Raw genomic sequence first — 72,089 nt, forward strand, 5'->3', positions numbered from 1 at the left:
ACACAAATGGTTGTAAGTTGCTGGGAATTGAACTCAGAACCTCTGTAAGAGCAGCCAGTGCTCTTAACCACTGAACCATCTCTCCAGCCCTACTAAAGAGCTCTTAATATAGTAGGTGATACTTTTAGAGTGGACCCCACAATCCAGGCCACTCTTTCTTATTTGGACAAGTGAATAGAAAGTAGCGATGGGAAGTTCTCATCTATGGAGGCTGCTGTAAGATACACTTTGGAATCAACTGATCGTGTTCTAAAAGGTGTGAGTCAGAAGATCTATGACTGCAGGAATGGGGGAGTCACTACAGCCTACCTTGTTGTCTGTAGTTAGTCCTCTAAAGCTACTGAAATCAACCTTAGAAATGGATAGAGATATGAGCTCTGGGATTCCCAGAATGCTGGGGTTAGGAGGTCATGGTTCTAGAGTCTTTACTGACAACATAAGACATTCAAGGAAGCCTGTGACTGGGTAAGACTGGCGGTGGGTAACTGATGCCTAAATTGATTTCCCAACTACAGTGAGGACAGGAGGAGCTAGAGCCCTCCATTCTTAATGAACACGAGGCAAATAGGGAAAGCATTTGATGCGGTCTTGTGGCCACAGGCAGATGTTCCTTCAAAGACGAAGAACAAACTGAGAGGCAGTTTTGATGCAATGCAAAACCGATAGTTAATACTGTTTGCAGAAAGAGCTCAGAAGATCAATGGAAGAGTCATTATGAGAGAAAAGTTAGAAAACTCAATAGTATAATTTGGCAGAAAGTGTCCAAAGTAGAAAATATAAATACAAAACCCTCAAAATGACGATGACTCCAAAAGTAAGGACAAGCAACCAAAAAACAGCAAAGAAAAGCTTTGGTTAGCTCAGTGAGTACAGCACTTGCCTGACTCACTTTAAGACCTAAGCTCCACTCAGCACACACAAGCAAACATCTACCTCCTCACACTCGGGAAACAGAGGCAGGAGGGTCAGAAGACCAAGGCCACCTTCTGCTTACAGAGTAAGATTTAAGTCAGCCTGCCATGCATGAGATTCTGACCACCCCCGTCCCCCTTCCCCTTCCCTTCCCCTTCTCCCTCCCCTTCCTCCCTTCCCCTCTCCCCCTACCCCTCCCCTTCCCCTTCTCCCTCTCCCTCCTATTCTTCTCCCTCCTATTCTTCCCCCTCCCCTTCCCCTCTCCCTTTCCCTCCCTCTCCCCCTCCCCTTCCCCCTCCCTCTTCCCACTTCCCCCTCAATCTTCCCCCTTCCCTCCTCTCCCCATCCCCTCCTCCTCCCCTCCCCCTTCCTCTCCTTCTCCCTCCCCTCCCGCTCCCCATCTCCATTTCTGTCTATCTGTCTCTCTCTCTCTGTCTTTGTCTCTGTCTCTCAAAAAAGGAATCCACAAAAAAAAATACATGGAATTTTGATGATTGATAATGGCTACCTCAGAGACATAGTATGAGGTTTTTGAGAATCCCTCATATATGTGTTTTAAAACAATTGGAAAAATCAAGAAAAGGGGATCTAATAGCATGGAAATCACACACAGAGTGCAAAGCTACAATTGATTTACTATGATAGTTGCAGCAAATAAATACTTCTAAAAATTTAACTCATACTGTTATTAAAAATTTGCCATGGATCCAAGTGTCAACCTCATTTTCACCTGTCTGTGTGTCTGTCTGTCTATATCTATCTCCGTTCCTCTTCTGTTCTCCCCCCCCCTTCCTTGGCTTCTTTTAACATGGTGTGTTATTTCTTCTTTTGCCTCATGAAATAAAAGAAACAATTATGAAGACATGCTAGTGGACAAGATAAAGTCAGAAGTTCTCAGAATGACTGTACTGGGCTGTGGAAGAGTAAGGTAATGTTGGGAACTACAGACTGTCGCTTTGCTTCCTCCGGCTACTTCTCACATCTGAGTCTCTATCACTGACCATCTGCCCACGTGTGGCAGGAACAATTGCTACACCAAATGTATCCTGCTGCTTGGTATAAGACGGCTCTGAACCAAGTACAAGTCATGGTTTCTACCGAATGTTTGGGAACCTGGAGTCAGGAAGGCTAGTTCTTACAAATAGCTAAAACCTTAAGATGTGATGTTTAAAAGCCCATTTCTTCTGTAATCATAAGAAAAAAGAATTAATCTAGCCCACAAAAGAGCAGAAAAAGCAATGAGGTGTCAGTCATACTGAGATTCTTCATCTCTGTAACCGTGACGCCTGGCAATGACTCCCTCCTTCCTATGGCAGGGATAATTCAATTTTCCATTAGGCACAACAGATTTCTGTCAAATTCCCAGTTCCGTATAAATAATGGTAGGTTGGATTTTTGAAAACCTGTCAAAATGTTTCTAAAAATCACAGAGGGTTTATATGTGTCATTTTATTTCTAAAGCTTGTAAACTGAAAAATACGTACGTAAGAAGTACATTAATAAGAAACTGTGCTGGCAAATGACCTATTTTCAGAAAAATAGGCATGCTCACAGATAAATTACAGGTCTTGTAACAAGTGATAGAAAACAGAAAACAATAACAGAAATAAAGAGTGAACGTAGGTTTCAGACACAAAATAAAGTCAATTATATTCATTCCTTATAATAATTAAATATGATGAATCATACACAGGCACACCAAATGGTGGGCTTCTGTCCTATCAGAACCTTCTGGCTATAATCCAATCATAAGCCTTACCTAAATTTAAATGGCTAAGCAAAGTTGAAAGTAAAGGAACATGTAAAGGGATTAGGGATATAGCCCAGCAGCAGAGGGCCCACCTAGGATGTGTGAGAAACTAGGTTCCATCCCCGGACACACACACACACACACACACACACACACACACACACACACACACACACACACACATAAACACACACACATTCATACTCACACACAAACATGCACACATATATACTCACATTCACACACATACTCATATATACACACATACACACACATAAACACATATACATGCACATATATACACTCAGATTTGGACAGATTCATGCTCACACACACACACACACGCATTCATACTCATACATATACATGCACACATATATACTCACATTCACACACACTTACATAAGCACATACACATGCACATATATAGACTCACATTTGGACACACACTCATGCTCACACACAGTACACTAAGGTACCTACTATGTCTGTCCAGAAAGACCAATGAGTTATTCTCATGAGTCTTCCATAGAAAGCAACAAAGTACCAAAAATTTAAAGGAAAAAAGAAAGTGAGAGAAAGAAAGAAAGAAAAAAGAAGCCCAACCGCAGCAAAGGCACAATTTAATAGATTGGAAGTTTTCCATCCTTTTGATGAAAAAGCCTCATTATATTAAGACGTCTTGTACCTACATTGGTTCCTACATTCTGTTGGTTTTCTTGTGGTGTCCTTGACCCCTCTGTTCTGACAATCCTTCCTCCCCTTCCTGGGCAGTATTCCCCAAACTCTGCCTAATGTTTGATTGTGGGTCTCTGCCTCTGGTTTCATTAGTTGCTGGGTGAAGCCTCTCTGATGACAGTTATGCTAGGCTCCTGTTAAAAACAATTTTCTACCAATGTTTGCATATAATTTTTGAATGAACTTGTAGCAAGCAGAATAATGATCTTCACAATATCAGGCCTTGCTATCTGAAATCTATTAATGCTGTCTTATTTTGGGTAAATGCTTTTCAAAAATGTGATTAATAATGTACAAATACAGTTGAATTACTCTTAAATTGCCAATCTAGTCAGTTAAGGATAGGGATATTTTGGGTTTGTTTACTATATATTTATTTATTCTTGAGGCAAGCTCTTATTGCAGAGCTTCGGCAGTCTTGGAACTCCTACGTAGACCAGACCTTGAACTCACAGAGATCCTCCTGCCTCATCTTCTTGGCTCCTAGGATTAAAGCCAGGCTCTATAAGACCCAGCATTTAGAGATTTTTCAAATGGAGAGACTCATGTCCCTATGGTTCCTACCCACTATAGGAAGTGTTCTTATCAGAAAAACTCAGGGACATTTGCCACAGGTATGTAGGCAATGTGAGGCCACACACAGCAACATTTGGAAATGCTGGCCTCTGAGACTGGAGTAGGCACAAGCTAAGGTATTCTAGCAGCTACCAGACCCCAGAAGAGGGACATATACATGCTCTTGTATTGCCTCAAAGTGAGCTCTGTAAGTGAGAGATCTATTAGGCTACTCAGATCCTCCCTGGTCATGCACAAAATTCACTTCTGTGTGGATTTAGAGACACCCAAGAGTATATTAGAGCACACTACAGACCAGAGGTTCTCAACTGGGGATTGAACAACTCTTTCACAGGGGTTGTCTCAGAACATCAGAAAACAGAGATATTTACATCATGACACATATCAGTAGCAAAATTACAGTTGTGAAGTAGCAGCAAAGATAATTTATAGTTTGGGAGTCACCACTACAACATGAGGAACTGTATGAAGGGTCACGGTATTAGGGAGGTGGAGAATCACTTCCTTTACCATGCTTTCTTCACTACTCTCTTGGCCATCCTATTCCAACTGGTGTGGAATTGGCAGTTGTAAGAGTAAAACTACCACTGCTTAGTTTAACACAGCTACTGGTGAAAGGGGCACTTGAACACGGTGGGCTCTGAATGGGATTGGGGTAGGACAAGCTTGTGGGGATGAGGACTTTCACCAGTCAGGTCAGACACTGAGTCTTTATGGAGCATGGCTCTCTCCAACTTACTTTAGCTCATTTCGACTCCTCTTCTGACTGAGAGGCAGCTGGTTTTAGCAGACACTGTGATGTCAACTCTGATGACTTACAAAGCTGATAAGAAGGGCTGGAAATGGGTAAATTAAAATGTCATAAAACTCGCTGTTTCTTATAAGGATTCTGTCATTTTTCCTTGCTTCTTGAGTCATATCAAGAGTGTAGGTTTCATTTCCGGATGACTGATCAAGTAGATACACTGTCCCAAGTGTCCCCACTGCTCATTAAGGAGGAGACATTTTCCAGAGCTCCGTCGTCACTCCAACTGCTTCTGCTTATTGACGACTTAGTCTCCAGACAATCTTGCTCTTACAATCTGTGGGACCAAGGGCAGGAAGTGTCCTCAAAGACTAGAAACAGGCTTTACCTGTTTGGAAACTTGCCATGGCTCTGCTTCTCTCCTGACATAAAGTGACAGTGCGGTGACAGGCATGTATGAAGATGTCATTAAAAAAAACTTTCATGAAAAAAGGCTATCAATAAAAATGTACTACTCTTTGGATCTATTTAGGTCCACTGAGCATCAGAACACATGAGTCTAGCAAAATGGTAATCTACACAAAGTATGAGCTCAGCCTACACATTTGCAAGAGTTCATTTTAAATTACCTGTCACTAACAGAAAAATCCTCCATGAAAGTGTCAGTTGCTATTATCTCTACCAATATCCATTGATTCTTTATAAGAATAGGTCTTGACTATGTATGTGGGACCGTGAAAGTTACCCTGTTGCCTGGTTGAGGAGGCTTGAGACCCCAGTGACCCTGAAGGAACAGTAGGCGTTTCTCCTGACTCCCAGGAAGCCAGGCCCATCACTAGCCACAGCCCTCCATAGATTTGTGGCCACCAGACATGTAAGGGCAATGGCCCAAGCCCTCCACAGGTAGAGGTCTTGACCACTGGTCACGTAGGCTCAAGACATATCTCCATTATAATGAGGTACCTAAAGGCTTGGAGGCTTAGCCAATGAAGTTTCCCTTCCCAGACACCCCTCCTTTCAAAAGGTATTTAATTTCTGGTCCACTCTAAGAGGTGGGGTATGGTTTTACTCATCCACTTTCTGCCATGACAATAAATGCCTTGAAACTCATCAGAATCGCCATGAGGAGCCAAAGAGTAGGCCTTCATTTACAGAGCCACCATCTAATCTCCCGAAAAAAGCCTCCCTGCACTCCCAGCAACCTCCACCACCAAACCTAGAGCACACCACCGCCATCAAGACAAGGACTATCCCCGTGGACCCAGCCGGAGCTTCTCCCTCTTTCCCCCTCATGCCACAGACAGAGCTTCCCCACCCCCAGAGTCGGGGCGCAGCTTCCCACAGCCCAACACCCGCCTGGTGTGGGGTTAAGCGCAGTCAACCTCCTGTGTCCTGCCTCTCTGAATGGCCCGAACCCTGTGGCAGAGCGTCCGCAGCACCCCACAATAATAGTACAACAGGCACCAGGTTACAAACCTACATGTGTAGACCTGACTAGCTTGAATCTTGCCATCTTCCTTCTTAAGTCTCCCAAGTGCTAGAATCGCAGGACTGGGTGTACAGCTTTTAAGGCCTTACTCCTCCTCAACCAGGGTTTTCTAGTGAATGGGATTGTGGGATTCCCACAGATAATCTAAAGGTCACCACCTGGTATCCAAGTTCACAAATCTGGATTATACCATTTCAAGGATTTTAGAGACTCAACACTTAAGATTAAATCTCCACCTTCAACTAGATCCGTTTCTGTACAAAGAACAAAGTTTATTTTCCAGATTCCTCCCGAAATGATTTTAAAGTGAAAAAAAAATTACATGTAATACAGATAACAGCAAATTCATCGCTAGGGGCAAATTCACTTTGGGATTTCAACACTTCATACCCGCAGAGGAGGAAAGAGTAGCTAATGTTCTTGGGTAGAAAGGGACAGGGGACCCATCCGTATGTAGGTCCTTTTTGTCTCTTTCCAGTCACATATGTTCTCCCACCAACTGTGTATGCATACATTTTTGTTTTTTATCTGAGACACTCTGGGGCTACTTCCCACAAGCTCTGACACGTGCTTGAGAATTTTTTTTCATTCTATTGGGTTAATTCCACCCTAAGGTATTAGCATAAGCGGCGTGGCTCTGGCCTTTGACGTGATTTTCCTGCATGGCTGCTGATTACTCAACTGCAGCAGACCATAGACACACCGCAGTCTCATCGAGTCTGCACTATCTTTGCCAAATCAAATCTGTAAAGTTCACTTGCAATTTAATGTATTGTTTTTGAATCATCTTGACATTCTGACTTCGTAAGTGTAAGGCGAAAACTGCATTTACTGGAAATCCGTTTTTGAAAACAAAGCAACATATGCCAGAGCCCCGATCTACGGATGCTTTATAAAATTAAGCAATGCCCATGGGGCAAGGCTGCTGAAAGAAAATTTAAAAAGGAAATTTATCTTTAATATCTCTGTGGCACATAAAAGAACAGGTCCCGTGTAAAACACCGGAAGAAAACATACGAGGGACATTATAAAGAATTGCCATGGAGTATATACTTCAGGGACAAGCAGACGGACGGCATAAAACGCTAAAAGGGGAAACTTACCATTGTCGAAAGAATTTGACAAGAAATCTGTCATAAATACTATAAATGGATGAATTCCTTGGATACTGAGCTTGTATTGTATTGAGAAATCAGTGGACCCAACGCTATGGTTCACAGCAATGTCAACCCTTAGGAGACATAGGGAGGAAGATGGCAAGAAAACCCATTCTCAAAAGGCATCCATGGGCATTGGTAGGAATTAACAGAAACTTTGACATTTTCATGGAATATTCTCTCTGCTAATACAGGCAGTTTAAAGTGTACTCTTGCAAATGAGTAGGGTGAGTCCATACTTCATGTAGATTACCATTTTGCTAGACCCATGCACATTCTGATGCTCAGTGGCAAATAAAATGATGAAACAGAGCTGAAGAGCAGTAATTTTCATCCTTAGCCTTTATTCATTAAAGTATGGATTCCTTTATGAAATCTTCACAGATGTCTGCCACTGTATGTGTCTCACAGTCCTTCCCTCTACCGCTCTTTTCCCCTCTTCTCATTTCTGCTGGCCTCCTTCCTTTTCTGAAATATTGCCCCTAAGACATTCATGTCATAAATATATATACATGTGCCATATATTCACGTATACACATATACACATATGAATGCATTATATATCTCACATGGGAAACATTATTATTTTTTTCTGCATCTATATTATTTCCTGTAACTTGATCTCCAGTTCTATCCACTTTCCTATGAATGACACAATGTCATTCTTCTTTTAGGCTGAATACACATAGTGTGTGTGTGTGTGTGTGTGTGTGTGTGTGTGTGTGTGTGTACCTCTGCCTTCCTGCCACATTTTATTTATCCTTTTATTTGTTGGTAGTCTTCAGTACTGAGGCTATAATGTGGTTGCTGTCACAATACATGATATGTAGGTATCTGTGTATCTTGGATTCCATCAGTCATATACTTGGGAGTTTTACCTCACATACTCTAAGGCAAATGCTGGGCTGGGGTCATATAGCTCAGTGTTAGAGCAGTTATGACCAAGGTCATAGGTTCAATTCCCAGGGTGCATTCTTGTGTACACATACACTTTGGCAATCTGTATATTGTGGTCATCAAAGACTTAAATAAATTGACAAACCAACACTCACCATTTATCTTCTGCTCAGTTCCACTTTTTTTAATCTTCTAAACCCTTGAAAGTTTTATAAACTTAGTTGTTTACATGGGAAGAGATCTAACCTATAAAATATAATACATTTATCTTTTTTTATTTTTCAATTTATTTCAAATTCCTTCCTTCTTTGCACTATGAACTATATCTATAAAATGCTTCCATACAGATGGTCCATAAATAAGAAATAAATGTAAAGTTAGGGCCAGGAACAAATTGGCAGAGTAAGGAATGAGATTAGTTCTCAAGAAAATGACTTCCACCCTAAATCTTACCAACCACAGACCACCAAATAGTCCTTGGTATTCCAGAAAAGGGGATAGGAACAGATACATGACAGCTGCCTCCCTGCAAACCCAAAATGTTCACCTAAGAAAGCAGTGAATTCTGGGTAATTGAAGTGTCTCATAATGAGGTCTTCTGCGCTGCAGTAACAGAACCCTAAGGTATTGCCCCAGGGAATCTGCAGCAGGAGGGTTTGTGGCAGCTGTGATCACCATGGAGAGCAATCGAAAAAGATCACATTGAGGCAAAGACACCTTTGTGTTGAGTCAGCAGCACATCAGTGATCCTATAGGAGATTTCCAGAATTCTTCAGTAGACTCAAAAACCCAAAGGGAGTTGGCTGGGAACAATATGGAGAATCTCCAGTGTGTGCACATTAGTGAGTGTTTGTGGGCATGGATGTTTTCTGGGTTTTGAGAAACTATGCCACCCCCCCATAAATACCTTTTTAAAAAAGGAACTTTTCCCAAGTGTGTATAATAACCAACTGTGAATTTACGCTGTTTGCTGTTTCTCATAGCAAAGAAATCCCTGTCTGCCCCAGTACAATTTAAAGCATACACTCAAGTATCAGCAACCCACAATAGATCAGACCTTCTCTTAGGAAACTTGACGTGTTGATTTAAGGCTAATTGGAAAGCAACTCCATTTCATTCCACTTGTAAGGAAGCATAGGGTTTAGTCATAGGAAAGACACAGTTCTTCATAGGGCATAATATAAAGTATGTTTTAAATGAATTTCCAGAGAGTTCACATATATAACATGACATATGTTAGTACGGTTTTCTGTGAGTATTTTTAAAGCAGGCATAACCAAAAGCTATCTTGAACATTGCACAAGAAAGAGTAGAATAAACCATGCACAGACTCCCTGGCTTTGAGCAATGTAATTTCCTGGGGCATGCTAAGATAAATTGCTTGCTAGATGCACTCCTTTGCAATGAATGAGATTCCATGTCCAGTGAGACTCTTAGCTCTAAGTAAATTAAAAGTTTTCTTTCCAGAGATGGAAAGTTGGACTAGAACTTTCTTAAAGTCCCAGCTAAATCATCAACATATGAATTACTGGGATGTCTGTTGTGAGCTTGTGTCTCCTAGAAATAGCAGAGATGCTCCACCCATAGTACTTCTAACAATATGGCTGCCTGAAGGAGGCCTTAACAATGCAATATTAAGAGTAATTTAGAAGAGGGTAGGGGGAATCTCACAGCTCTGGGCAGGGAACTACAGGGTACTAATAACTGCTGAGAGAGGGAGACTTTGTTCTTTACAGAGAAGATCCTCTTTACTGGCAATCCAATACATAGAAGCCATAGATACAGAAGCAACATTAAACATACTCAGCACACATTGTGTGTGTGTGTGTGTAAAAATAGTGATCAAATAAAAGGAGACTAGACATCTGAGAAAGAATTGGGCAGCATAGTTTTTGTTGTGGTTTGGAGGGAAGGAACATGGGAAGGGTTGGAAGAAGGAAAGGAAGGAGAAAATAATATAATTATCTTTTAATTTTAAAATTTGATAAGAGAATGTTAAAATGTTGTTGTAATATTAATTAAAAGTGCCCCAAGATATCTGGTAGATATCTTGCCAGAAGCACACATCCCAACTCTGTGGCCACTCAGTGTCCCAGCCACCACATATTCTTAAACTTAATTCATCACAAGAAAGAACACACAACGCAATAATCTTTGATCCAATTGATAAGATATAATTGCCCACCTAAACATACAAGGCCCTGTACACATCCATCCCTTAAGAATATTCATAACAACCTGTAAATGTACAGCGTGGAATCTTAATAGCAGCCTCCTTGTGTCCTGAGACTACTCTCTCTCCTCCTCTCTCCTCCTCTTCCCTTTAACTTTTCTCCCGCCCATCCTTCCTTCTCGTCCAATGACAGGCTTCGTTCTATCCTGTACAAGCGCTCACCTGTATTTTACAAATTAAATGGGGAGAAGGTTCTGCTGAAGTCACCTAAGTCCTGAGTAGTGACTAGGCAGCTGTCCCTGGGGCAGTAGAATTAGCATCAGAATACAGATAACTCCAGGGCAAACCACAACATTAAAATATCAATAAGCCAGGCTTAACCACTCAGGTTAAGCATATGACCTCACTCTCGGATATTTTCTGAGACTCCCAAAGAAGACTGTTTTTTTTTCCTTCCCCCCTCACCCCCCAGCTGAGGACCAAACCCAGGGCCTAGGCAAGCGCTCTACACACAAGGAAGACTGTTAACTGTAGTCTACAGTGAAGGTATCCTAAGCTTCTACCTATATCCTTGAGATCTAGAGATCTCAGCTGTAGCCCTGTCAGGCACATGTCAGGAACAACCCTATGTTCTCATTTAACTCCCTCACTAACTCTGCAAGAATAATACCTTTAAAAGCCACTCCAATCCTGCCTGTGGTTGTTGTGATGACAATGAGGTTCAAGTCTCTCTTGAGAGATTGACTCATATGCTTGAGTTTATTGTACTCTTTCTCTAAGCACTTCATAGTCTCTTAATGTCTCTCCTTAAGATCTATGTTTAAAAATGACTTTTAATAAACTCTAATTTTTAGTAAACTCTAATTTTGCTTCAAAAAATAAAGTTCATTGCTTATATTTGTGTATAAAGTGAGATTTGATAGATATTTGTGTATTAAAAATATTGGATCTATACTCTCACTCTCTACAACACTGCATCTATACATATATGGTTCTAAGCTTTGATACTGTATAAATGGCAGGTCTGGGATTCGAACCAAGACAATGTGGTTTAGTACCCACACTATGTTTACAAAAGAATGATCTGTTTCCTTTTCCTATAAATGGAATTTGGCAGAGAAATATTACATCTGTGCCATTTAGAATATTGATATACGAAAGAGCAGGTTTTCTCGAAAGAAAAATATCTCTACTTATTTCTCCTAGAAATAACCTTAATGCTCAAGACCATTGTACAAGACCATTGAGTTTTTTTCTAAGGTTCAGCATGAGAGAAAGTAAGAGGACTTAATATAGCAGCTCTCCTTTTTTCTTCTTTTTTAAAAAAATTTATTTAATTAATGTATATGAATGCACTGTAGCTGTCTTCAGACACACCAGAAGTGGGCATCAGATCTCATTACAGATGGTTGGGAGCCACCACATGTTTGCTGGGATTTGAACTCAGGATCTCTGGAAGATTGGCCAGTGCTCTTAACTGCAGAGCCATCTCTCCAGCCCTCTCTACCTTTCTTTTTAAGACCCCGGTTCCATAAAATAGTGAAGGATAATGACAGCTAAATCAAACAAGGAAACATTATTTAAATACTAGAGATAATTATAAAAATAGTGTGAATGCACTGAGCATATCTGTCTGAATGCAACAGAAGGGAAGGATAGTTATATGCTTTTGCAAAAAACTTAATTTTGACAACTAGTGCATTTCAACAATTATAAAAAGAAACACAAAAGGTGGAAGTGGTCATATTAAATATTTTTATCCTTTTCCCTTAATATTTTGACTTTTGTCTTTCCAGTGACTCTGAAAATTCCTTGAGAATCTCCTGAATTTGTATTCGCCAGGACACTTTCCACCTCTCAAGTGTTGTACTTGCATGCATTGACTCAGTGAGTATGGCAATTAAAATTAAAATTAAATTATTTGCTTAAACAAAGTCGTAAAACTTACCTAGCAGAGCCGTTTCCTATCAAATATTCCTTACTAATGTCTTGGAGTATCTATTAAGTTCTTAAAACACAATACATAAACATAAAAGAATTATCAAGTTTGGCTACTATTTGCTGAGTGCTCATAATTTTAGATTAGTGTATAAAACAATATCATTTAGGAGGGCAAAGTGCAGCCAAGAAAAAAAAATTGATTTTAACCCCATTTTTATAGATAGTGAATGATATCTGGTAGCATTACAAATTGCAGGTATAAAATGATTTCTTTGATAGTTTAAAAAACAGAGATATTTCAAATAAAACCAGTTCAAGCTCAAATAAAAAATTGAAACTACAGACAAAGTCCTATCATGGACCCCTCCAGGATTACAGCTTCTGTTAACATTTTGCCCCTTACCTTCATCTTTCTTTATTGTTTAGGATATTTTCGAAAGTAATAAAATGATGGTGGTACTTTTTTTTCTTTCCATGTACTGTGAAAAATGTCAAAAAAGAAACTAGCAATAGATAGTTTCCTTGATCAGAGAATATGATCTGTTACAGTACATCACAAACTATGCCTGGCTTTTCACTAGTGAAGGCTATGGTAAGTGGTTTGTTGATGGGGGTGGTGGTGGTGGTGGTGGTGTTTTTGGTTTTGTTTGCATTAGTTTGTTTTTGAAGGGTGCTTCATTATTGTTTTTAGGATGGTATTCTAGAGTCAGATTCGTCATCTTTCAATTACATATATGTATTTAACTTGTCTTGAGCCCCGAGTTTAGCATATGTTAGACTCTACCACAGAGCCATAACTACAAACCAACCATAGTATTTTCAAGTGATTTCCATCCGAACGTATCTTGCTGGCAAAGAATGAGCTAAGTGAATGCAGTTACTCTCTGTTGTTGTGATAAGACACCATGACCAGGGTGGCCTATAGAAAGAAGGCTTTGTTTGACTTACAATTCCAGAGGGATACGAGTGGGTCACAGTAAGGACATGTGTCAGCAGCCAGGAGGCTTTGGCTTTAGAAGCTGATGGGAGTTTCCATCTTGAACAATGACCATGAACCAGAGAGAGCAAACTGGGCAAAGAACAAGATCTTAAGCTCTCAACGTCTCCCAGTGCACCCACGTGACATACTTCCTCCAGTAAGGTTGTACCTCTTTTTTAAAAATAATTCTATTGTGCATTGATGTTTTGCCTGCGTGTATGTCTGGGTGAGAATGTCAGATCTTGGAGCTACAGTCAGTTGTGAGCACCATGTGGGTATGGGGAATTGAACCTGGGTGCTCTGGAAGAGCAGTCAGTGCTCTTAACCTCTGAGCCATCTCTCCAGCCCAAGACTATACATCTTAAGCCTCCCTAAACAGCATCACTGATTAGCAACCAAGCATCCATAAGCCTATCGGGAAACCTTCTCATCCAAGCCTTCAGAGAGAGTAAAAGCTAAAGCAAAGGCAGTAACATTTGGTTTTGTTATCTGGAAGAAAATCAAAATGTGGACTTTTGAACTACAAGCCTTCTTGTTGATTTAAGTCTCTTTTACCTGTCCCCGTATGATGGAGGAAATTTTACTGTTTTGTTGATGTTTAATTTTTGGTAAATAAATTGTCTCTTCCTATTTCTTAATTCTTTGTAGACACTTAAGATTTATTATCAATTGCACGAACACCTTAGGATGGGAAAATATTAATGTTATTTTTTTCTCAGAGATTTCCCCAGTGACTTTCCCTTTAACAGGACTACTTTTAGACAGACAAAAAATTTATATGGTGTGTTCAAATGGTGTCGTAACATCCTTGACCAATGTCTTAAGTTTTACGTATTTCAGAATTATAAACAAGTGTCCACATATATCTTCTTAAAACGATAAGTTACTGTGTGTAAGTAACTCTTTATTTTGGTGAAAATTATATCTAATCTCTTGGTTTGTGTTCTATCTGAGGAGGATGTATAACTCCACTTTCTTTAACTCCTTTCTTTCCATAACTCATAACTGTTAGCATAAGAAAATTTAAAACACAAACTATTACTATAAACCTTTATACTCATGTTACAATTATTGTTTTTCTTATAGTAAAAGCATGCTAAGAGATTATATAACTCAAGTGACGGTTCAAAACATTGTCACTATCACTTAAAACTGTCTTTCCTGAACTAGGAAGATATTTCAGAGGATCAAGTGGTTGCTGTGCAAACACAAGGACCTGCGTTTGGATCTCCCAAAATCACATAGCAGCCAGGGACAGCAGTGTGTGCCTGCAATCCTAACCCTGGTGTAGAGGGGGTTAGAGCTTGGGTTCTCATCGGCAAGCCAGTCTACTGAAAGAAGAGCTTCAGACAGACACATAAATGTAAAAAATGAGCAAAAAAAGGGCTCCTGACCTTCTGTTCTGCACATAGTACCTGTATGGGATACACACACACACACACACACACACACACACACACACACACACACACTCCATTCTTAGGGTTTCTGTGAACAGACACCATGACCAACACAACTTTTTTTTTTATTAACTTGAGTATTTCTTATATAAATTTCGAGTGTTATTCCCTTTCCCGGTTTCCGGGCAAACATCCCCCTCCCCACTCCCCTTCTTTATGGGTGTTCCCCTCCCCATCCTCCCCCCCCTTGTTGCCCTCCCCCCAACAATCTAGTTCACTGGGGGTTCAGTCTTAGCAGGACCCAGGGCTTCCCCTTCCACTGGTGCTCTTACTAGGATATTCATTGCTACCTATGAGGTCAGAGTCCAGGGTCAGTCCATGTATAGTCTTTAGGTAGTGGCTTAGTCCCTGGAAGCTCTGGTTGCTTGGCATTGTTGTACATATGGGGTCTCGAGCCCCTTCAAGCTCTTCCAGTTCTTTCTCTGATTCCTTCAATGGGGGTCCTATTCTCAGCTCAGCCAACACAACTCTTATAAGGACAATATTTAATTGGGGCTAGATAACAGGTTCAGAGGTTCAGCCCATTATCATCAAGGCAGGACATAGAACACCCAGACATACATGATGTAGGAGATGCTGAGAATTCTACATCTTTTCCCAAAGGCAAACAGAAGATTGACTTCCAGGTCGCTAGAGAGAGAGTCCTAAAGCCCACACCCACAATAACACACTTTCTCCAACAAGGCCACACCCACTCCAACAAGGCCCACTTCCTAATAGTGCCACTCCCTGGGCAAGCATATTCAAACCATCACCCCCCCCACACACACACACATGCACACATGCACACACACACACACACACACACACACACACACACACACACACACAAACTTCTTTACTTGCAGTTGGTTTAGATAATCTTAGGTAAGCTGACAATGGGAACTTTCATAGTAAGAGTAACCATAACACAAAACAAAATAAAAGTTAAACAGAAAATAAACAGAAAGGACAAAACAGCTAGCTCCACTTCCATGAAATAATGCATGTTGTATATGTGTTCCTTTGAAGAAAATGCATACCTCATTCCAAAGTTACTCTGTTACACAAGACACTGAATGTAGTTGTTGTGAATTATTAAATCTTCCCAGAGCAAATGATTTTTATTTTTTCCATATTGTCTATGTGTGTCCGTTAGAGGAATGCAGTATCTGCAGAGGCCAGAGGGGGAGCTACAGTAACAGGCAGTTCTGAAAAACCATGTGGGTGCTAGGAATCAAACCCAGGTTCTCTAAAATAGCAGCCTATGTTCTTATCTGCTGAGCCAACTCTCCACCCCAGAGAATTATTTTTAGGTTGAACGAAAGTGAGGGTTACATGCTATTTGTATTTTAAAAAACAGTATTTCCACATAAAATTTTAGAACTGTGAGTTACACACTGCATGGTTTGTAGATGTGCTTTTGCCTTTTGTCATAAACATATCTTAATAAGAATGACTGTACTGGACACACACCCAAAAGATGCCCCAACATATAACAAGGACACGTGCTCCACTATGTTCATAGCAGCCTTCTTTATAATAGCCAGAAGCTGGGAATGACCCAGATGCCCTTCAACAGAGGAATGGATACAGAAAATGTGGTACATCTACACAATGGAATATTACTCATAAAAACAACGACTTCATGAAATTCTTAGACGAATGGATGGAACTAGAAAATATCATCCCAAGTGAGGTAACCCAATGACAAAAGAACACACATGGTATGCACTCGCTGATAAGCTGATATTAGCCCAAAAGCTCTGAATACCCAAGATACAATTCACAAACCATATGAAGCTCAAGAAGAAGGAAGATCAAAGTGTGGATGCATCAGTCCTTCTTAGAAGGGGGAACAAAATACAGGAGGAAATATGGAGACAATGTGTGGAGCAGAGACTGAAGGAAAGGCTATCTAGAGACTGCCACACCTGGGGGATCCAATCCCGTATACAGTCACCAAATCCAGACAATATTGCAGATGCCAAGAAGTGCATGCTGACAGGAGCCTCCTGAGAGGCTTGGCCAGAGTTTGACAAATACAGAGGCAGATGCTCGCAGCCAACCATTGAACTGAGAACAGGGACCCCAATGGAGAAGTTAGAGAAAGGACTGAAATAGCTGAAGGGGTTGCGACCCCATAGGGAGAAAAACAATATCAACCAACCAAAACCCGCAGAGCTCCCAGGGACTAAACCACCATCCCAAGGGTACACAGGGAGGGACTTATGGCACTCATCCACATATGTAGCAGAAGATGGCTTTGTCAGGCATCCATGTTGGGCCCTTGGTCCTGTCAAGACTCGACGCCCTAGTGTAGGGGAATATCAGGGTGGGAAGGTGGGAGTGAGTGAGTGGGTGGGTGAGGGAGCACCCTCCTAGAAGCAGGGGTGTGTGGGATAGCTGGTTTCTGGAGGGGAAACCAGGAAAGGGCATAACATTTAAAACATAAATAAAAAAGAATCCAATAAAAGAAAGAAAGAAAAAAAAAAGAATGACTGTAGGGACCAAGAATGAAGTTTTAAGAACAACATCAAAAGTGTTTTTTTCTAGAACTCTTTATTGAGACAAGCTACCTGTTTGAAGCTCAACAAACATGCAGCTCTCTGACCAACCCTGGGTCAGCTGCGCAGCTCCAACCCTGGGTCAGTTGCGTAGCTAATATGTATCTGTTTTGTTTGGTTGATTTTATTTATTATTCGGTCAATGACCTTTTTAAAATAATTTTATTATAATTATAACACTTTTTTTTACTACACATTGAATCACTTATATGTTCTTTTTCTTCTAGATCATTCTAAGGCTGAAACAAAATATTTGTAATGAAAATAATTTAGGGACTTTTTCCTTGCTTTGGCTTCACAAAACAATGACTCCTATTTTGCATATTTGTCATCTTATGTAGCCAGACATTTACCTGACTTACAGGGGTGCGATTTAGAAAATTCTGGCTCAGGAATTTAAGCGTGAGGGACTAGAAAGTCTGCTATAAATCAATGCCTTCCTCATCTGACAAGGAGGTGCTCCCTTGAATTTTCAATAAGATGGTCACACAATGGACTTGCAAAATGATGACACCAGTTGACATGGTAACACAGGTGTGGGTTCCATTCCCAGCACTCACATGGTGGCTCACAACCACTCAGTTCCGGGGGATCTCATTCCTATTCTGGTCTCTCTGGGTATTTCATGAATGTGGTGTACTTACATAGATGTAGGCACAGCATTCACACACATAAAGTGAAATTTTTAAATCCTTAAAACATAGGTGCTTTAATACATAGGACAGCACACTAAAGAGAAATAATGACCAGTACACACATACAATTTTTATTACGACATCTATATATGTTTCTGCAAGGTTTTGTGTGCATTCGTGTGATATATCTCAATCTACAATAAAAACCTAAAGGGGATAACTAGCTTTTAAAAAGTGATGATTAAGAAATCTCCATTTCAGCATATATAATGAAATGTCTGTAAGTATCCAGTGCTCATACATGCATACATCATAGCCTACTTTACCAATGTAAGGAATTATTTTCTGATTGCAAACCAGACCACACAATGTATCGTAGATACCGCAGAGGAGGCCAGAGGCCAGTCAGAGACCAGAACAAGTAAGATGCTTCTTTTTTGTGCTTCTACTGAAAAAACTTTTTTTCCTCACAAAATATATCCTGATTTTTGGTTTCCCCTACCTCTACTCCTCTCAGTCCTCCCCAGTACCCCTCCCACCTGGATTCACCCCTTTTCTGTTTCTCATTAGAAAACAGACTCTAAGAGAGAACAATAAAATAAAATAGGATAAACAGGAATAAGTAAAAGCTAACATATTGGAATTGGACAAAACAAACAAAAGGAAAAGAGCCCAAGAAAAGGTACAAGAAATGAACTCATTCTCACATTCAGGAATCCCTTAAAAACGGAAGTGTAAGCCATAGTATATACACAGAATATACACAGTATATACCTTCATGGTCCAGACCCATAAAGGTCGTGTGCGTGCTGCCTCAGTGTCTGTGAGTTCATGTGTGTGCTCATCCTGTGGACTGAAAAGGCCTCATTTCCTTGGTGCCTTCGTTCCCCTCCAACTCTTGCACACTTACTGATTGTTCTTCAGCAGGGTTTCCTGATCACTGAGGAGAGGGATTCCATAGAGACACAGCATTTAACATTTAGTGTCCCAAGGTCTCTCACTCTGCTTAATGTAGGTCTCTGTATTTGTTACCAGCTTCTCTGGTGACTGCTGGGCAAGACACTCATCCATGAGTATAGCAGAATGTCACTAGGAATCATTTTATTGATACTTTTTGCTTTTATTTTGAAGAACCGCAGTGTTTGGTCTTACCCTAGGTCCCTAAGTGATCTAGTCTCATGCTCTTGGTCACCCAAGCAGTGTCAGATATAGGTTCCTTCTGGTGGAGTGGGTCTTAAGTCAAATCATTTATTGGTTGGTTACTTCCAACAAGCTTTGTGCCAGCTTACGTTAGCCTAACATGCAGGCAGCATACCATTGTAAATGAGTGGTTGGTGTTCGTGTTTCTCTTTTGGTGGCTGGCGGAGTAACAAAGACCCTAGATGATGGGGTGAAGACTCTAGGTAGGCACCAGTTTGACTTCTGCACTCAGGTTCAATGGTTTGGTGTGGGTGTTGTCTTTAGCGATGAGGTTTGTGAAGAGCAACATACAGTCTTGACTACAGCCTGGGCTGTTTGAGGCTTCCCATGGGATCCTCTGGCCACAATTCAGCTAGATGTAACCCAATCCTGATACTAGATCTTTTGTTTGGTGACAAGAGAGGGAAAGATGAGGCTTTGTTTCTCCCATTATTCAGCCATTTCATTTACATTGCCTTAATCTACACACATTTTAGGAAGTTTTTACTGAATCAGGCTTTCAAACTCCTCCTCAAATGGTCCTTAATCTTAGCCGTTTCTCTGCTTCCCTCCCCCCATCCACCACACACGAAGCTCCCGTTCTAGCTGCCCTTCCACCCATCCACATTTCCCTATTTGATTTCCATTTCCTAAGGAGATGTATCTGTCCTCCCTATTCCTTACTCCATACCTAACCACTGTGTTTCTACGCATTGTAATTAAGGAATCATTCACTTAACTGCTAATATCTCTATATAAGTGAATACATGCCACATTTGTCTTTCTAGGTCTGGGTTATCCAACTCAGGATGATGTACTTTTTCCTAATTCTAGCCATTTATCTACAAGTTTTGTGATTTCATTTCTTTTAACAGTTAAGAAATACTCCAATGTGTAAATGTACCATATTACCTTTATCCATTCTTCTGTCTGAGGGACAGCTTACATTGTTTCCAATTTGGGGCTACCATCCATAGAATTGCAATGAGCGTGGTTGAACAAGTGTATCTGTGGTTAAATGAAGTATCCTTTGGGCGTATGCCTAAGAGAGGTACAGCTGGAACTTGAGGTATATCAATTGACTTCTTTTTGAGGAATCGCAACATGATTTCCACAACGCCTGTACAAGTTTTCATTGCCACCGGCGATGGATGAGCATCCCCTTACTGTACATCCCCACCAGCACAAGCTGTCATTCGTTTTATTGATTTTAGCCATCCTGACAGTTGTAAGATAAACCCTCTAAGTGGGTTTGATTTGCATTTCCCTGGTGGCCAACAATGTTAAATGTGTCTTCGAGATTTTTCTGTCATTTGCGTTTCCCCTTTGGAGAATTCTCTGTGGAGATATGTACGTAGTTTTTTTTTTTATTGGCTTGTCTTCTTGATGTCTACTTTTTGTGTTCTTTATATATTTTGTATATTGGGTCTCAATAAGATATGGAGTTGGTAAACAACTTTTCCCATTCTGTAGACTGCCACTTTGTCTGAATGCTGATGCCCTTTGCCATGTAGGAGATTTTTCAGTTTCAATGACAGAACCGTGCATGGGAGTGAGGTATGCATGGAGGCAAAGATCTGTGTGATCCTGGAGAGACTGGAGCAGAAAGGAAGGGAAGGCCTCAGGAGATTGTCTGCTGCAGAGCTGTGGATAAGACTGGAGGGTTGGACTTGAGGAAGTAGAGGGACAGGTGATTATCTGAAGCTAAGCCACCCACTCCCTGGATCGAGTGCCAGGCGACCATCTTAATTTGAGCTAACTCCAAGGTTTAGACGATTCCCATATTCGGCTACAAAGTCATTACTTTATATAGGAAATTAAATTTGCTTCACAATTATTTAGATTTGCAATTAATTAGGCTCATAAATTAATCAGTCTTAATTTTTGGAAATGAAATTTCTGAGTCAAACATAGGATAAATTTCAAACTATTTTTGCATATATATTATTTTTCTGAATGAACCTGAAGACTAAGTAGTTTATTGTTTTCATTTTTTTAATTGTTGCCCACCAAATGTGCTATAATTCCTAAACAAAATTTACCTTCATGTTTTCAATCATCTGAATACTCATGGATCGTCTTCCTTATCTATAAGACTGCAAGAGTGCCTAGCTTACTATTATAATAACCCCTTGGATATTCTAATAATTCTGTCCATTATAGTTTGCCTTTGTACAAAAATGGAGTTGCTGCCCTGCCAGATGGTGAAGTGGAAATCTGGTTATCTGACTTGGGTGATGGGGACTTTCTTCACCACTTCTTGTCTGCTTCAAATCAGCAGTCAGCAGCGTCCCGCACGTGTGCCCATCAATCTTCACTGTGGAGCATCTGTAGTCACCTCACGTGGACACGAGGAACTGATCCCACGTCCTGCCTGCAATATGCAGCTTCCTCCTTTCGACTCCTTGCTCCTGAAAAGCAAATTAAAACCAAGACACCACCGAAATTCCTAATTTAACAGCTTTTGTGTTTCTTTATGGCATTCGATTTCTGAGCAACAGCGGTGAGGGTGAATGTTAGTGACTTTTCTCACTGCTGTGGCTAAATTCCCAACAAAAGCTACTGAAGGGAGGATGGGTGTGTTTTGAGTCACAGGTTGAGAGTGTCTATCACATCATCGCATCGTCACATCGTGTCCACTGTCAGAAAGCAGAGAGATGACTGCAGCTGTGCACTTTGTTCTCTCCTTCGTCCCTTTTTTAACCAGTTAAGGGACCCACTTGACAGGACAGTGCTGGCCACACTCAGGATAGGCCTTCTCAGTTAAATCTGTCAGGAAACATCATTACAGACACAACCTAGAGAGCTGTTCCTAAGTGATTCCAAATGCAGTCAAGGTGCCAGCGGAGCTAACTATCACAGGGTAGGGGGCCGGCAGCAGTGCTAACTATCACAGGGTAGGGGGCTGGCAGCAGTGCTAACTGTCACAGGGTAGGGGCCGGCAGCAGTGCTAACTATCACAGGGTAAGGGGCCGGAGCAGTGCTAACTATCACAGGGTAGGGGCCGGCAGCAGTGCTAACTATCACAGGGTAGGGGCCGGCAGCAGTGCTAACTATCACAGGGTAGGGGGCCGGCAGCAGTGCTAACTATCACAGGGTAGGGGGCCGGCAGCAGTGCTAACTATCACAGGGTAAGGGGCCGGCAGCAGTGCTAACTATCACAGGGTAAGGGGCCGGCAGCAGTGCTAACTATCACAGGGTAGGGGGCCGGCAGCAGTGCTAACTATCACAGGGTAGGGGCCGGCAGCAGTGCTAACTATCACAGGGTAGGGGGCCGGCAGCAGTGCTAACTATCACAGGGTAAGGGGCCGGCAGCAGTGCTAACTATCACAGGGCAGGGGGCCGGCAGCAGTGCTAACTATCACAGGGTAGGGGGCCGGCAGCAGTGCTAACTATCACAGGGTAAGGGGCTGGCAACAGTGCTAACTATCACAGGGTAGGGGGCTGGCAACAGTGCTAACTATCACAGGGTAGGGGGCCGGCAGCAGTGCTAACTATCACAGGGTAGGGGGCCGGCAGCAGTGCTAACTATCACAGGGCAGGGGGCCGGCAGCAGTGCTAACTATCACAGGGTAGGGGGCCGGCAGCAGTGCTAACTATCACAGGGTAAGGGGCCGGCAGCAGTGCTAACTATCACAGGGTAAGGGGCCGGCAGCAGTGCTAACTATCACAGGGTAGGGGCCGGCAGCAGTGCTAACTATCACAGGGCAGGGGGCCGGCAGCAGTGCTAACTATCACAGGGTAGGGGGCCGGCAGCAGTGCTAACTATCACAGGGTAGGGGCCGGCAGCAGTGCTAACTATCACAGGGCAGGGGGCCGGCAGCAGTGCTAACTATCACAGGGCAGGGGGCCGGCAGCAGTGCTAACTATCACAGGGCAGGGGGCTGGCAACAATGCTAACTATCACAGGGCAGGGGGCCGGCAGCAGTGCTAACTATCACAGGGTAGGGGGCCGGCAGCAGTGCTAACTATCACAGGGTAGGGGGCCGGCAGCAGTGCTAACTATCACAGGGTAAGGGGCCGGCAGCAGTGCTAACTATCACAGGGTAGGGGGCCGGCAGCAGTGCTAACTATCACAGGGTAGGGGGCCGGCAGCAGTGCTAACTATCACAGGGTAGGGGGCCGGCAGCAGTGCTAACTATCACAGGGTAGGGGGCCGGCAGCAGTGCTAACTATCACAGGGTAGGGGGCCGGCAGCAGTGCTAACTATCACAGGGTAAGGGGCTGAGAGCAGTTTAAGTGGTGAGGTTCCAAGGTGAAGATTCAATGCAGGCAATTTTCTGGGAGAAAGGTTGTTCTGGTTTTATCTGTCACTGTGACAAATAACATGATCAAAATCGGCTTAAAGTAGGAGGGGGTTTATTTCATTTTACAGTTTCAGGTCATGGTCTGTCACCAAGGGACACCAAGTCAGGAACTTGCTTTATTCCACACAGACATTGCTTCTGACCAGTGAACGATTTCATAGCAAGGAGTTACAGCAAGGAACACGGGTGCCACTTGCTAGCCGACTTACAGGTCAGCATCTACTCAGCTTCCTTTTTTACACAGTTCAAGGCTATTAGCCAGAGGAAAGAATATTGCCTACTATGGACCAGAGAGAGAGAGAGAGAGAGAGAGAGAGAGAGAGAGAGAGAGAGAGACAGACAGACAGACAGACAGACAGACAGACAGACAGACAGGCATATGGTCTAAGAGCAACTCAAATCCTCGATCAAAGCTCTCTTCTCAGATCACTCTAAGCTACACCAAGTTGACAGTTTGAAGCTTACCAGGACAGGAATGAATACACAAACTTTTCAGGTTGCAAAGAAAGCCACACTGGGTAGAAGAGAAACAGAACCATGAAAGCTTTTTATAAAAGCCTCAGCTGATGCCATGGGAAATTCTGGAACCATGTTGACTTTCCAGAGATGGTCTGAGCTGAGCCAAGTTGGTTATGAGTCATAGGCTCCACTCCCTTGGATAAGGAAGCACGACCTTGAAAGAGTTGATTCTTTTTCCCTAGATGTGTTAAACAATGCCGAGACAAGCTACTGATATTCCAAGTATTAATACTTAGTTATGAAGCAGTAGAGATCTAGGCAATGTTTTACCACATCCATACATTCTGCCATTAGCATATGTAGTGATTTGTGAGTAACTTTCTAACAGGTCAAGGAACATGTGAATGGAAACCGTAGGTTAAACATAGTCTGTTGTGTTGGGGCTCTCTTGTAATTTGCCATTTGGGCTCAAACTGGTGCACTCTGTTCCTCCCCTTCCAGACTCCTATTAATTTGAGACTCCATAGACTGGCGCATACCCCGTAAAAGGGGCAGACCATCATTCCTCAGGTATCCGAGTCCCTGTATTTCATCCATTTTTCAGGATGTGGCTTTGGGATTTGTCCACTTTCTAAACAAGAATGGAAAGAGAGAACACCAATAACGTGAGACTTAACTGGAATAGAATGCTCACGGTGCCCCCCCGGGGGGGGGGAAGAGAACTCCTTAGCCTTAGCAAGATCTCCAAGCTGCAGTCCACTTTTGCAGGAAGGGGTACCACAACTTTCCAAGTGGTTGATTCTCCTCCCACATGCCAGTTCCAGAGTTCAAGTATTCTAATTACTGGGCAGCATCTTCTGGTAGCTGGGAGGGTGGGGGAACTACCCTAGTGGTCAATCAGCAATGTTGCCATATCTCTCCTGCACAGACCCTATCACAGCTGTTGTTACAGCATGCTCTCTGTTCAGTGGGTTGTTCACTAGGAGACTCCATGTGAGGCCAGCCACACCTTTTGGATGTGGAGTTGCTATAACTTTTCAAAACAGTAGCATCTTAATTTTTTTCTCTAATTAAAACTCTGGTTTTATGAGTTAGGATGAGGACACTGGTCTCCTTGACTAAGAGCTGCCATGAACTGATTCAGATACAGGCTATTAGAATGGGGATTAAGATGGGATGGGTTGATCAAATAGCTACAGCATGCTGCTTCCTAGAAGTTCAGAGCATCTTTCCTGAGAGACAAGTGACAGGAGCTGGGGAAATACGCTTCTGTGTTTGCCTTGGGTCTCCTTGCCTAGAGTTACTCCATGCCTGGCAAGTTCCCCGTCATGATCTCGTGTGGAGCTTCTGACAGCACGCTGACCTTTCCTCTGGACATGTATCAGCAGTGAGTCCAGCCTCCTCTCCGAAAGGAACTTTGGTGACATCGGGGGCCGGAATGGGATTCTCATTTATTTATGTTTCAACCACAAGCTTCAAAAATCAGTTGTTCACCATTCTGACAGCTTCCTGGGAGCTGAAATGGCCTTTCTCCATGTTTCTGTGCAGAAGGCTTTAAAGATTTGTCTAAGGACGGCACTGATGTCAATACTAGAGATTGGCTAGAACCGCCAAAGACGGACCAGAACACATGACAAGGGAAACCCACCCCAGGATCAGCTCTGTCACCAGGTTTCTGTTTCTTTTAAGCTGGGTTTGATACTAAGTGTGACATAGAGTCCTGGAAGGCTCCTCTTAACTACTGCCAAATAGCAGGATAAATATTCACAGCTCAGGTAGCATTAAAGCCTTTGTTCAGACTCTGCTTCCACACAAAGTGTAATCCCATTACTCCTATAATTCATGTGCAAATTCAGTCATGTTCAGACTAAAGTGTTGCCATTTCATGGTTTGCCTTCACTCCCTTTCCTATCCATTACTGTTTCTAACTGCCTTGCTGTGTCTTACGGACTCTAGATACAAAATGAAGCCATCCTGCCCTCTACTGTTCAGTCTCAAGCTTAGAAGACAGTAGGTGTCTACTGTCTAGTCCTCACCCTGACCCTCAATTCCCACCAGCCCCAGAGCATAAAGGTGCCACCCCACCAGTTCTTCTTCTGTGCAGGACGGGTGCACAGAGCCCGTCTACCTTAACAGTTGATGGCAGAAATTTCAAGCCAGCCACTAGACATAACTGTTTCCAACTTCATAGCTCAGTAAACCTAGGAGAGCACTGGGTTAAGGACTGACTACTCAGGATGTGGTGTGGAGTGAGAGGGAATAATGGCTGTGAAGGTAATCAAGTTTGGTTTTTTAATTATAAGAAATATTATATTTATCTGAATTATTATTCCTCTTTAAACTCTCACCTCTTACAGCTCCACGAAGCGGTGACTTCTCTACAGCGTCCTCTTTTCTCAAATCCACTTTCAGAAGAGTTTCTGTTAAGCAACTTTAATGTTATATCAGTGATTCACAGAATTCACAGCACAGACATTCTCATGTAAGTTTAAACCAAGGGGATTCTGAAATGAATAATCTTTGTAGGAGTCCAAGCATCACTGAGGAAGATGGGTAGTGATGGTTTAGAGTCAGGGAGAGGTTGTCTGCAGCCGTGTCCCTGAAATCACCGTGTTTCCAGTTGCTCACAATTAATTAAATTAGCTACTTTTCTCAGCCCTGTGACAGAAAACCTAAAAATAATCAACCTAATGTTTATTCCGACTCACCGTCCATCACGACAGGGAAAGCATAGCATCCTGACCATGAGACGGTTGGGCATATTCCGTCTGCAGTCAGCAAGAAGACAGAGGGATGAAGTCTGATACTTAACTTACTTATCCTTTGCCAGGAGATGGTGTTGAAAACCCACATTTTGGGTGGGTTTTCTCTCCTCAGTTAAACCCCCCTCAAAACACGCTCACAAATATACCAAAAGCTGTGCTTCAGTAAAGCCCCCACTACTTTCTGAGTGGATCAAGATGACAAAATGAGCCATCACATTCATGAATGAACGTTAGAACTCTAAATTAATTCTAATAGCACAACTTAAAGAGAAAATTAACTGTTAATGTACACTGTTTTCACCGCATCACTAATATGGCCAGAATATAAGAATTCTGAAGAGGGTTGGGGATTTAGCTCAGTGGTAGAGCACTTGCCTAGCAAGCACAAGGCCCTGGGTTCCGTCCCCAGCTCCGGGAAAAAAAAAAAGAAAAGAATTCTGAAGAGACATTCAAATTGCCAAAGATAAAAGAATTACAATTACAAACAAAAAGGATTGGTTACTCAAATTCTTTAGTTAGTTACTCAAACTTCAAAGAGTTGAAATAATCAATTTACACAAAGGGAAGATTTGTTTTTGGCTCATGATGCTATGGGTTTTAATCCCTAGTTGGTTGGTTTGGTGTTCTGGGGCTCGTGGTAGAAAGCACATGACATGGAGGAAATGCTGAGTAGCAGATGGGACGGGATGGGAACTGATCATGGGGCATGACTCTAAATCTGGACCTTCTAATCTGTGTCTTAATACCCAGTGGTCAACTGCCCCCCAGTCTCCCCCGTTCCAGAGCCCTCAGCTTCTGGTGATAGTCCTAATCAACTTCCATGACATCACCTCTTAGATCTCTCATGTGAGGTTATGTGCCTCTTGTCTTTCTGTGCCTTGCCTGTGTCATTTAATATAATAACTTATATTTGTATCCATGCCGCGGCAAATGACAGGCAGACAATATCAGAAAGAAATTGCTTTGAACATCTTCGCCATAAATGAATAATAAATATTTAAGGTGATCGAACTGAAGTCTACACAGTGCGTACACATGTCAAAACATTAGCTCACATATATGTCAAAACATCACAATAATGCAATAAGGAGGAAAAAGCAAGTACAAATATATCCTTGTCGTGTGGGCGTGGAAACTAAGCCTGGATTCTGTGGAGAAGCAGCCAGTGCTTTTAACTGCTGAGTTGACTCCCTAGGCCCAAGAAGTTTTATTTAATGAAAGATCGGGGGGAAAATCAGGATTTGGAGGTTTCAGGTTATTCGTTGTAGTTCAAAAGAAGTCACATCATAGATGTATGTGAAAAACATTTCCATGTTCCAATCAGCAAATTAAGAAGATGAATGCTTACATTGTATATAATTTTATGTGTCCCAAATACATTTATGCTTTTGATCGTTTGAAGGCATAAAATGTCCCTTTCAACTTGAGAGATGTAAAAGGCAAGGGTGTGAGTCTACTTGGTCCTAGACATAGGCCTCAGTCCTCTGGCTTCCTAGGGTGTCAACGATTATAATGTCTTCCAGCTGAGTCTGAGTGCAGGGGCATTATACAGACCCAGGTGTCAGTGACACAGGCATAGGACAACACAGAGGTTCCATTCCCCCTGGTGACCATGGTGCTCACGTAGCCCTTCAGAGGAAGAAAGCAAGAGTGAACATGGATCTCTGCCTTAGCCTCAGAGGCACTTCCACATGACCTCCCTTTAGTTTACAGAGTGACAGTTTTCTGCCATTGCTTCTGGTTCTTTGGGTAAGAAGTCGGAAGGAGATGCTGCTATCTTTACAAGCTCTTTGCTTACCTGGCGTGTTGGCCCCCAGTGTTGGTGAAGATTTCAGAATAGGGCCAGCTCTTCAGGAAAAGACATACCCTCAGGAAACTGGATTCCAGCCTCATCACCATTACTAAACATGGGAGTGATACAGAAGCTACTGCAGGCACCAGCTTATTCATTAGGAACAGGGATAGATGGCCTTTGCCGTGCAGGTGGGTGAGGGTTTTCTATGGCGTGCTGAGAAGGCTTGCCTGCATAGGGAAAGCATTTGACAAGACTGTGGAAAGGTGAAGGTATTCAAAGGTAAGGAAGAGGCGGAGCTAAACAGTAAATTTGGGTTTGTTTACTGGGTATTATAATAATAGATTATTCATGGCAAATTCAATATAGTTATTTTCCTTATGGTTAACATAAGAAAAAATAATCTATATTAGCTGGTCAATGGATCTTAGGTTTTCTCCCTGTTCCTTTAAACAAAAAAGAAACGTGTTTCTTTTGAAAATCTGCAAGTCATGACTTTGAACTGCAGATGGTGCTGTGATTCTATGAGTTTATGTCCTATTTCACTTTGTAGCAAGAACTAACTTTGGTTTAGTCTATTTTTGTCAATAGGTAAAAATAAGGTTAAATTCTCTTTATTATTTTGTTTTATTGTGATGATGGGAGAAACAGTTTTTATTATTGTGGAAATATATCACAGTTACTCTTCACAAACACCGAATGCTTCCTTAGACCAACATATGAGAAGCCTTGATGTGATTTTTTTTTTTTTTTTTTTTTTTGCTTCTCATCCTGGAGTCCTCTGTGATCCCTAATCTATTTATTTCCAGGTACCACTCTTAAATGAAATCGTTTCACCAAGGATTTGGTAACAATGATCTCAAGATAAAAAAAGAAAATCCATATGAAAATCATTTTAACCTCTACTTTGTAACAATTGGTTAAGAAAAAAAGATTTCCTGGAATTAAGCCACAGGAACTCTGGCTTAAGTCAGACCTGTCAGCTGGACAACAAAATTCCAGACATTTTGAAATTTAATTCGTTTAATTTTTCTTGTAACTGGATTAGAGAATATGATTAAGCCCTAGCAAGATAACGCTCGCTGCATTGGCCTGTCCTCAGTGCAACAAGGAGATACTGAAATCTTAGAGGAGAAGAGAGTAAAGGAGACTGAGAGCTATATTTCCCTGAAGAGATACGTAATAGAACACACACACATACACACCGGGACTTTAAAACGAAAGGGCAGTGTCTTTGTTTTGCCATGGCACTCTTATGATAGCTGCATTTTGACATTAAGTCCCAATTAAATGTATGTCAGGCTGCTCTGAGGGTAAAATCAACAAAAAGAAATCAAGCATCCTTCACAGACTCTTCAAAGGTCTTTTATCTGACCCTTTGAAATCACCTTTATGTAAAGCGATTGAGTTGAGGATGTTCAAACTCTGAAGTAGGGTGAGTTTTGAGGGCAAACACAGTGATTCAACATTATACAAAGAAATAAAATGAGGAGAATGCCTTTGAAGAGAAAGAGAGATTCAGTCCCCGGAGTATACAGTCTGATCATTATTTATTTTTGGAACATTTGATATAGTGTGTGAAGAAAAGGAGTGGGAATTACACTATTTTAAACAAAGTGTGGAAGGGAGGTAGTGCTATGGCTTACACAACAGTGTGCATGTTATAGCATCTTAGACATTTAATGGGACCTCTGTCACTGCGAATTAGCCTCAACAAAAAAGAAATGTAATAACAGAAAGATGCAAAATCATTTATGGTTGCTTTTAAAATTAAAATAGGTTCCAAGAAAACTTTAATTGGGATCTGCATAAGCAGCATAAAGATAAAAAAGCATTAAAGAAATTGACACCTTGGGGAAAAGAGGAATTATTCTCAAAGCACAACAAACACGAGTTTTCTGCATTCGTTCCTGAAGAAAGTCCTTATTTTCTCAGGAATCACTGGGCCCTGTCTGTAACGTAATCGTCTTCCAGTTCATCACAACTAAGTAAAGATTAAAGCATCACACACCCAGCTCAGTACTTTTTGTTAAAAAAAAAAGTACATTTCCTCTCTCTTGAACTTGTTTGCTATAAATGTATATAAATCAGGCATGATGACAATTTAATAAGAACTTCAAGACCTGTTCATCCCATGGGATCACCACTGTGACGTCTTTCGAGGAGCCTTCTGATTGCTCAGCCCTAAGCACAAGCCCTATAAAATGAGGAACTTTGAGATGCTGGTCAGGTTGTAGTGCAGAGCACTAGCGGCTACTGCCAACCTTTCCCCAGGACCAGGGGCAGACTCCGTGGAGCCTTCTCCCAAGCAGAACTTCAGCACCCCAGACAGCTCCCCCGCGCCGGAGAGACGGTCCTGCCAGAAGGAAAGACCCAAGGGTGAGTAAAATCTTACTCTTCTTCATTTCCTCTTCGCCTTCGGGACTTTGAATAGGAGGGTTTTGTTTGTTTGTTTGTTTTGTTTTATTTTGTTTTAATTTTTCTTCTTACAAAGTATTTTACAGTGTTCGTCTTCTGCAATAGCCAAATAAAATAGTCACAACCTATTGCTTGAAGATAGAAAAGCCTCAATTTCTCTCTTATGAACCCAACTGCTTAGAGGATTCTTAGTCCTGTTTAACCCTTCACTAAATATTGCCTTCTAAAACTGAAGTAAGACCAGTTTGCTTGTGTGTAGGATTTTGAGCAAATATTTCAGCTTGCTGCATTTGTTTTCGGGGTTTCCAATTTGTGTTTAAAGAGCTTTTCTTTCTGTTTTTACACAGATCAAACTTTCTTTGCCATTTGATTTTTAAGTGCTGTGACTTTTTTGGTAACAAGAGACAGAGCCCTCAAACACCTGGGTGCTAGCTGGAAAGTGTTTAGAAATAGAACATGAGGATGGGTCAAGTGCAAGATGCATGGGCTCTAAGAGAAATGCATATAAATTGATTTCCTGGAAAAACTTGTACCAATGCCAAGTGACTCTGAGGGCGTTAGCTTTTATCCTTGAATTAATTTGCTTGGACCTTGGCTTGAAGAAACAGTTCTCAGTGATATCTATAGTGAATACAGAGGGAAAAAGATTTGAAATGTAGTTGAGTACGCAATGTTTTTTCCTTAACGACACAAACTTATACTTTATATCTCTGTGTGTATATATGAACATGTGAACTTTAGATATAATTGGCTAGAAGAAAAATTAAGTGGGTAACACCACAGTTTTACATCAATCCAATATTATAGTTTAAACGGGGGGGGGGAGGACTCAACAAATTCCTTGAAGCTCTTTCCTTCAACAGAAAAAAATTTAAGCTATGACAACTCTGTGGTCAAAACACTGAGTCTAAAGCTAGCTGCTCTGCCTCCAGCACAACAGAAGTGTGGCCTTGGGTAGATGGTAAAGTCAACCGAGTGCCTGCAGAGGCCAAGGCAAAAGGGAGCTGAGCCGGTGTTCAAATGCCTTCACCCTGGGGATGGATCCCAATTCCAAGCTAGTGCTAGAGAACTAACACCATTTTACAACTAATCTTATGCTTTGATTCTTTCCTCAAATCTGCAAGAGCCCTTGGCAACATTGCTAGACCCTCCCGAATGTTGCCAAGTGTGGCTGGGAATGGCAGCATCCTCTCTCTTTTCAGAGGCACCGAGATGGAATCCAGAAGCAAGCCTCAGTTCCTGGCGATCCTGACACTCTTCAGTGTGCTGTTCTCACAGTCGCTGGCCTGGCCTCTCTATGGGCCACCTTCTTCAGTGAGGTAAGTTTTATTCTGGGAAGAGTGTGCTCTCAAGTCAGATAAGTAGGCAAGCATTCCCCGTTCATCTGAATGAGAATTCCCACATGAGAGTTTACAATACTTTAAATTTCAATACTTTGGTTGTGGTGGTCAGCAAATTTATTTCCAACCAAAATAAAAAAAAAAGCTATTCTGGCCTCTGGAATTCACCTCCAGTACTCACAGCACAGCATCACGGCCGGCTTTGTGCACCCATTTCTTTTTTTTTTTCCTTTTCTTTTTTTCGGAGCTGGGGACCGAACCCAGGGCCTTGCGCTTGCTAGGCAAGCGCTCTACCACTGAGCTAAATCCCCAACCCTGTGCACCCATTTCTAACTGAGGTATTTTCATCTCAGGTCAGTTCTGTTTTTGGTAGAAAAATAGCTGTTTACTTGCCACCTTCACTTAAATTTATAGTTAATAAAAATTATTATGATATTAATACTTTGTTAACGAGATATACACACATGGAGTTCTGTTGAACAGTAATTGGTCTAGGAAGACTGATGCTGTCAATATTAAGGATCATGAAGTATGAATACATTCCTCATGCTATTCTCTATTTGAACCAAAATTTTCTTAGTTTTACCATTTGATACAATAAAGTTTATGCTTCACATGTATAAAGCATGCTATAGCTCAACTTAACCTAAAATAAGATAGACGAATGTTAATAGTCAGTCCATACTTAAGTTTTCTAGTCTACAAGATCACTGTTACCTAAAGGAAAATCATCATGTCTTTGATTGTTTGCCTTTTCTTTATGCTCAGCAGGGTGGGTAGTCTCTCAGTACTAATGCTCTCTCTGAAATTATATAACACGCAATCCCTATCCATTTCATGCTATGACAACCAGAGTCTCAGTACTTGTGTCTCAGCACATGAACAAGTCACAGGAATGCTAGAATTCATACTGACTGCTCAACCTCAGCCCATGGATGGCCACTTTTACATCATCACACAGACATACCAAAGTGCCCTAGAGTGGACATTCCTCAGAAGTCACCCCAATGTTACACACACACACACACACACACACACACACACACACACTTTTAACAGAGCAATAGCAATAAAAATACACATGCATTCACAAATACATTATAATCCATATATCATAAATGAAATTTTTTTGCAGTACAGCATCATATATTTCTAGCCAGAACATGCTCATACACACAATATGAGGAGCTAGAGGGACTCCTTAAATTCACTATATTGGAATAACCATTCTCAAATGTGCATGTCTGTTGGATTGATCAATAAAAAGAAATATATCATGCTGATGTACAGCTTTGTGATGACGTTAGGGAACTAGAAAGAGATAAGCAGGTTGCACACTGCTTCTTCTGTCTTGTATTTTGACAGTGGATATTGAATATCACCAATAAGAACCAAGTGAATAAGAACCAAGCTTTGTATTTGTATTTGCTTTTTGTATGTTTATACCTTGTATAAATCATTCCATCTCTTAATGCTACTTCACAAGTAGACATAGTGAAGTGCACCGGGACAATGTGCTTTGCTTATAGCTTGGCTCGAATTGAATTAAGTAGAAATTATGCTTGGTTTAGAAGGCTTATACAAGTTGAATGACATCATTTTTGTGAGCTTGCACAAAATTACTACTTATATCCTCATTAAACGTGGAAACCATGGAGTCAAATTATCCTAACCTTATCTTGCAAACGGATATGTTCCAATAGTTTGTTCTCCTGTTTCAAGTAGCTGCCAGACCATAAACACCACATTTGAGAAAAGAACTGTATGGCATTTCTAGTGGGTTTTTCTTTTACCTTAATAGGTTGGATGACAGGCTGCAGTTCGAAGGAGCAGGTGACCCTGATCAAGTCTCTTTAAAAGCAGACTCTGACATCTTGCAGAATGCCTTAGCGGAGAATGACACGCCCTATTATGATGTGTCCAGGTAAATTCACTCTTGTTTACCTACTTAGGAAACATATCTGAAAAGATGAAACATTCTAGTTTTATCTTTTAAAGGGATAGCTTTTTAAGGACACTTCTCAGTCTGGTTAATATCTCTAGCAACTGTTTCAGATAGCCATGTGGAAAGGTTGTTACAAAGCAGGGAAAAATAATGTTACTTATCTACATCTTTTGAGCATCACTTCAGTGGCCCAGATTAGACAAATCGCAGCTCAGACTGAAGCAGTTGGGATTCCATGAGGGAACAGATACAAAGGAAAGATCCCCCCTTATAAGAATCCAGGGATCCAACAGTGCTGCCCACTCCTGCAACTGCTTGTCTAGCATAGTGTTGCCAAACAGACCATATGTCCCACTGAAGACCAAGAATACAAAGCTTTCCCATGTACTTACGAGGTTCACCAGGAGCCCTCAGATCTTCTCTACTGCGATAGATTTGTTCCCCCATTATTTTGATGGAAAAGAATAACAAAAGGCCTAGAATACTGATGAGTTTGACCAAATTAACACATTTTTTTCATTGCATTATTTTTTATTTAAGGTAGCACAAAACTATACAAATACATAAAAACTATAAATTAATTTTAGTTCAATATTTATTAGAAAAAATCATTTTAAATATCCTACCAGGGAACAAAACTAAAGTACATATCTAAAACAGCCCATTTTCCCCCAAAATGTTGGGCTAGAGACATATAGCTTATATCGTGCTCCAAGTGACTAGTTTCCTCTTGCTATGGTGTCAGGGAGCATCCTTTGGGCTTAAGTTTTGTGAGCAGACTTCTTTGTCATTCAAAAGCTAGGTTGTCTCTAAGAGGAAATGTTACCAGGAAATCATTGTCTTTGCCCCCTTGCCTTAGAAATGCCAGGCATGCTGATGGAGTTTTCACCAGCGACTACAGTAGACTTCTGGGTCAGATTTCTGCCAAAAAATACCTTGAGTCACTCATTGGCAAACGAATCAGGTAACGAGTACTTGTCATTCGGTTTCTTTTTTTAAACAAACACTCCATCGCCAAATTTTATTTTTCTTTCTAGAATTTTATTTTCCTTACTTGAGGCTCACAACTGTTTGATAATGTTCATATTTTTAGAAAAAAATAATGCATGTCATTGAATAAAACACATCTGACCCACCCGGGGTGAGAGAGCTTTTGGTATTTATTGACTGTAAATATATTTTTCCTAAGTAAGTGGGAAACATTTACCAACTAGTCCAACTGAGCTAAACTCAGCAGGAAAAGATGTAGATTAGTCTCCTACTTCTTGTTGACGTTTCGAGTGTCATTTCTGTTCTTGCTTTCTTTAGCAGTAGCATCTCGGAAGACCCCGTGCCGGTCAAACGACACTCTGATGCAGTCTTCACAGATAACTACACCCGCCTTAGAAAGCAAATGGCTGTGAAGAAATACTTGAACTCCATTCTAAATGGGAAGAGGAGGTAGGGGGAAGATAACTCGGTGGCGTGCAACTGTATACATGATCTTCACATGTTAAGCTCTCTTTGGAGACCTTTCTATTTCTCCATCACCTTATGTGCTTTTGTGTGCTTTGTGTGAACTTCTTACTCATTCTCAGTTTTAGCTGTCAGGCTCCCCTGACATACTTTTAAAATACTGATGCACGAATGTCAGCCCAAAGCTGTTAGAAAACAGTATTTCTAGGGATGCTGACTTGGAAACTCTGCTTTTTAAGGTTCCTTTGTTTGATTTTACTATGTCATCGGAGTTTAAAATGATGGCTATTTTGAAGCAGGGAGTGGTTTATTCAAGTTTTCATTTTTTAAAATATATGAAGTACAGTTAGTGATTTTGTCATGCAAGGGAACCCTACCATATTTATGTCCAACAACCGTGTGTTATCTCATTTATCCACGATGCATCTGTGTTCTAGTTCTAAAAGCCTATGTCTGTATAATATGTAAATATTGGACACAGAGATAAGAACTCCAGTGCTATCTCTTCTTCCTCCAGTTGTCTTTGTGTGCATGGTGAATATTAAGCCTAATTCTATTTAACTGAAACCAGACAAGCGTGTCCTCCTTGCCCATTAGATGATAATGATAATCCCATAAGGCTGATTTTAGATTCTATGGTCTTGAACAATTCATGGGCAATCACTAGCTGCAGAGATCATTGTTAATCCCCAGGGTATCTTGCAGAGTATCAATAATCACCTAGACCTGGTGCTATAATTGTTTCCTTGGAACATTCCTCAGCTGAAATTTTTAACATATGCATTTTCCTTTTGGTCCATAGCAGTGAGGGAGATTCTCCAGACTTCCTTGAAGAGCTAGAGAAATGATGAGAAGGGTCCTCTGGGCAGAGCTGAAGATCAGAGGTGAGTGTGCCTGTGCACCCTTACTGTATCCACACAACTACCATGGGAATAGATGCGGGAGTGAGTCAGTGCGTAAAAACATCATAGGGCTAAAGCTACTCTGTCTACCAAGAGATATTACCTAGCCCACACAGCACCTCTACCTGAGGCAGAGCCCAGCACAGCGAATACCTTACGGTGCTACACACCATGTTCTCATCTTACAGAGGTACTGCTCACCAAAAAGAGTTTGGCCTCTGTGGGGTCCTTCTTGTCTATTTACCCTTCTCCCACACGAAATTCAAAGTCACATTCCTGAGGGAAAGTGTCTTAGTTTTGAAACTCAAGTGGTGCTGCTTGTATTAACGTAAGATTTAGTCCAAAGATTGCCTGTTAGCTCTTCAGGTGGATTGAAGAACTATCAGAGGAGCACACTATGATATGTCATGCTATTCTTGGTTTCCTTCAAACATAGCAAACTTCATGGGACAAAAGTCAAAGTTTGACCTTTCATAAGCCATGCAAGCATTAACAATTTTATTATTTCATCAGAACACACTCACAATACTTAGAAAGAGGTGGAAATGTTGTTCAGCTGTGTCAAAAGTCAGTACACTTTTCTCCAATGGGCTATGGAGAAGACAGATTCTGATATAACCACTAAGCATGGAAGTAACCAAGAAAAGATAAAATGGGTGGGCATGGGTGGTCCCAGCAGAACTTGGTTTCTAATACTTGAAAGTAGGCAGAATTCCAACCTTGGCTAAGAAAGGAAAACAGCTAGCCCTTTGTGTGGGCCAAAGGCAACTCAGTCTCACTTTAATTTCTGGTGTAGTCATCTAAGATTTTAAGAGTGCTATCAGGAGCAAACAAGTTTTCAGAACTCATCTACAGGGGTATTTTGGTCCATCAATTAGATTAAATATCTCTTTATCTACGAAGGAAGCATGGGGTGACGAGCTTGCCAAAGCAATAACATCATATGTAGACATTCCTTGGCTCAAGGATAAAAGCTAGGCTGGGGTCTCAGTAGTAGAGCACTTGCATGGCTTACAAAAAAGCCTTGGGTTCCATGCCCAATACCAAAAGAAATAAATAATATTGCTTTGTAAAATGACTGTTTCTGTCAGATAAAGAATATAGCAGACACCAAAATATAAAGCTAGATTTCTTTGTGACCTGTAAAGTCATTTACTGGAGCCCATCTTTATTGTGGAAGGATGGCCTTAGAGAAATCCTTCAGGCCCTCCTACATAGAGTCCACTTGTGAAATGTACAATTGCTTCTTCATTAATGATTAAGTAGAGAACTTCTTTACCCTCCCATTCCTTTGTGACAGTCATTGTTCTGGAAAGTTTTCTCTTGACTCGGCCAGACACAATATCATCAGAGGACAAGTAAAAAATTGATGTTTACTAAATGAGTGAATGAAACTAATATAATACAAATTTAATAATTGTTTCTGTTTAAAGCACTAATTCTTTCTCTTTTTTTCTAGAATTCTTGAAGGAAAACAACCAAGTGATTACATTATGAGTTCTACATATCTAATTCAAGAAAACAACTTCCATAGCAAAACCAAATAAAATGTGTTGTGAATATTGTGGTTTCCTTTATGTAATAACTGTGATGTTTACATTGTAAATATATTTAGCACTCTAAAATTCATCTTTAGCTCGTGAAAGGCTTATAATTTCATATGCTATATATTCTTTAAAAAATATATTTAATGATAGGTAGATACTAGATTAATTGCAATTATCTGAAGCTTTCTGCAAGGGTAGCAATCGAGGAAAATTGATGGGCTTATTTATAGCATGCAGTTAACTATTCAACAGAGCAGAACAGATAATCAGTGTGACCAAGTCTGAATGCTAAGCAGATAGGCTGCCGTGTTACATAAAGCAAAATATCTAAGGGAAAACCAAACATATGGAAAATGGAGATACTTGACAAAAGGATTTTCAAAATTGTATTCCTCCAGTGATAGGGACTCCACCTCTCATGGATTCATCTCTCCGACTAGGATTTGCAATCCCCAAAAGCTTCTTCGAGTTGCTTCAGCTAGGAAAAGCTCAACTTCCAACCTGGAGCTTCCCCTTCCTGCTTGTGCTGTGGATGTGTAAGCTAGAAGCCTAACGGAGTGCTTGATTTCCAGTAGTAAATACTCTTTCCGTAATCACTCACAACAGTATTTTGTCTTATTGGCTTCCTTTGCTGAAAGTACATTTGTAGACACAACTATTTTTCCAATGTGATTGTATGAAATTAAAGACAGGAATAAAGATCTTTGGTTATCATTGCAAATGTGTATCCTTGTTCTGATTCTTTGAAAGTTCCGGTGGTACATTTATTTACATCTATACCTACAGGTTTGGAGTTGGTTTTGTATGATGCTTGAGGTGAATTCACATTTGTGAATCCTAAATTAACAGCTACTTAAGGGAGATGAAGCTTTTTCTCTTCTATAAGGTCCAGGGCAAGATGTAAAGTTGACTGTCATGGTTCCACCACACGAAGCTCTAGCTGACAGATTTAACCAATCTATGAGCTATTCCTTGTCTCCTAGGGTCTAACCCTTTTTTATTTATGTGTTTGTTTGTTTTCCATTAATTAGTTAATTAATTAATTCACTTTATATCTTGATCAAAGCCCTCCTCTCCTCCCAGATAGACCCCCACCACTGACATAACCTCTCCCACCATCCCTCCTCTCTTTCCCCTCTGAGAAGGGGAGGTCCTTCCCCAGGAAACAACCCATCCTGGTACATCAAGTCCCTGTAGGACTAGATATATCCTCTCCCACTGAAGCCCGACAATACAGTCCAGTTGGGGTAGCAAGATCCACAGGCTGGAAACAGAAGCAGGTTAAGCCCTTGCTCCAATTGTTAGAGACCTGCATAAAGACCAAGCTGCACATCTGCTGCATATGTGGGGGGAGGGAGGGCTAGGTCTAGCCACTGTATGCTCTTTGGTTAGTGGTTCAGTCTCTGGGAGTCTCCAAAGACCCAGGTTAGTTGACTCTGTTGGTCTTCTTGTGAGGTTGTTATCCCCTCTGGGTTCCTCAAACCTTCCCCCCAACTCTTAAATAAGACTTTCCAAGCTTAATCTAATGTTTGGCTGTGAGTCTCTGCATCTGTTTCGGTCAGCTACTGCGTAGATCCTCTCAGAGGACAGTTATGCTAGGCTCCTATCTATGAATCCAGGTTGACAGATACAAAAATAGCCTGAGGCTCCAAGGTAGTTAAAAGAGAAAGGTAGGCCTGCAATGTGTCCCTATTGATCCTCTGAGGACAGCTCGGCACATTCCCCCTCAAAATTGGCAGGGGTTGCTACTGCATTCATTTATGTCTGCCTCACACCAGGCACCTGTATATTTAGGCCAGCAGTGACAACTACAGCTGTCAACAGTGTCTTCACATGTTGTATCCTTGTGACAAGACTTTGACCAACAAAGAGGCATCAAGGTCTCACAGTGTCCCTGTGAATCCACTCCATGTGCAGTCACAGTGCACACATAGACCTCCGTGGAGATAAGACTGACTGGCATATTCATCAAACTTGGGTGCACAGTGGTCTCCAAGGAAATGAGGTGGCAGGGTCACAGAAGTAAGCCACAAGAGCAGAAGGGAGGAGCAAGAGGAAGGGTAAGGAAGGTGGTCAGAGGCTCAACCCAAAACCAGGAGTGTACGCAGAAGCTGTGTGAAAGCTATTCTTCATCTGCTTGTTTTCAAAACGGTAAAATGAACACAGAGGAGAAAACCGTCATAATATAAGGAAGTGGTGGGAAGGTGAGATTCCAGCGAAGCTTCCAGTTACTCCGTCTTTGTCTTCCCTTCCCTTTCCTGATTATTTCTCCAACAGTCCTAAGTTCTGGGCAGAAGATGCCACTGTAAAAGCCAAAATGGGACAGAACAGCCAAGGATTTCCCAGCATTGGAAGAAAATCTCATGAAGGAAAGATCAAAGTAGGTTTTTGATGAATAAAGATGAGAAAGAAATGCCAGAGAGCAAAAGAAAAACATCTCAGAGGTAATCAGGAAAACAGTACAAGTAAGGAGCAGAAGTCGTATGCAGAGAGAAGGAGCTAGATGCCAGACTACACACAGCCTAAGATAAAGTCAAACACCCTGTGGAGGTGAGGATGCAGCCCAGTGGTAGAACGGTATGCAAGACCCTGCTTCAACCCCAGTGCCACACACACAAAAATAGGTTCAATGAATAAGTAAAATTTAATAAAAGGTTCTGTCAAAAATCAAGCAAATGACCGAAAACGCTGGGCTTGAATCAGAAGTTAAAACACTGGTTGCAGAAAAATGAATATAAAAATCTCATGTCTGTTAAATAGAAGTTTCAGAAAAAGAGCATGGGGGGAAAGAAAGGAGAAAATAAATAACACAGAGGTGATTTTCACTTCCTTTGGGATGTATTTTTTATGAGGCCTGGCTACAATCCTTCTTCACTTATAAATTAGTGTACACATTGTATGAAGGTGACTGTCCCCTAATCGGTCTATAGCATTTGTCAGTTTGAGCCACCATGGGTTGGTGAAGAGCATTGATTTTCTTGATATCTAGTTATTATTGTGGTAAGTTGATTTCTTATGTTCCTAGATACCTTGACTATATTTATATTTGTAAGTCTTGGGGTAGCATATTTCAATTTAGCTTTTAAATATTTCTATATCAATGAAAGAGAATTGATCCATGCTAGTTAACAAGGTGATATTTTGTCTGCTATTAATATTTTACATTAATATCTATACAATATATTGCTGCAAACACTATTATATGCCACATTAATGTTAATAATAACATACACTCCTTCTGGATAGACTAACGGAATTTCTGTCTTGCAGAATATATTAGAGATGGGCCCCAAGGAGTGCATAATCACATCCACGAATTACTAAGATTAGAACAGCACACTACGGTACATTCAATATGAGAAGAAAGCATGCTCCAGTACCTATCTGCCGATTATATGTGTGGTATAGCCAACTCAAACAGTAGCCTGTCTGGCTCCCGAATAGCATTTGCACATTCTTTTTTCTTAAACAGAAAAAGGGAAGGACATATTAGAGGCATCTGCCTTTGGCTACCAGCTTTCTCTCCCCGATTATTGGGAGAACATTTCTCCGGTCTGTCTCTTTCTTTCACCTGTGTAATTGCAAATCCCCTGCAAGACACATCTCTTTTCATAAGGTAGCCTCTCTCATTCTCACACACACAATGGTACTCCTTCTGCTTCTCTTCCTTGGACACTCGCCCCGGTTTCCTAATGTGGTTCCTTTTGCCTTCGCTTTTCTCCTCTCTGCGGGGTTATGGGTTCATCCACTTCAGTTCTCCGCTCTGAGATACGCCTGCTGATAAGTCTGCCTCATTTGTTGCAGTGGTAGGAGGGGCATATAGATCCCTCAGATTTCTTCTTGTCTCTTAGACTCTCCATTTGGCATATGACATTAGAGATCTATTTACCCAGTTACATTGTATTTAACTGTGTGCTAAAAACTATAGACTCTGAAGCAGAAGTTGCTCTTCAGTGTAAGCTTCTAATTGATTGCTCGTGAAATAATTGTCGTGATCTGTTATTTTACCACAAAAATTTCTCCCCTGTCACTGTACTTATACATGTAAGGGAATTTCACTCATACCTTTATGAATGTGGGCCAAGGTTATTGGGGTTGAGATGAGTACTTGTAAGTACAAGCATGCGAAGAGAAAACAAGGAGACTAAGGAAGGATGAGAGAGACAGGAAAAGACAGTGCGGGGGGGGAGGGGACGTCTTACCACCATGAGTGAATCTGAAATAAGAATAGAAAGTAAGGCTAAATCAAGGAGTAAGATAACTGGAGTAGAATAGTGGACATTCCCACTTTCAGATCTCAGGTCTTAGAGTGGTGCTGGCCTAACTAAGAATATACCTGAAGGTGAGAATAAAATTATAAATAGTATTTGAGACAAATGATTGGCTGCATCAGAGGCTACTGTAATAAGCACACACATATACACATATGCATGCACACACAAATGCACACATCCACTTACATACCCATTTGAGACAGAACTCTCACTATGCATCCCATGATGGTTTTGAATTCACAGCTCTCCATCTTCCTGAGTACTGAGATTAAGCTATGCACCACCTTGCCCAACTTTAGTAATCTTATATGTTTAAACATTACATATCATGGTTTTAAAAATGAAATAAAGCAGGCACTAGGATCATATGTAGCACACAGACATACCTGCACAGCAGTGAAGCACTGACTGATCTTCCAGAGGTCCTGAGTTCAAATCCCAGCAACCACATGGTAGCTCACAACTATCTGTAATGGGATCTGATGCTCTCTTCTGGTGTGTCTGAGGACAGCTACAGTGTACCTATATATAATAAATAAATAAATCTTTTTAAAAAATGAAATAAAAGTGAGAATCATTCTGTAGTTGAACATTATTTAATAAATTGGGACAAAACTGTTAACTTGTTAATAACTAGAAAGTATTTTAGAATTGTATAATGTGACTAATTTTCAATCAAAGCAATATTGTTTAGATGCTGTTAGTTCATTCAGCTGTGTGGGTGAAAAGGTAAACTCATGTTCACTGGGAGCAATGGCTATTGATAAGAAAAGTCACAAGGAAACAGGCAAAATTATCACAGACACTTTGCACTCCCTGCCGTTCAATGTAGAACCAGCACTGGGACTCAATAAGAGATCTTGTTTCTCAATGGATAATATCCAGGTAGGACTCCAACTCCTTATATATTAGCGTGAATAAACCTGAAAATTATTGTCACTTATAACTATGTGTTTGTAAATGGCTCATCCATGCAGTCTATATTATAAGGAATAAAATATTTCCTTAAAGGCAAATGACCACTACCTGAGGATCCAGCTATACCTCTCTTGGGCATATACCCAAAAGATGCCCCAACATATAACAAAGACTCATGCTCCACTATGTTCATTGCAGCCTTATTTATAATAGCCAGAAGCTGGAAAGAACCCAGAAGCCCTTCAACAGAGGAATGGATACAGAAAATGTGGGATATCTACACAATGGAATACTACTCTGCTATCAAAAACAATGACTTTATGAAATTCATAGGCAAATGATTGGAATTGGAAAATATCATCCTGAGTGAGGTAACCCACTCAAAGAAAAACATACATGATATACACTCATTGATAAGTGGATATAAACCCAAATGCTCGAATTACACTAGATGCACAGAAGACATGAAACTCAAGGATGGCCAAAATGTGAATACTTCACTCCTTAAAAGGGGAACAAGAATACCCTGGGCAGGCAAAGTTTAGAATAGAGACTGAAGGAACACCCATTGAGAGCCTGCCCCACACGTGGCCCATACATATACAGCCACCAAACTAGATAAGATGGATGAAGCAAAGAAGTGCAGGCTGACAGGAACCAGATGTAGATCTCTGCTGAGAGAAACAGCCAGAATACAGCAAATACATAGGCGAATGCCAGCAGCAATCCACTGAACTGAGAACGGGACCCCCGTTGAAGGAATCAGAAAAAGGACTGAAAGAGTTCAAGGGGCTTGAGGCCCCATATGAACAACAATGCCAACCAACCAGAGCTTCCAGGGACTAAGCCACTACCCAAAGATTATACATGGACTGACCCTGGACTCCAACCTCATAGGTAGCAATGAATAGCCTAGTAAGAGCACCTGTGGAAGGGGAAGCCCTTGGTCCTGCCAAGGCTGGACCCCCAGCAAATGGGATTCTCATGGGGAGGGCGGTAATGGGGGGAGGATGGAGAGGGGAACACCCATATAGAAGGGGAGGGGGAGGGCTAGGGGGATGTTGGCCTAGAAACCGGGAAAGGGAATATCATTTGAAATGTAAATAAGAAATAACCAATTTAATAAAGATGAAAAAATAGTAAAAAAAAAAGGCAAATGACTATAAAATCATATATATTGACTTTTCATTATTAGGAAGCCGTATCCCTTGTCACTGATTTGGCCTTATAGAGTAACAGTGAATGCCCAGAGTCCTTTCCTATAACCTCTGATGTCATTATATATTGTCATTAGAACACAGGTACAGATTTTTAAATTTCAAATGCATTGTCTGACCATAGTTAAAACAAGAACATCCATCAATTAGAAGTGCAAACCAGAGTCTTGGACTCACTGAGAACTAGAGACCAGAGCAACCTATGTGCATACACAACGTCTGAATATACAAGGAAGGGCTGCTGCAGTCTCCTTGAAGTCATTATTGCTGCCTTCTTTAGGTTGTGAGTTCCTTCAGGATAAAATGGAGACCTACCTCCCTTCTGAATCAAGGCCCATTTGGGACCATCAATCTCACTGCCGGGAATGTATCAAAATAGCATGGTTGAGAACACAGATACTAGTGTTTGGAACTTAGGTGTGTATGTCTGCAGACCGGGGCTTGCCGAGAAGCAAGCTTAACTTTGCTAGGAATCAAATACTCTAGGTATTAAGCAGGAACTTGTTTGCACGAGGCTCCTTCCCCAGGGCCCTGCTAAGGCCCAGGAGCTGCAGAAACCACAGTTTGCTTTTGGTTTCTCAGCAAAGTGACCTTTCCACTGGTTCAGTAGCCAGATCAGGGCCAGCACCCACAGTGTGTTCTGAAGAGGGCTGGGTGGCCTCCAGAGCCTGCCTAAATCTTGGTCAACAGTTCATGCAAAGATGTTGCTTACCAACCCAACCCACAGATCAACCCAGGGACAGAAATAGCTCTTCCTGCTTCCAGATTCAATAAAACAGAGGGAATATTGACTGACTTGGCCTTCACTTTGCCATAGTGATGGGGCTTCATTCCATGTGCAGAGTTTTCATATTGCTTCAGCCAGTTCTCACATCATATGCCGGAAATGGTTGCAAAGCAACAGCAGAACAGGATTTAGGCAAAAGAGTCATTGTGAGTTTGTGGGTCAATTTTATTATTCAGCTCAATGAAGAGGAAATTCGATCACAAATTGCTACTGTGGCACAGAGCACAGAAACTCATCCTGAAATTTGATGACCTGGTAGTCCATCTTGATCATCTTGTTTTAACTGGCCCATTTTGATTTTAAAAAAATCATCACCAGGAACAAAATTTAAATACAGTACATAGAAAGTATAAGGTAATTAGGGCATTGACAAAGTTTTGGAAATGTGTTTTGTGGAGGAAAAATTTATTATTCTCGTCACTAATGTGCTAAAGACCCCCACACACATTCCAAATTCTTCAGTCCAATTCCACAGTTAACTTTGTACCTAAGAAGTCTGTTGGTACCACTGCTGTTCACATCAGATGGACTGTGGCAAGGTACCATCTCTGGATACAGCAAGGCCATTGCATCATGAGCACACGGAAACTGTGGCTTCCTGCGTGGAGCCTAGAAACCAAAGGAAAAAAATGAAGGAAAAGGAGAGACACAGGGGGCAGAGGGGACTAACTAGACAGAAGGAGGGGATGGGTGGAAAGGAAATGAGGGGGAGGGGCCATTGGAGTGGGTGTAATCCCAGAGCAGTGCATAAAAGCATGGCAGTTTAAAAATATGAATTAAGGTTTAGGGGTCTCACCGATAAAAAACTGATGTTGCTGAGGACCAGTCTGACAGAAAGTACTGAAGCACAGCTGTGGACTATAATAAGGACGTGTTTGTGCTAAGTTGTTTTAATCACCCCCTTTATTATTAACTCCTCCATTTCTGAAGACTCAGAATATCCCATTAGTTTCATTTAGAAATGTATTGTTTTCCTGAAGAATCAGGAAAGATATGATTGACCCTTAATGTCGGCATGCATGTTATATTAGAATCCATGCACACAGATGTGCATGGCAGCTCTTCACCATTCAAAGATAAGGAAAATAAAGAACAGGATATCCATAATGGGCATTACCATGGAAACAACCTCAATACCTATGGATGCCTGGGTAGACAGACCGCGTGTGTCATACACATGCAGTGGATACTTTTTTTACCATTAAGATAAGGGTATTGTTAACATGTGAAGGAAACTTAAGGAGATTTTGTGGAACATGTTGTCAGAAATCAAAAGAACAAAAAGGTGTGTTATTCAACTAGTGTGTGATCCCTAAAATAGTCAAAAAAAAAAGAGTGAAATCATGTTTACTCAGGGCTTGGAGAAATGGGAAGGAGGAGTGATTTAATGGCTGACAGACTTCCAGTTCTGCATGATGAAAACCTCCCAGAGATTGATTCCTCAACAATACGATCACACCTAGCTGACCTTACCCAAGTGTAAAAATCAGACAGAAACATGTTCTAATTTGTATGTGGGAGAAGAAACCACACAGAAATCTAGACGTGTTGGCACACACCTGTAACACCATCACTTGAGAAACAGACATTAAGGTATTGTAAGATCTAGGGCAGGCTATGCCCATAATGAGTCCCAGGCCAGCCTAAGCCATGAGACCCTGTTTCAAGCAAAAAGAAATACAAAGTCACAAGCCCAGGGTGAGCTGGAAAGACCATACATAGGCTTTATAAAGTTGTAACAAACAAAACTTTGCTTAAAAAGATTTTAAAACCATAGCATCACACCCTGGTGATTTTCATCATACAGGATTAGAATATTACACTTATTTGCTTCCTTATCCATAATTAGAAAAATACTTTTAAAATGATCCTGGTGGCAGTTTCATCAAGATTTCCACAGATAATGGGGGCAATTTAGTTCAAGGTCACTTTGAATGCTTTTATGCTATCATTCTAGCTATTGTTCTTTTTAAAAAAAGCCTCTACTAGAGAAAAGAGCAAACAAAAAGGACCAACTGAAGGTAATTTTAGAAGATGAAAGGATTTGTGATTGTGATTCTTTCTAAACAGCCAAGTCATCGAAACCATGACTTACCAATAAGACATACTGTTGGACAATGGTCAACTCTATCCTTTGGCTGCACAGAATTGGAGAAACCTAGACTCCTATAATTTCAAGGAGATATTTCAGGAATTTATGTATGAACCACAAGATGACGTATGGCTTATCTAGTTAACTGATCTGATTTTTGAGCATTGGATTGCTACTTTAAGAAGAAAAGCTAAGCTAGTGGTTCTTATCTATTCTTATGAGATAAATTTAGTCTCATTCAAATTCATCTGACTTTGCATTCTCACTCGTTGATCAATCTATGTGTAGCTCATTTATTTGCCTCTTAAACGATTGATCAGTCAAATTCAGTAGCACATCAGGTAGTATGTATAAGGAGAAATACATATGGTGAAGCATGGCCCCTGCTACCAAAGACCTGACATATACACATTTCTAACATATAATGTTTAAATATTCCCATTATACAGAAAGGAATGTGAACACAGCAGAGAAAAACTAGACCAAACCCAAACTGGAAGCCAATAACGTAAGCATCAATACTAGCAAATGCTGCCTGGTGCTCCCTGTTGCTGGAAGCCAAGGGTCACACCAGGTCCCAAGTGCTAGGAAAGCTATTGGTTAAGACCTCCAATCTGTGTCTAGAGCCTCAAGTTCAGCTTTTGGGACTTAGGGGTATGAGCTTTTGGCTCTGTTAGCAGAGGCCCCTAGTCTTAGGCACTCAAAAGCCAAGGATGCAAACCAGGATGTGGGTTTATTTACTCATAATTACTATTTGCGTAGAACACCCAATTAAGAACAAAAGCAATGTTTTGTAGAAGACCTGAAACCAACAAGACATTGCAAAGCTAGCTGGGCAAGCACATTGTCTCTGTTCATTAAGTCCTATTTATACTTTCTCCAAATATCATGTGTCCTCCCCTGGGTCTTGCCTCAGCAAAACACCGCATGAGTCTGCATTGCATGACATATCCAGAAACTCCCAGTTCAGCAGCTTTATTCATAATAGCCAGAAACTGGAAACAACCCAGATGTCCTTCAACCTAAGAATGGATAAAGAAAGCTATTAAACCCAATGATATCATGAAATTTACAGGCAAATGGATAGAACTAGAAAATATCCTGAGTGATGTAAGACAAACATGGCATATACTCACTTATAAGTGAACAGTAGCCATCAAGTACAGGGTAAGCTATGCTATAAACCACAGACTCAAAGAAGCTAAGTAACAGGTAAGGCCCAAGAGAAGATGTTTGAATATCACTGATAAAGGTAGACTTCTGGGGAGAATGGAAGGAGGAAACTGGATGGGAGAGGGAATGGAGAGGGGAACAGGAAGCATCAATAATGGGGATATGGAGGAGGAGAGAACTAGAATCAGTGGGGGCTATCTCTGAGAAAAGCTAGAAATCTAGGACAATGAAAACTCCAAGGAATCTATGAAGATGAGCCTACCTGAGACTCCTAACAATGGGGGATATGGAGCATGAAATGGTCATCTCCTGTAACCAGGCAGCACTTCCAATGGAGCGATGCAGATACTAAGGTGGGGACAAAACCTTCAACACGCTTTTCTTCTGCCCTTAAGAGGTGAAGGGATAAAAATGGGACAGAAAGTGAGGGAATGACTGGCCCAACTTGAGTCCCATGTCATGAAAGAGAGCCCATCCCTGATACTATTATTCTTATCCTGCTGTATGTGCAGACAGGAGTGTAATATAACAGTCATCTGAGTGTCTTCAACCAGCAGCTGATGGAAACAGACACAAAGACCCACAGCTATACACTGGCTGAAGCTTGACAAATCTTGTGGAAGAAGGGAAGAAAGGATCAAAAGAGCCATAGGGGTCAAGGACACCACAAGAAAACTTACAGAATTAACTAACCTGGGCTCATAGCGGCTCACTAAGACCAAAGCACCAGCCAGGATGCATGCATGGGATGGACCTAACCCCGCTTACACATATGTATCAGATGTGCAGCTTGGTTCTTGTGTTGGACCTCTAATAGCAGGAGCAGGGGCTGTCTCTGACTGTGTTGCCTACCTTTAGATTCCCTTCCCCTAACTGCGCAGCCTTGTCTAGCCTCAATAGAAGATGTGCCCAGTCCTGCTACAACTTGATATGATAAAGTGGATTGATGTGTGTAGGGATCTCTGAGGAGAAAGAGAGAGGGTATAGGGGAAAGGGGAGGAAAAAGGGAGGGACTGGTTGGAGAGAAGAGAGGGGACTACAATTGGGATGTATAATTAATTGATTAATTAATTAAGACAGACAGAGTGAAAACTCACAATGAGAGAGATGTTGTCCTGATGCTGTTATCATATGTTAACAAAGGCTGCTTAACCCCAAGTTCCTATGTGCTGATTTTACCCAGTAAATTGACTCTCTTTTTCCCCATAATTTCAACCTTTATCCTTTCCACTCAGTGAATTCATTCCAGTCAAAGATCATCCAATTCTTTAAAACTAACTTTGGTTTTATTTTATATAACATCTCATTCATTCTTATGAGAGAAGTGACTCTTATTGTTTAAAGACTCTAAACTATATATGATGCTGGATATGAAAAAAGTTAATAGTCTGAATTACTCTTCTATTTCTCTAGCTTTGTTTTGGCAATGAGATTCCCTTTCATTGATGTGGTGCTTTGTGCTGTGTTGGTCTCCTTGTGTTGTTTTATGAACAACGTATGAGGTAGGTATCTAAAAGCCACTGCCCCCAGCATTAAATTTGTCTATTATGTATACCATCTATTGACTTAAATATGTTAAATTGATATCTTGATTAACATGTGTTTAGATCCCTTTCTAAGCATTATCTAATAGTCAACTCTACACCCTTATTTTAACATTTTAAATCCTGTTGATTTGTGAGGCATTCCCCTCCCTTTTGTTTGAAGAATAATGTATTATACACCAATTCTTATTTTGTACTGTAAATAATCAGTCTTAGCGTGTATTGCCAAGCCTTCTCATTTTCAATTACACTTGTCTGGAAATTGTTGTGTAGCTCATGCTGAAGATAAAAGTTGAGCATGGGTTTTTAATGTGAATCTTAATAAAAAAAAAAACCAAGTTCAGTTTGAAAAAAAATCTGCACATGAAGCTATGGAATTCATTTTTAGACACGGTTGCTTAGCAAGTGATATATTATTTCAATCAGGGAGCAAGTAGAGATTGTGAAAACAGATAGGATCTGATTGCACTACAGTCAGTCTAACCCCAGAGATGATGGCTCCTCAGCCTCTTTGCTGACACGTCTGCTTAGCATCATGCTGGGCCAGCAGCCAGCTCTTACCAATCATCTGGGATGAGCTAATTTAAAATCATTTTTAAGAGTCCAAGCAACAAAGAGCAAATTGTCCTAGATGCTATCTCATGGTGCTCTCTCTGACATGACTCACGTGAATGATTTTGCCTCTTTAGAAGGGGGCAAAAGCATTACAATATAATTTGACCCAGAGCCTTAAATATTCAATATTGATATTCATCTATAATATGTATTTTTTCAGGTACTTAATAAAATTGAATTTACGTAGGTTGGAAATAATTATAGAATACCCAGGGCTATGCTAGACATTAGCTATATAGATTTGAAGTTCCACAGAGAAGTGCTGACCACATAAACATTCATAATCATTGGTTAAAGAAATAATAGGTTTGGGTATAGCAGCTGACATCAAACAGGGAGAATAGAAGAGCAGGTGGCAAGTAGTACATTGGGTCACTTCTCTGCTGTGAGGTTGAAGTGTCTGAGGGTTTATTCACGGTGCAATCATGGAGCAGAAATCCTACTGAAACATCTAGAAGAGCAACATTCCAGTGGAGGTTAATTGCCTGGATATGTGCTTGCTCCTGTGTCTTCCTAAGATGACTAGGTTTGAGAGTGACTACAAGCAGGAAAAGCCCAGGAGACAGAAGCCAGCCAGTAAAGTTTTAAATCTGTGTGTGTTTGTGCGTGCGTGTGTGTGTGTGTGTGTGTGTGTAAAAGAGAAGGAGAGAATTAAATGTAATAGAGGGAGAGATAAGTGAGGAGAGAGAGAAAAGAGAGACAGAAGAGAGAAGAGAGATAGATGGAGAGAAGAAAGAGAAGACAAAGAAGAGGAGAAAGAGGGGGAGAGAGAGAGAGAGAGAGAGAGAGAGAGAGAGAGAGAGAGAGAGAGAGAGAGAGAGATATTCTGAGTGTAGGTGGCAGAGGTCAGAAAAGGCCATCAGAGCCCCTGGAACTAGATTTATAGATGGTCATAACTCATTTGATGAGGGTTCTGGGAGTCATATTTCTGAAAGAGAGATACCAGTTCTTACTCACTGCATTATCTCTCCAACTCCACACCCAATAGCCTTAAGGTCTGCACTTTGAAGCCTTTAACACAATCAGAACTCTTACAACCCTAATACTCTTGGAAATTCTTATGTGGGATTTTTCAAAGGGAAGCATGAGAGAACTCATTTGACATTACATCCAAGAAATGTCAAGCAGTATAGACAAAATGGTTTAGCTACCTTGATACCTGAAATGATGAACATTTATGTGAATTATATAAAGAAACCAGCCAGCCTTGAGCTAGAGAACACAGACATTCTCACAAGAGCTCTGTAGGCACAAAGCTTATTGGAGAGATTGGAAAATCTTGAGAGAGACTCAATGAACTATCAGGGTATTAGGGAAATAGCAACATCATTGAAATTTTTAAATAGTTTAGCAGAATGGGGCAGGGGAAATAATTCTACATTCTTTAGTATATAATGATGGTTTTTTAATATTATCCACTGAACTTCTGTCACTGTAGAGAATAATCTTGTTTAGTTCCCTGATCATTTCTTCTTTGGAAATGAAGACTACTAAGAGTCAGAGTTATTAGACTTGCATTAACGGCATGTGCAAACAAGGTATTTTAATTCAGATCCTGCGGCTCTCAGTAGCATATTCACCACTTCCAGGAAGCAATGAATCTTTCAAGAACTAAATAGCAACCTGCGCTGAAAGAAAGGAGGGCAGCACAATGAGGCCCAAGAGGCAGTTCAGTGACGGAGTCTGTGGTCATCAGGACTGAGTTATGCCTCAGGGAAAGTTCAGACCAGATGATGTCCTCAGTCCCTTCCAATCTGAGCTTCTCTGACTGTAATGCTCCCTAAGAAGTGGGCTTTAGGAATGACTCAGTGGCTTAAGGGACAAACATCACTCTGACTCATTGTAACCCTGCCATTGTTTGACAGTTAAGCTATTAGGGCTACTGTGAGGGACAGAGGCAGAACCTGCTGGGATAAGAAAATGTGGTTTCACTTTGGAAAATAGTCAAGGAAAATGAGGAACGAACACTTGGAAGAGAATCTGGGAGCTAAAGTGTGAGCTCTGAAGTTTAGATGTGTCTTGTTGTGCATATTGATATGGGAAAATGATTCCTTCTGACTTTCTCAATGGCTTCACTTCTACTAGATCTCAGAATGAAGAGCTGGGGTCTGATCAGGATGGACACTTAGTAGGAAGTTTCTACATCTCTCTTCACTTGCTGGGCCCAGTGATGCTCCATGATCTTGGATGTGTCACCCAGTTTCCATGCCTCAAGAATGATTCACACAATATATTATTTATTCTATTTCTAATGCGACTTGGATTTGAAAAGCTCATCTAAACAACATATAACAACTGCTTGATCAGACGATGTAGTATATATACTATTTTATATATTATGTTGTAAGTAAGGTGAAGTTAATTTTTCTTCACTTAGTTTAAATTCCATTTAAATTTCTATCCAAAGAAATTAAAATCTTGCAACATTGGATCTGAGGGACTCATGCCATAGAGAACAATGAAGGCAAAATAGAGAAAGTCTAAAGCTCTTCAGCGTCACAGAGGGAGGAGGGAGAAGGACAAGGACAATCTCCCATCACTGACATAGAACTGGATTCTACTACGGTCTGCCATTGGTGACTTAGAGTAACGGGAACAATACTAGCACTGGTTTGGAGAACATTTTTGTGATATTTTGGCAATGAGTGTGGCTGATTTCTACCCTTGCCCTATGAACTGTCCTGAGGCTAAATTTAAAAGGATTAGACTAATTCCTTTGGCAGAGAAAATTGTAAGACAGCCTAATATTGACTCTGGCACGTGGTCATTAGTGATCATTCTTATGTAGGTCTACAATGACGAACAATAAGTAGGCAGAAAGAAACACTAATAGTTAAAGGAAAACAGGGATTTAGGGCTAGCATACAGTTTCAGAGGTTCTCCATTATCAATGTGGCAGGAGACATGGTGGTGTGCAGATAGGCATGGAGCTGGAGAAGGAGCTGAAAGTTCTAGATCTTGATCTGCAGGCAACAGAAGGAGACTAAGAGACACATTGGGCATAGCTTGAGCATATGAGGCCTCAAAGCCTTCCCCTATAGGGACACAATTCCTCCAAAAAGCCACACCTATTCCAACAAGATCACACCTTCTAATAATACCTCTCCTTATAGGCCAAGCATTCAAACACATGGGTCTATGGGGAACCTTCCTATTCTTTTTTTTTTTTATTAACTTGAGTATTTCTTATATACATTTCGAGTGTTATTCCCTTTCCCGGTTTCCGGGCAAACATCCCCCACCCCCCTCCCCTTCCTTATGGGTGTTCCCCTCCCAACCCTCCACCCATTGCCGCCCTCCCCCCAACAGTCTAGTTCACTGGGGGTTCAGTCTTAGCAGGACCCAGGGCTTCCCCTTCCACTGGTGCTCTTACTAGGATATTCATTTCTAACTATGTGGTCAGAGTCCAGGGTCAGTCCATGTATAGTCTTTAGGTAGTGGCTTAGTCCCTGGAAGCTCTGGTTGCTTGGCATTGTTGTACATATGGGGTCTCGAGCCCCTTCAAGCTCTTCCAGTTCTTTCTCTGATTCCTTCAACGGGGGTCCTATACTCAGTTCAGTGGTTTGCTGCTGGCATTTGCCTCTGTATTTGCTGTATTCTGGCTGTGTCTCTCAGGAGCGATCTACATCCAGCTCCTGTCGGTCTGCACTTCTTTGCTTCATCCATCTTGTCTAATTGGGTGGCTGTATATGTATGGGCCACATGTGGGGCAGGCTCTGAATGGGTGTTCCTTCAGTCTCTGTTTTAATCTTTGCCTCTCTCTTCCCTGCCAAGGGTATTCTTGTTCCCCTTTTAAAGAAGGAATGAAGCATTCACATTTTGATCATCCGTCTTGAGTTTCATTTGTTCTAGGCATCTAGGGTAATTCAAGCATTTGGGCTAATAGCCACTTATCAATGAGTGCATACCATGTATGTCTTTCTGTGATTGGGTTAGCTCACTCAGGATGATATTTTCCAGTTCCAACCATTTGCCTACGAATTTCATAAAGTCATTGTTTTTGATAGCTGAGTAATATTCCATTGTGTAGATGTACCACATTTTCTGTATCCATTCCCGTGTTGAAGGGCATCTGGGTTCTTTCCAGCTTCTGGCTATTATAAATAAGGCTGCGATGAACATAGTGGAGCACGTGTCTCTTTTATATGTTGGGGCATCTTTTGGGTATATGCCCAAGAGAGGTATAGCTGGATCCTCAGGCAGTTCAATGTCCAATTTTCTGAGGAACCTCCAGACTGATTTCCAGAATGGTTGTACCAGTCTGCAACCCCACCAACAATGGAGGAGTGTTCCTCTTTCTCTGCATCCGTGCCAGCATTTGCTGTCACCTGAGTTTTTTTTTTTTTTTGTCTTTTTATTTTTATTTTTTTTTATTAACTTGAGTATTTCTTATATACATTTCGAGTGTTATTCCCTTTCCCGGTTTCCGGGCAAACATCCCCCTCCCCCCTCCCCTTCCTTATGGGTGTTCCCCTCCCAACCCTCCCCCCATTGCCGCTCTCCCCCCATAGACTAGTTCACTGGGGGTTCAGTCTTAGCAGGACCCAGGGCTTCCCCTTCCACTGGTGCTCTTACTAGGATATTCATTGCTACCTATGGGGTCAGAGTCCAGGGTCAGTCCATGTATAGTCTTTAGGTAGTGGCTTAGTCCCTGGAAGCTCTGGTTGCTTGGCATTGTAGTACTTTTGGGGTCTCGAGCCCCTTCAAGCTCTTCCAGTTCTTTCTCTGATTCCTTCAATAGGGGACCTATTCTCAGTTCAGTGGTTTGCTGCTGGCATTTGCCTCTGTATTTGCTGTATTCTGGCTGTGTCTCTCAGGAGCGATCTACATCCGGCTCCTGTCGGTCTGCACTTCTTTGCTTCATCCATCTTGTCTAATTGGGTGGCTGTATATGTATGGGCCACATGTGGGGCAGGCTCTGAATGGGTGTTCCTTCAGTCTCTGTTTTAATCTTTGCCTCTCTCTTCCCTGCCAAGGGTATTCTTGTTCCCCTTTTAAAGAAGGAATGAAGCATTCACATTTTGATCATCCGTCTTGAGTTTCATTTGTTCTAGGCATCTAGGGTAATTCAAGCATTTGGGCTAATAGCCACTTATCAATGAGTGCATACCATGTATGTCTTTCTGTGATTGGGTTAGCTCACTCAGGATGATATTTTCCAGTTCCAACCATTTGCCTACGAATTTCATAAACTCGTTGTTTTTGATAGCTGAGTAATATTCCATTGTGTAGATGTACCACATTTTCTGTATCCATTCCTCTGTTGAACGGCATCTGGGTTCTTTCCATTTTCTGGCTATTATAAATAAGGCTGCGATGAACATAGTGGAGCACGTGTCTCTTTTATATGTTGAGGCATCTTTTGGGTATATGCCCAAGAGAGGTATAGCTGGATCCTCAGGCAGTTCAATGTCCAATTTTCTGAGGAACCTCCAGACTGATTTCCAGAATGGTTTTACCAGTCTGCAATCCCACCAACAATGGAGGAGTGTTCCTCTTTCTCCACATCCTCGCCAGCATCTGCTGTCACCTGAGTTTTTGATCTTAGCCAATCGCACTGGTGTGAGGTGAAATCTCAGGGTTGTTTTGATTTGCATTTCCCTTATGACTAAAGATGTTGAACATTTCTTTAGGTGTTTCTCAGCCATTCGGCATTCCTCAGCTGTGATTTGTTTGTTTAGCTCTGAACCCCATTTTTTTTCTTTTTTTTTTTTTTTATTAACTTGAGTATTTCTTATATACATTTCGAGTGTTATTCCCTTTCCCGGTTTCCGGGCAAAAATCCCCCTCCCCCCTCCCCTTCCTTATGGGTGTTCCCCTCCCAACCCTCCCCCCATTGCCGCCCTCCCCCCATAGACTAGTTCACTGTGGGTTCAGTCTTAGCAGGACCCAGGGCTTCCCCTTCCACTGGTGCTCTTACTAGGATATTCATTGCTACCTATGGGGTCAGAGTCCAGGGTCAGTCCATGTATAGTCTTTAGGTAGTGGCTTAGTCCCTGGAAGCTCTGGTTGCTTGGCATTGTTGTACTTTTGGGGTCTCGAGCCCCTTCAAGCTCTTCCAGTTCTTTCTCTGATTCCTTCAATAGGGGACCTATTCTCAGTTCAGTGGTTTGCTGCTGGCATTCGCCTCTATATTTGCTGTATTCTGGCTGTGTCTCTCAGGAGCGATCTACATCCGGCTCCTGTCGGTCTGCACTTCTTTGCTTCATCCATCTTGTCTAATTGGGTGGCTGTATATGTATGGGCCACATGTGGGGCAGGCTCTGAATGGGTGTTCCTTCAGTCTCTGTTTTAATCTTTGCCTCTCCCTTCCCTGCCAAGGGTATTCTTTTTCCTCATTTAAAGAAGGAGTGAAGCATTCACATTTTGATCATCCGTCTTGAGTTTCGTTTGTTCTAGGGATCTAGGGTAATTCAAGCATTTGGGCTAATAGCCACTTATCAATGAGTGCATACCATGTATGTCTTTCTGTGATTGGGTTAGCTCACTCAGGATGATATTTTCCAGTTCCAACCATTTGCCTACGAATTTCATAAACTCGTTGTTTTTGATAGCTGAGTAATATTCCATTGTGTAGATGTACCACATTTTCTGTATCCATTCCTCTGTTGAACGGCATCTGGGTTCTTTCCATTTTCTGGCTATTATAAATAAGGCTGCGATGAACATAGTGGAGCACGTGTCTCTTTTATATGTTGAGGCATCTTTTGGGTATATGCCCAAGAGAGGTATAGCTGGATCCTCAGGCAGTTCAATGTCCAATTTTCTGAGGAACCTCCAGACTGATTTCCAGAATGGTTTTACCAGTCTGCAATCCCACCAACAATGGAGGAGTGTTCCTCTTTCTCCACATCCTCGCCAGCATCTGCTGTCACCTGAGTTTTTGATCTTAGCCAATCGCACTGGTGTGAGGTGAAATCTCAGGGTTGTTTTGATTTGCATTTCCCTTATGACTAAAGATGTTGAACATTTCTTTAGGTGTTTCTCAGCCATTCGGCATTCCTCAGCTGTGATTTGTTTGTTTAGCTCTGAACCCCATTTTTTAATAGGGTTATTTGTTTCCCTGCGGTCTAACTTCTTGAGTTCTTTGTATATTTCGGATATAAGGCCTCTATCTGTTGTAGGATTGGTAAAGATCTTTTCCCAATCTGTTGGTTGCCGTTTTGTCCTAACCACAGTGTCCTTTGCCTTACAGAAGCTTTGCAGTTTTATGAGATCCCATTTGTCGATTCTTGATCTTAGAGCATAAGCCATTGGTGTTTTGTTCAGGAAATTTTTTCCAGTGCCCATGTGTTCCAGATGCTTCCCTAGTTTTTCTTCTATTAGTTTGAGTGTGTCTGGTTTGATGTGGAGGTCCTTGATCCACTTGGACTTAAGCTTTGTACAGGGTGATAAGCATGGATCGATCTGCATTCTTCTACATGTTGCCCTCCAGTTGAACCAGCACCATTTGCTGAAAATGCTATCTTTTTTCCATTGGATGGTTTTGGCTCCTTTGTCAAAAATCAAGTGACCATAGGTGTGTGGGTTCATTTCTGGGTCTTCAATTCTATTCCATTGGTCTATCTGTCTGTCTCTGTACCAATACCATGCAGTTTTTATCACTATTGCTCTGTAATACTGCTTGAGTTCAGGGATAGTGATTCCCCCTGAAGTCCTTTTATTGTTGAGGATAGCTTTAGCTATCCTGGGTTTTTTGTTATTCCAGATGAATTTGCAAATTGTTGTGTCTAACTCTTTGAAGAATTGGATTGGTATTTTGATGGGGATTGCATTGAATCTGTAGATTGCTTTTGGTAAAATGGCCATTTTTACCATATTAATCCTGCCAATCCATGAGCATGGGAGATCTTTCCATCTTCTGAGGTCTTCTTCAATTTCTTTCCTCAGTGTCTTGAAGTTCTTATTGTACAGATCTTTTACTTGCTTGGTTAAAGTCACACCGAGGTACTTTATATTATTTGGGTCTATTATGAAGGGTGTCGTTTCCCTAATTTCTTTCTCGGCTTGTTTCTCTTTTGTATAGAGGAAGGCAACTGATTTATTTGAGTTAATTTTATACCCAGCCACTTTGCTGAAGTTGTTTATCAGCTTTACTAGTTCTCTGGTGGAACTTTTGGGATCACTTAAATATACTATCATGTCATCTGCAAATAGTGATATTTTGACCTCTTCTTTTCCGATCTGTATCCCTTTGATCTCCTTTTGTTGTCTGATTGCTCTGGCTAGAACTTCAAGAACTATATTGAATAAGTAGGGAGAGAGTGGGCAGCCTTGTCTAGTCCCTGATTTTAGTGGGATTGCTTCAAGTTTCTCTCCATTTAGTTTAATGTTAGCAACTGGTTTGCTGTATATGGCTTTTACTAAGTTTAGGTATGGGCCTTGAATTCCTATTCTTTCCAGGACTTTTATCATGAAGGGGTGTTGAATTTTGTCAAATGCTTTCTCAGCATCTAATGAAATGATCATGTGGTTCTGTTCTTTCAGTTTGTTTATATAATGGATCACGTTGATGGTTTTCCGTATATTAAACCATCCCTGCATGCCTGGGATGAAGCCTACTTGATCATGGTGGATGATTGTTTTGATGTGCTCTTGAATTCGGTTTGCCAGAATTTTATTGAGTATTTTTGCGTCGATATTCATAAGGGAAATTGGTCTGAAGTTCTCTTTCTTTGTTGTGTCTTTGTGTGGTTTAGGTATAAGAGTAATTGTGGCTTCGTAGAAGGAATTCGGTAGGGCTCCATCTGTTTCAATTTTGTGGAATAGTTTGGATAATATTGGTATGAGGTCTTCTATGAAGGTTTGATAGAATTCTGCACTAAACCCGTCTGGACCTGGGCTCTTTTTGGTTGGGAGACCTTTAATGACTGCTTCTATTTCCTTAGGAGTTATGGGGTTGTTTAACTGGTTTATCTGTTCCCGATTTAACTTCGATACCTGGTATCTGTCTAGGAAATTGTCCATTTCCTGAAGATTTTCAAATTTTGTTGAATATAGGTTTTTATAGTAAGATCTGATGATTTTTTGAATTTCCTCCGAATCTGTAGTTATGTCTCCCTTTTCATTTCTGATTTTGTTAATTTGGACACACTCTCTGTGTCCTCTCGTTAGTCTGGCTAAGGGTTTATCTATCTTGTTGATTTTCTCAAAGAACCAACTTTTGGTTCTGTTGATTCTTTCTATGGTCCTTTTTGTTTCTACTTGGTTGATTTCAGCTCTGAGTTTGATTATTTCCTGCCTTCTACTCCTCCTGGGTGTATTTGCTTCTTTTTGTTCTAGAGCTTTTAGGTGTGCTGTCAAGCTGCTGACATATGCTCTTTCCTGTTTCTTTCTGCAGGCACTCAGCGCTATGAGTTTTCCTCTTAGCACAGCTTTCATTGTGTCCCATAAGTTTGAGTATGTTGAATCTTCATTTTCATTAAATTCTAAAAAGTTTTTAATTTCTTTCTTTATTTCTTCCTTGACCAGGTTATCATTGAGTAGAGCATTGTTCAATTTCCACGTATATGTGGGCATTCTTCCCTTATTGTTATTGAAGACCAGTTTTAGGCCGTGGTGGTCCGATAGCACGCATGGGATTATTTCTATCTTTCTGTACCTGTTGAGGCCCGTTTTTTGACCAATTATATGGTCAATTTTGGAGAAAGTACCATGAGGAGCTGAGAAGAAGGTATATCCTTTTGCTTTAGGATAGAATGTTCTATAAATATCCGTTAAGTCCATTTGGCTCATGACTTCTCTTAGTCTGTCTACATCACTGTTTAATTTCTGTTTCCATGATCTGTCCATTGATGAGAGTGGGGTGTTGAAATCTCCCACTATTATTGTGTGAGGTGCAATGTGTGTTTTGAGCTTTAGTAAGGTTTCTTTTACATATGTAGGTGCCCTTGTATTTGGGGCATAGATATTTAGGATTGAGAGTTCATCTTGGTTGATTTTTCCTTTGATGAATATGAAGTGTCCTTCCTTATCTTTTTTGATGACTTTTAGTTGGAAATTGATTTTATTTGATATTAGAATGGCTACTCCAGCTTGCTTCTTCCGACCATTTGCTTGGAAAGTTGTTTTCCAGCCTTTCACTCTGAGGTAGTGTCTGTCTTTGTCTCTGAGGTGTGTTTCCTGTAGGCAGCAGAATGCAGGGTCCTCGTTGCGTATCCAGTTTGTTAATCTATGTCTTTTTATTGGGGAGTTGAGGCCATTGATATTGAGAGATATTAAGGAATAGTGATTATTGCTTCCCGTTATATTCATATTTGATGTGAGGTTATGTTTGTGTGCTTTCATTCTCTTTGTTTTGTTGCCAATACGATTAGTTTCTTGCTTCTTCTAGGGTATAGCTTGCCTCCTTATGTTGGGCTTTACCATTTATTATCCTTTGTAGTGCTGGATTTGTAGAAAGATATTGTGTAAATTTGGTTTTGTCATGGAATATCTTGGTTTCTCCATCAATGTTAATTGAGAGTTTTGCTGGATACAGTAATCTGGGCTGGCATTTGTGTTCTCTTAGGGTCTGCATAACATCAGTCCAGGATCTTCTGGAGTTCATAGTTTCTGGCGAGAAGTCTGGTGTGATTCTGATAGGTCTCCCTTTATATGTTACTTGACCTTTTTCCCTTACTGCTTTTAATATTCTTTCTTTATTTTGTGCGTTTGGTGTTTTGACAATTATGTGACGGGAGGTGTTTCTTTTCTGGTCCAATCTATTTGGAGTTCTGTAGGCTTCCTGTATGTCTATGGGTATCTCTTTTTTTAGGTTAGGGAAGTTTTCTTCTATGATTTTGTTGAAGATATTTACTGGTCCTTTGAGCTGGGAGTCTTCACTCTCTTCTATACCTATTATCCTTAGGTTTGATCTTCTCATTGAGTCCTGGATTTCCTGTATGTTTTGGACCAGTAGCTTTTTCCGCTTTACATTATCTTTGACAGTTGAGTCAATGATTTCTATGGAATCTTCTGCTCCTGAGATTCTCTCTTCCATCTCTTGTATTCTGTTGGTGAAGCTTGTATCTACAGCTCCTTGTCTCTTCTTTTGGTTTTCTATATCCAGGGTTGTTTCCATGTGTTCTTTCTTGATTGCTTCTATTTCCATTTTTAATTCCTTCAACTGTTTGATTGTGTTTTCCTGGAATTCTTTCAGGGATTTTTGCGATTCCTCTCTGTAGGCTTTTACTTGTTTATTAATGTTTTCCTGTGCTTCCCTAAGTGTGTTCAGGTCTTTCCTGAAGTCCTCCAGCATCATGATCAAATATGATTTTGAAACTAGATCTTGCTTTTCTGGTGTGTTTGGATATTCCATGTTTGTTTTGGTGGGAGAATTGGGCTCCGATGATGGCATGTAGTCTTGGTTTCTGTTGCTTGGGTTCCTGCGCTTGCCTCTCGCCATCAGATTATCTCTAGTGTTACTTTGTTCTGCTATTTCTGACAGTGGCTAGACTGTCCTATAAGCCTGTGTGTCAGGAGTGCTGTATACCTGTTTTCCTCTCTTTCAGTCAGTTATGGGGACAGAGTGTTCTGCTTTCGGGCGTGTAGTTTTTCCTCTCTACAGGTCTTCAGCTGTTCCTGTGGGCCTGTGTCTTGAGTTCACCAGGCAGCTTTCTTGCAGCAGAAAATTTGGTCTTACCTGTGGTCCCGAGGCTCAGGTTTGCTCGTGGGGTGCTGTCCAGGGGCTCTCTGCAGCGGCAGCAACCAGGAAGACCTGTGCCGCCCCTTCCGGGAGCTTCAGTGCACCAGGGTTCCAGATGGTCTTTGGCTTTTTCCTCTGGCGTCCGAGATGTGTGTGCAGGGAGCAGTCTCTTCTGGTTTCCCAGGCCTGTCTGCCTCTCTGAAGGTTTAGCTCTCCCTCCCACGGGATTTGGGTGCAGAGAACTGTTTATCCGGTCTGTTTCCTTCAGGGTCCAGCGGTGTCTGTGGCAGGGGTCCTGCCGCTCCTGGGCCCTCCCCCACGGGAGCCCAGAGGCCTTATACAGTTTCCTCTTGGGCCAGGGATGTGGGCAGGGGTGAGCAGTGTTGGTGGTCTCTTCCGCTCTGCAGCCTCAGGAGTGCCCACCTGACCAGGCGGTTGGGTCTCTCCTGAACCACATTTTTTAATAGGGTTATTTGTTTCCCTGCGGTCTAACTTCTTGAGTTCTTTGTATATTTCGGATATAAGGCCTCTATCTGTTGTAGGATTGGTAAAGATCTTTTCCCAATCTGTTGGTTGCCGTTTTGTCCTAACCACAGTGTCCTTTGCCTTACAGAAGCTTTGCAGTTTTATGAGATCCCATTTGTCGATTCTTGATCTTAGAGCATAAACCATTGGTGTTTTGTTCAGGAAATTTTTTCCAGTGCCCATGTGTTCCAGATGCTTCCCTAGTTTTTCTTCTATTAGTTTGAGTGTGTCTGGTTTGATGTGGAGGTCCTTGATCCACTTGGACTTAAGCTTTGTACAGGGTGATAAGCATGGATCGATCTGCATTCTTCTACATGTTGCCCTCCAGTTGAACCAGCACCATTTGCTGAAAATGCTATCTTTTTTCCATTGGATGGTTTTGGCTCCTTTGTCAAAAATCAAGTGACCATAGGTGTGTGGGATCATTTCTGGGTCTTCAATTCTATTCCATTGGTCTATCTGTCTGTCTCTGTACCAATACCATGCAGTTTTTATCACTATTGCTCTGTAATACTGCTTGAGTTCAGGGATAGTGATTCCCCCTGAAGTCCTTTTATTGTTGAGGATAGCTTTAGCTATCCTGGGTTTTTTGTTATTCCAGATGAATTTGCAAATTGTTGTGTCTAACTCTTTGAAGAATTGGATTGGTATTTTGATGGGGATTGCATTGAATCTGTAGATTGCTTTTGGTAAAATGGCCATTTTTACTATATTAATCCTGCCAATCCATGAGCATGGGAGATCTTTCCATCTTCTGAGGTCTTCTTCAATTTCTTTCCTCAGTGTCTTGAAGTTCTTATTGTACAGATCTTTTACTTGCTTGGTTAAAGTCACACCGAGGTACTTTATATTATTTGGGTCTCTTATGAAGGGTGTCCTTTCCCTAATTTCTTTCTCGGCTTGTTTCTCTTTTGTGTAGAGGAAGGCAACTGATTTATTTGAGTTAATTTTATACCCAGCCACTTTGCTGAAGTTGTTTATCAGCTTTAGTAGTTCTCTGGTGGAACTTTTGGGATCACTTAAATATACTATCATGTCATCTGCAAATAGTGATATTTTGACCTCTTCTTTTCCGATCTGTATCCCCTTGATCTCCTTTTGTTGTCTGATTGCTCTGGCTAGAACTTCAAGAACTATATTGAATAAGTAGGGAGAGAGTGGGCAGCCTTGTCTAGTCCCTGATTTTAGTGGGATTGCTTCAAGTTTCTCTCCATTTAGTTTAATGTTAGCAACTGGTTTGCTGTATATGGCTTTTACTATGTTTAGGTATGGGCCTTGAATTCCTATTCTTTCCAGGACTTTTACCATGAAGGGGTGTTGAATTTTGTCAAATGCTTTCTCAGCATCTAATGAAATAATCATGTGGTTCTGTTCTTTCAGTTTGTTTATATAATGGATCACGTTGATGGTTTTCCGTATATTAAACCATCCCTGCATGCCTGGGATGAAGCCTACTTGATCATGGTGGATGATTGTTTTGATGTGCTCTTGAATTCGGTTTGCCAGAATTTTATTGAGTATTTTTGCGTCGATATTCATAAGGGAAATTGGTCTGAAGTTCTCTTTCTTTGTTATGTCTTTGTGTGGTTTAGGTATAAGAGTAATTGTGGCTTCGTAGAAGGAATTCGGTAGGGCTCCATCTGTTTCAATTTTGTGGAATAGTTTGGATAATATTGGTATGAGGTCTTCTATGAAGGTTTGATAGAATTCTGCACTAAACCCGTCTGGACCTGGGCTCTTTTTGGTTGGGAGACCTTTAATGACTGCTTCTATTTCCTTAGGAGTTATGCGGTTGTTTAACTGGTTTATCTGTTCCCGATTTAACTTCGATACCTGGTATCTGTCTAGGAAATTGTCCATTTCCTGAAGATTTTCAAATTTTGTTGAATATAGGTTTTTATAGTAAGATCTGATGATTTTTTGAATTTCCTCCGAATCTGTAGTTATGTCTCCCTTTTCATTTCTGATTTTGTTAATTTGGACGCACTCTCTGTGTCCTCTCGTTAGTCTGGCTAAGGGTTTATCTATCTTGTTGATTTTCTCAAAGAACCAACTTTTGGTTCTGTTGATTCTTTCTATGGTCCTTTTTGTTTCTACTTGGTTGATTTCAGCTCTGAGTTTGATTATTTCCTGCCTTCTACTCCTCCTGGGTGTATTTGCTTCTTTTTGTTCTAGAGCTTTTAGGTGTGCTGTCAAGCTGCTGACATATGCTCTTTCCTGTTTCTTTCTGCAGGCACTCAGCGCTATGAGTTTTCCTCTTAGCACAGCTTTCATTGTGTCCCATAAGTTTGAGTATGTTGAATCTTCATTTTCATTAAATTCTAAAAAGTTTTTAATTTCTTTCTTTATTTCTTCCTTGACCAGGTTATCATTGAGTAGAGCATTGTTCAATTTCCACGTATATGTGGGCATTCTTCCCTTATTGTTATTGAAGACCAGTTTTAGGCCGTGGTGGTCCGATAGCACGCATGGGATTATTTCTATCTTTCTGTACCTGTTGAGGCCCGTTTTTTGACCAATTATATGGTCAATTTTGGAGAAAGTACCATGAGGAGCTGAGAAGAAGGTATATCCTTTTGCTTTAGGATAGAATGTTCTATAAATATCCGTTAAGTCCATTTGGCTCATGACTTCTCTTAGTCTGTCGACATCACTGTTTAATTTCTGTTTCCATGATCTGTCCATTGATGAGAGTGGGGTGTTGAAATCTCCCACTATTATTGTGTGAGGTGCAATGTGTGTTTTGAGCTTTAGTAAGGTTTCTTTTACGTATGTAGTTGCCCTTGTATTTGGGGCATAGATATTTAGGATTGAGAGTTCATCTTGGTGGATTTTTCCTTTGATGAATATGAAGTGTCCTTCCTTATCTTTTTTGATGACTTGTAGTTGGAAATTGATTTTATTTGATATTAGAATGGCTACTCCAGCTTGCTTCTTCTGACCATTTGCTTGGAAAGTTGTTTTCCAGCCTTTCACTCTGACGTAGTGTCTGTCTTTGTCTCTGAGGTGTGTTTCCTGTAGGCAGCAGAATGCAGGGTCCTCATTGTGTTTCCAGTTTGTTAATCTATGTCTTTTTATTGGGGAGTTGAGGCCATTGATATTGAGAGATATTAAGGAATAGTGATTATTGTTTCCCTTTATATTCATATTTGCATGTGAGGTTATGTTTGTGTGCTTTCATTCTCTTTGTTTTGTTGCCAAGACGATTAGTTTCTTGCTTCTTCTAGGGTATAGCTTGCCTCCTTATGTTGCGCTTTACCTTTTATTATCCTTTGTAGTGCTGGATTTGTAGAAAGATATTGTGTAAATTTGGTTTTGTCATGGAATATCTTGGTTTCTCCATCAATGTTAATTGAGAGTTTTGCTGGATACAGTAACCTGGGCTGGCATTTGTGTTCTCTTAGGGTCTATATGACATCAGTCCAGGATCTTCTGGCCTTCATAGTTTCTGGCGAGAAGTCTGGTGTGATTCTGATAGGTCTCCCTTTATATGTTACTTGACCTTTTTCCCTTACTGCTTTTAATATTCTTTCTTTATTTTGTGCTTTTGGTGTTTTGACAATTATGTGACGGGAGGTGTTTCTTTTCTGGTCCAATCTATTTGGAGTTCTGTAGGCTTCTTGTATGTCTATGGGTATCTCTTTTTTTAGGTTAGGGAAGTTTTCTTCTATGATTTTGTTGAAGATATTTACTGGTTCTTTGAGCTGGGAGTCTTCACTCTCTTCTATACCTATTATCCTTAGGTTTGATCTTCTCATTGAGTCCTGGATTTCCTGTATGTTTTGGACCAGTAGCTTTTTCCGCTTTACATTATCTTTGACAGTTGAGTCAATGATTTCTATGGAATCTTCTGCTCCTGAGATTCTCTCTTCCATCTCTTGTATTCTGTTGGTGAAGCTTGTATCTACAGCTCCTTGTCTCTTCTTTTGGTTTTCTATATCCAGGGTTGTTTCCATGTGTTCTTTCTTGATTGCTTCTATTTCCATTTTTAATTCCTTCAACTGTTTGATTGTGTTTTCCTGGAATTCTTTCAGGGATTTTTGCGATTCCTCTCTGTAGGCTTCTACTTGTTTATTAATGTTTTCCTGTGTTTCCCTAAGTGTGTTCATGTCTTTCTTGAAGTCCTCCAGCATCATGATCAAATATGATTTTGAAACTAGATCTTGCTTTTCTGGTGTGTTTGGATATTCCATGTTTGTTTTGGTGGGAGAATTGGGCTCCGATGATAGCATGTAGTCTTGGTTTCTGTTGCTTGGGTTCCTGTGCTTGCCTCTCGCCATCAGATTATCTCTAGTGTTACTTTGTTCTGCTATTTCTGACAGTGGCTAGACTGTCCTATAAGCCTGTGTGTCAGGAGTGCTGTAGACCTGTTTTCCTCTCTTTCAGTCAGTTATGGGGACAGTGTGCTCTGCTTTCGGGCGTGTAGTTTTTCCTCTCTACAGGTCTTCAGCTGTTCCTGTGGGCCTGTGTCTTGAGTTCACCAGGCAGCTTTCTTGCAGCAGAAAATTTGGTCTTACCTGTGGTCCCGAGGCTCAGGTTCGCTCGTGGGGTGCTGCCCAGGGGCTCTCTGCAGCAGCAGCAACCAGGAAGACCTGTGCCGCCCCTTCCAGGAGCTTCAGTGCACCAGGGTTCCAGATGGTCTTTGGCTTTTTCCTCTGGCGTCCGAGATGTGTGTGCAGGGAGCAGACTCTTCTGGTTTCCCAGGCTTGTCTGCCTCTCTGAAGGTTTAGCTCTCCCTCCCACGGGATTTGGGTGCAGAGAACTGTTTATCCGGTCTGTTTCTTTCAGGTTCCTGCGGTGTCTCAGGCAGGTGTCCTGCCGCTCCTGGGCCCTCCCCCACGGGAGCCCAGAGGCCTTATACAGTTTCCTCTTGGGCCAGGGATGTGGGCAGGGGTGAGTAGTGTTGGTGGTCTCTTCCGCTCTGCAGCCTCAGGAGTGCCCACCTGACCAGGCGGTTGGGTCTCTCTCTCACCGGGTCTGGGAGCAGAGAGCTGCTGCGGGCCGGGATCCGGCGGGTCATCACCTGAGTTTTTGATCTTAGCCATTCTCACTGGTGTGAGGTGAAATCTCAGGGTTGTTTTGATTTGCATTTCCTTTATGACTAAAGATGTTGAACATTTCTTTAGGTGTTTCTCAGCCATTCAGCATTCCTCAGCTGTGATTTGTTTGTTTAGCTCTGAACCCCATTTTTAATAGGGTTATTTGTCTCCCTGCGGTCTAACTTCTTGAGTTCTTTGTATATTTTGGATATAAGGCCTCTATCTGTTGTAGGATTGGTAAAGATCTTTTCCCAATCTGTTGGTTGCCGTTTTGTCCTAACCACAGTGTCCTTTGCCTTACAGAAGCTTTGCAATTTTATGAGATCCCATTTGTCGATTTTTGATCTTAGAGCATAAGCCATTGGTGTTTTGTTCAGGAAATTTTTTCCAGTGCCCATGTGTTCCAGATGCTTCCCTAGTTTTTCTTCTATTAGTTTGAGTGTGTCTGGTTTGATGTGGAGGTCCTTGATCCACTTGGACTTAAGCTTTGTACAGGGTGATAAGCATGGATCGATCTGCATTCTTCTACATGTTGACCTCCAGTTGAACCAGCACCATTTGCTGAAAATGCTATCTTTTTTCCATTGGATGGTTTTGGCTCCTTTGCTAAAAAATCAAGTGACCATAGGTGTGTGGGTTCATTTCTGGGTCTACATTTCTATTCCATTGGTCTATCTGTCTGTCTCTGTACCAATACCATGCAGTTTTTATCACTATTGCTCTGTAATACTGCTTGAGTTCAGGGATAGTGATTCCCCCTGAAGTCCTTTTATTGTTGAGGATAGTTTTAGCTATCCTGGGTTTTTTGTTATTCCAGATGAATTTGCAAATTGTTCTGTCTAACTCTTTGAAGAATTGGATTTGTATTTTGATGGGAATTGCATTGAATCTGTAGATTGCTTTTGGTAAAATGGCCATTTTTACTATATTAATCCTGCCAATCCATGAGCATGGGAGATATTTCCATCTTCTGAGGTCTTCTTCAATTTCTTTCTTCAGTGTCTTGAAGTTCTTATTGTACAAATCTTTTACTTGCTTGGTTAAAGTCACACCGAGGTACTTTATATTATTTGGGTCTATTATGAAGGGTGTCCTTTCCCTAATTTCTTTCTTGGCTTGTTTCTCTTTTGTGTAGAGGAAGGCTACTGATTTATTTGAGTTAATTTTATACCCAGCCATTTTGCTGAAGTTGTTTATTAGCTTTAGTAGTTCTCTGGTGGAACTTTTAGGATCACTTAAATATACTATCACATTATCTGCAAATAGTGATATTTTGACTTCTTCTTTTCTGATCTGTATCCCCCTGACCTCCTTTTGTTGTCTGATTGCTCTGGCTAGAACTTCAAGAACTATAATGAATAAGTAGGGAGAGAGTGGGCAGCCTTGTCTAGTCCCTGATTTTAGTGGGATTGCGTCAAGTTTCTCTCCATTTAGTTTAATGTTAGCTCTGGTTTGCTGTATATGGCTTTTACTATGTTTAGGTATGGGCCTTGAATTCCTATTCTTTCCAGGACTTTTACCATGAAGGGGTGTTGAATTTTGTCAAATGCTTTCTCAGCATCTAATGAAATGATCATGTGGTTTTGTTCTTTCAGTTTGTTTATATAATGGATCACGTTGATGGTTTTCCGTATATTAAAACATCCCTGCATGCCTGGGATGAAGCCTACTTGATCATGGTGGATGATTGTTTTGGTGTGCTCTTGGATTCGGTTTGCCAGAATTTTATTGAGTATTTTTGCGTCGATATTCATAAGGGAAACTGGTCTGAAATTCTCTTTCTTTGTTGGGTCTTTGTGTGGTTTAGGTATAAGAGTAATTGTGGCTTCGTAGAAGGAATTCGGTAGTGCTCCATCTGTTTCAATTTTGTGGAATAGTTTGGATAATATTGGTATGAGGTCTTCTATGAAGGTTTGATAGAATTCTGCACTAAACCCGTCTGGACCTGGGCTCTTTTTGGTTGGGAGAACTTTAATGACTGCTTCTATTTCCTTAGGAGTTATGGGGTTGTTTAACTGGTTTATCTGTTCCTGATTTAACTTCGATACCTGGTATCTGTCTAGGAAATTGTCCATTTCCTGAAGATTTTCAAATTTTGTTGAATATAGGTTTTTATAGTAAGATCTGATGATTTTTTGAATTTCCTCTGAATCTGTAGTTATGTCTCCCTTTTCATTTCTGATTTTGTTAATTTGGACGCACTCTCTGTGTCCTCTCGTTAGTCTGGCTAAGGGTTTATCTATCTTCTTGATTTTCTCAAAGAACCAACTTTTGGTTCTGTTGATTCTTTCTATGGTCCTTTTTGTTTCTACTTGGTTGATTTCAGCTCTGAGTTTGATTATTTCCTGCCTTCTACTCCTCCTGGGTGTATTTGCTTCTTTTTGTTCTAGAGCTTTTAGGTGTGCTGTCAAGCTGCTGACATATGCTCTTTCCTGTTTCTTTCTGCAGGCACTCAGCGCTATGAGTTTTCCTCTTAGCACAGCTTTCATTGTGTCCCATAAGTTTGGGTATGTTGTACCTTCATTTTCATTAAATTCTAAAAAGTTTTTAATTTCTTTCTTTATTTCTTCCTTGACTAGGTTATCATTGAGTAGAGCATTGTTCAATTTCCACGTATATGTGGGCATTCTTCCCTGATTGTTATTGAAGACCAGTTTTAGGCCGTGGTGGTCCGATAGCACGCATGGGATTATTTCTATCTTTCTGTACCTGTTGAGGCCTGTTTTTTGACCAATTATATGGTCAATTTTGGAGAAAGTACCATGAGGAGCTGAGAAGAAGGTATATCCTTTTGCTTTAGGATAGAATGTTCTATAAATATCTGTTAAGTCCATTTGGCTCATGACTTCTCTTAGTCTGTCTACGTCTCTGTTTAATTTCTGTTTCCATGATCTGTCCATTGATGAGAGTGGGGTGTTGAAATCTCCTACTATTATTGTGTGAGGTGCAATGTGTGTTTTGAGCTTTAGTAAGGTTTCTTTTACGTATGTAGATGCCCTTGTATTTGGGGCATAGATATTTAGGATTGAGAGTTCATCTTGGTGGATTTTTCCTTTGATGAATATGAAGTGTCCTTCCTTATCTTTTTTGATGACTTGTAGTTGAAAATTGATTTTATTGGATATTAGAATGGCTACTGCAGCTTGCTTCTTCCGACCATTTGCTTGGAAAGTTGTTTTCCAGCCTTTTACTCTGAGGTAGTGTCTGTCTTTGTCTCTGAGGTGTGTTTCCTGTAGGCAGCAGAATGCAGGGTCCTCGTTGCGTATCCAGTTTGTTAATCTATGTCTTTTTATTGGGGAGTTGAGGCCATTGATGTTTAGAGATATTAAGGAATAGTGATTATTGCTTCCTGTTATATTCATATTTGGATGTGAGGTTATGTTTGTGTGCTTTTCTTCTCTTTGTTTTGTTGCCAAGACGATTAATTTCTTGCTTCTTCTAGGGTATAGCTTGCCTCCTTATGTTGCGCTTTACCTTTTATTATCCTTTGTAGTGCTGGATTTGTAGAAAGATATTGTGTAAATTTGGTTTTGTCATGGAATATCTTGGTTTTCCATCTATGTTAATTGAGAGTTTTGCAGGATACAGTAACCTGGGCTGGCATTTGTGTTCTCTTAGGGTCTGTATGACATCAGTCCAGGATCTTCTGGCCTTCATAGTTTCTGGCGAAAAGTCTGGTGTGATTCTGATAGGTCTGCCTTTATATGTTACTTGACCTTTTTCCCTTACTTCTTTTAATATTCTTTCTTTATTTTGTGCGTTTGGTGTTTTGACAATTATGTGACGGGAGGTGTTTCTTTTCTGGTCCAATCTATTTGGAGTTCTGTAGGCTTCTTGTATGCCTATGGGTATCTCTTTTTTTAGGTTAGGGAAGTTTTCTTCTATGATTTTGTTGAAGATATTTACTGGTCCTTTGAGCTGGGAGTCTTCATTGTCTTCTAACCTTCCTATTCTTACTCCCACAGTTGTTTATGTGGTTCATTCTATGTTCTGCATGTCATTCCTTTTACTCAAGTTGTGACTATAAGGATTCCGCTTCCCCATTGGGTGGGAGATATTGGGGCATTCCGAATTTTCTTTTTAAGTTAATATAGGGCCTTTCTAAATAGTTCAGGCAAGCTTTGAACTCCTGCCTCAGCTTCATACAGCAACTAGTTTGCTGTAGCTTTGTC

The 72,089-nt window shown here is 41.0% G+C and overlaps 1 protein-coding gene across 4 annotated transcripts; it reads left to right on the forward strand.

Moving 5' to 3' along the window:
- Window positions 1-30,498: 30,498 nt before the first annotated feature.
- On the forward strand, window positions 30,499-38,828 carry Vip (vasoactive intestinal peptide). 4 transcript variants are annotated; one of them, XM_039078200.2, is made up of 7 exons: window positions 30,499-30,879; window positions 32,121-32,237; window positions 34,060-34,182; window positions 35,063-35,167; window positions 35,515-35,643; window positions 36,464-36,542; window positions 38,020-38,828. In XM_039078200.2, exons 2-6 carry the CDS (start codon window positions 32,131-32,133, stop codon window positions 36,504-36,506), a joined length of 507 nt encoding a protein of 168 aa, XP_038934128.1. In that variant the 5' UTR covers window positions 30,499-30,879; window positions 32,121-32,130; the 3' UTR covers window positions 36,507-36,542; window positions 38,020-38,828. The 4 variants fall into 4 exon arrangements, with proteins under 4 accessions (XP_038934128.1, XP_017444181.1, XP_017444180.1 ...); XM_017588692.3 differs by having other exon boundaries at window positions 30,538-30,879; window positions 36,461-36,542; XM_017588691.3 differs by having other exon boundaries at window positions 30,565-30,879; window positions 35,512-35,643.
- The last annotated feature ends 33,261 nt before the right edge of the window (window positions 38,829-72,089 follow it).

Source organism: Rattus norvegicus, chromosome 1, assembly GCF_036323735.1.
Source record: "Rattus norvegicus strain BN/NHsdMcwi chromosome 1, GRCr8, whole genome shotgun sequence".
Classification (NCBI taxonomy): Eukaryota; Metazoa; Chordata; class Mammalia; order Rodentia; family Muridae; genus Rattus; species Rattus norvegicus.

Bases quoted from the DNA above. Each gene is read 5' to 3' on its own strand.
- Vip (NM_053991.1), top strand. From the start codon at position 32,131: ATGGAATCCAGAAGCAAGCCTCAGTTCCTGGCGATCCTGACACTCTTC. The intron at 32,238-34,059 runs GTAAGTTTTATT...TTACCTTAATAG, and splicing joins GGGCCACCTTCTTCAGTGAG to GTTGGATGACAGGCTGCAGT. The intron at 34,183-35,062 runs GTAAATTCACTC...CCCTTGCCTTAG, and splicing joins CCCTATTATGATGTGTCCAG to AAATGCCAGGCATGCTGATG.